Genomic DNA, 72,089 nt, shown 5'->3' on the forward strand with positions numbered 1-72,089 from the left:
GGAGAGTGCTGGAATGCAGCCACAGGTCAGAAAGCACTGCCCAGGAAAGAGGGTGATGAAAGTACTGACACTTTTATTTAAACAATTTGCCTTCCTTTTCCCCTCGAGGAATAGTTTATAAATCGTATACCTGTCAAAGCAGTGCCAACACACTACTCAGACAAATTTCTATTTTTGACATGAGCATGTGTTTGGCTGCGCTTCCAATAGCTGGTTGAGGCTGCCTTACTGTGCCATACATCCAGACAGAGCATCTCTGCAACCACTGGCTGTGACTGGGCAAGTCACCCATTCAGACTGAAAGTCTGAGGCCTGATTCTCAGTGCCTTGTTAATTAAGAAACAGCTGAGGCTAGTTTTTTTGGGTTTGGGGATTTTTTTTTTAATTATTTCTTCTTCTGACAGCTTCCAAGAACTCTTCCAGCAGTCTAGAGGGAAGGAATGGGCCTGAGCAATATAGTGAGGCTGAGGTTCCTGCAAGTAACCAGTGTGTTATGGCTCTGTGAGACTAGGCAGTCCAGTTCTACTAACTGATGGTGAGAGGTGGAGAAGTTCTGAGGTTACTCAGATATATTTGTTCCTGGAGGAGCTGCTTTTCTTTACATATTTTTAATATCATCCACCTAAGGTCCATCTTGTCTGGTTGCTCATATACTACCACCATCTTTCAAGAGTAGAAGGAAAGAAACAGAAGGATGTCATAAAACTATCAACACCCTAGTTTCAGGAAACAAAATCTACATAAAATATTTTCATAAGCTTTTCTGAATCACTTGCATCTCTTCAACCTATTATTCATTCTTCTAGGTTGAACTTTTCTGAAAGAGGTGCCTGGCGAAATATTTCATTGTGTTAGCTGGTATAGTGTCCAATAAATGAAGTGGTTTAGTAAGCAGAGCGCCTACCAGGCCATCAGTACTAAATCCACAAAAGGTTAATGAAGCCTGAAACTACAGTAATTTTTGTGTGATAGCCTCTCTGCAACCTCTTTGAAGGAGACATCTCTGTGCTGTGAGCTGCAGAGAAGCCACTACAGTGGAGAGACAGCTATGGCAGAGGAGCAGGGGCAAGCTGGGAAACGATGGTGGGAGCAAATGTAGGGTGGAGCTCCAGGATTTTATTTTTAATGTGAATTGGGGTTTTAGCCTCCTTTCTTCTACAAAATCCTGCCTTCCCATGGCAATCTAGCATGAAGACCTTTAGTATGCTTGCTTATTCTTGCTCTTAAGTTTGATTCACATGTTGATCTGTCTCTTGGAAAAGAGCTGGTCTTCTTTCAGGGTTTGTGGGTTGTTGGGGTATTTTTTATGTCTGGGAATTAAAGTGGAATAATTTTTCCATCAGTGGAGTAACTGGCAGCTCCAGAGGCGGTTACCTAGGATGCCTGTGCTTCAAAGTTACACCGGAGAAATAAGGTGTGTCACACAGTCATAGTGTAGGATAACATGAAGGTGCAATATGATGGATCTGAGTGACCTGGTCAGCTGTAAAAGTCAATGCAAATACAGGCCCAGTTTTTATACAGCTTTTTCATTGGCTATTTTCAACCACTCTCCTTTTGACACAATTAGTATGAGGGCAATATCCAGCATTGCTTTTCCTTTTGTTTCTTTTAGTAGCCTGTGTTGCTAAATGGTTGCAACAATTGCACTTTATTGCAGAGGGCAAAAGAAAGGTTTATAGTTAATGTAGTTAATTGTACAGGAGAAAGCATGGCCATGGATCTCTGTAAAAATTAAAGTGATCTGACATCATAGCAGTCACTTGAGTGTTCGAATGTTACAGACTGGCACAGAAAGCAGAAGGGCAAACACGTAACCAGGTAAACATGCATGGGAAAGGAGAGAAAGAAGATATGGCTTTGCAAATATGTGACAGGAACAAGCAACACAGAAAAATATGTTAAATTGTCAAAAACAGGAGGTGATAAGATTTTGTCAGCTGATATTTAAAGCTCTTTGGGAGAGAGGATTGTCTCACACAGCATTTTTATGTATTTCTAAAGCAGGTTCTGAAATCAGAAAAAGGTATTTTGAAGTCTCATCTATCTCCATCTTTATTTATCTAAGTACCCTTCAGAAAAGGATCCAAAGTCATGTGGATTTAAAATCACCTCAGACCTATAAATAAAGAATGATGATAGATGGCAGAAAAATGAGCTGTGGCAGGTAGATGTGCTGTGACCTGAGGGACTGGTCTGTTCTTCTTTTGCATCCACATTAATTATCCAGAAGTGGGAGTAAATAGCATCTTAATTGAGAAATATTACAAAGGGACTTGGAGAAGTTGTAGAGATTAATTAGATAATCTTCATAAGACATTTAAAATATGAGTACTTCCTTGCATACTTTCACTTAATTAAACTTTTATTTCATCTATAAACAACTGGTATTTTTATCAGTCAAATAAGCATGCAAAAATTTGATTTATACCTTTTTTTTTTTCTTCATTCTAAATGTACATAGAGGACATGCCTCTGTGGGTAGATGCCTGAGTGTATGTATGTGTGTATAGGGGAATAATAAAATATGTGTGGAAGTATATGCACACTATCCCTGTTTGGACAGAATTAAGAACCATATTCTTAGAAAACCCAAGAGTTTCCATTTTTTGTATTCACAGGTGCAGCAAGAGAGATGAAGAATGGATATATACAGGAGAAAACACTTTCCATTTTACAGCGCTCACTCCTCTTTATTAGAAACAGTATAGTAAAGAAGAAAATAAAAATCTATTGTTCATTTTCACTTTGATCATCATCCCTATCATTTTACACACCACATGCTTTGCTCTTCCAAGGGCATATATTGTATTTATTCTGCAACTGCAGTATATTGATTTTGGACTACGGAGTTCACTGCAGATGAGTGACAAACTAAGCTGCTGGGTGACTGATAAGTAACCATGTTTAATCTCTTGGCTCCAAAATGAAATCCCATAGCTCATTTCAACAATTTTAGTTTTGGCGCTCAGTCAAGAGCATATACTCTTAATAATACTTTTTTCTTATAAATGTAAAGATAAGAAGTAGAATAGAACTTTTCAGGGAAACTGCTGCAGTTCCGCATTCTACCTCTACCAAATTGTACACAGGATTGTTCCAGATTTACACTAATGCATCTGTATGAATCCAGCTGGTAGTTTTAATTAGATGTAAATATTTATCTGCATTTCTATTGCATTGTATTTATTGTTCATTTTAGCAGCTGTGGTGTTTCCTAAGCCTTCATCCACTGAATTAACAACAGATTGCACAATTGCCTAATTCATTACTCTGGGTTTTAAAATACAGACATACCTTTTTGAATATAATAACAATAGCAATAATAATAATAATAATAATAATAATAATAGTAATAAAGGAATAATAGGAATAATTATTGTTGTTTTGTTACTATTGTTACTTTATACATATATATTGTTTTATAAATATAATTATTCTACAATCATGTATAAATACAACTATTTTTAATTTTCTATTATTTTCTTAGGTCTTCTCAAAATAGGAAGAATCCCATTACTTATAAGTAGTGTTAAATTGTGTACATCTTGTAATATGTACAATGAAATTTAGAGGCAGTAAAAAGTGAGGTTTCTGAAGTGCTAGCTACAATATTTAACCCAAAAACTCATTGAGAGGAAAGCATTATAAGGCTGGAAAATTCTCCTCTTTCTTGGCACATCTGGACAACACACCAAGGAGATCTTACAAACTGTAACACAGCACAGTGGCACCAGGTGAATATTGTGACATGTACTCCAAGGTACCTGAGAACAAAAGATATCCATGAAGTCACAGCTCATGCAAGCTCATATGCTGCAAGCCTGGATGAAGCCAAGCTGAACCTGCAGGGGAGGTGTGACTGCAGTGTGGCGCACTCAAACTCAGTTTTTCCTATGAGAGCACCATTGAAGACCTCCAAGAACCTGACACCCCTGATAGAACAGATTTATTGCTGTCAAACCCTGAATTTACTGAAGTGCAGTTAGAGCTACCTATAGGTAGAGGTAGATTGTTGCCACATGGCCTTTTGTCACTGAAGAGGAGCAATGTAGTTCTCCTGCTTGTAGGTGTTTGTACAAAGAGCTATTTTTAATGGCTTTTTTAAAATATGATAACAATTTTAGAGTATTGATATCTTTCATACAGAAAGGCAATAAAGGTATAATATTGCCTAAGAAAATTAAAATTTCCACCTGCAGTTTATAATAGGAATATGTGCAATTCAATAATGTGAATGACACCTGACCAATGGGAAGGAGTGCTTCTAAATTACTTTTTCAACAAAACCCAGTAAAATAGCATTGATGAAACAATAGTTTAAGAGTAATTAGTCAGGGTTTGTTCCCACTTTATGTTTAGTGGATAAGCATCAACACATAAGGACTGCTTGAAAACTTCTCATTAGGCAAATATGCAGGGTTTTTAGTATTTTATGGTTAGGCAGAATTTGTTGTATAAGCTGAGGCAATGGCAAGCATCTTAAAAAAACATTGAGCGTTCCAATAACTTCTGGCTAAGCTTGAGTTTTTTCCTAGAGAAAGAGATTTATAATAGTACAGTTTGGACAATTAAAATACAGTAAGGTTCACAGCAGAGGTGACTGGCTGTTTGAAAATTGCTGTGCCACACAATTTATGACATCCTTTATTTTAACACTGCTCAGTATATCCTGTAAATGCTTTAATGTGCTTAAGCCAGTTTATTCCTTTGTTAATGGTCCATGATTGCAATCAGGCATATCCTATAGAGAGCTTCACACTTCCGTGTGAAGTATTATTTGATAAAAAACCTAATCAATAAATCTAATTTCTTCTCTTGCCAGATACAGTTACATAATGTATTTTCAATTTGGGCCTGGATCAGTTTCCCCAAATACCCAATAATCTGTGAGAATTCATAAGCTTTGTACCAAGCTAGCATTCAAAATCATTGCAACTAGACTCTAGACATTGCTTTGTAAAAACAAAAATAGGACTGTCCTTTAAACAATCACATCTTCGCACAAATTTTTAAGGATAATTGAAAAGTTTATAGAATTAAATGAGGACAGCAAATGTAATGAGGAGTGTAGCTTCCAGGGTTTCCTTTCTTACTATGTGTTTTGTATGTCATCATTTTTTATGGAGCTACAGAATCATAATCCAAATAAATGCTATGCTTTAGTCTGATACTGAGTGACTACTAGAAGGTGGATATGTTGATAGCACTTTATTTCAGAGTATGGATTATGACAAAAAACATTTGGTACAAAAATATGACTGTAAATGTTATAAATCTTCCATTTCTTTGGGGAATTGCTTAGATTGGTCCAGAAAATATACATTAAAGAAATGAGAGCTGCTAAAAAATGAAGATTCCTTTAAATAGGAGTTGTTTTTTATTTGAAGTTGCCATTATTTACTTATTTTTCATTATTTAATTGTTCTTTTCACAATATAGAAATGCCATTGAAATGTCTTTGGAAACTCAAATTCTTTTGATAAATATGTTAAACTGAAATCAGCCCGTTAGACTCATCTTCTACTGAATGTTTAATCCCTTACGAATCATGGGATCTTCTATAAATTGCGTTTCACTTTCCAGTTGAAAGGCAGGAGTCATGCTGGCAGAGGACAGTGACACCACATTTAAAGCCCAGCCATAAGGATTCCAAGTACTATCCAAGGGATGCATGGGATTCCTCATGTTCAGCACGTACATCTGGGTCTATTCTTGCATTTTTTCCAACGACTGCCTACTGTAAAAATACAGAAATAGTCTTTTGGCCTGACAGATCGGGCTGCACTGGGCTTTGAATCAGTACCTGGGGAATTTAGGTGCTTCATACTTTGTATCAGTTCTGATACAGGGATTAGTTTTCTTAAAAGTAGATATTTTATCAGCTTACATGAGAAAGAGTATGAAATAAATAAAATATCAGAAAAGGGTGATTTATCTTACACTTAAATAGGTACTTCAGAGAGGACTTCAGTGAATGTCCAGGAGAGCCTGTTCTATCTTAGCTGGCTGTCAGAGGACTTCAGCCTGGAATTAAAATGATTTTTAATCTTTCCAAGTAGGCAAGACCTCATTCATCTATCTTATTGTTCATTCAAATAATCACCACAAAGGGAAGTGTTTGAAAGAGGATTTTTTAAAATAGTAGTAGTAGTAGTAGTAGTAGTAGCAGCAATAGTAGTAGTAGTAGTAATAGTAATAGGAATTGTTGCTAGTTGTTATGGACACATTGTTACAGGATGTTACTGTCATAATTACATGCAGGGATTAATACCAAACTCCATAAAAGCATCACTCCTGTGCCTAGGGCTAAAGAAAGCACTGTTTGAAGAGTTCTGTGCTTTGCTTATCAACACGGCTTGAATGAGGGTTTAGTAAATTTATTACACAAACAATTGCAAGATAATGAGTCATCAAGACTAACATTCAGTTAGAACCATGTTTGACCAGAAATGTACAGCAGATCAATGTGTCTTCAGCACACAGCAGACACCCGTGTCCAGGGAATGTCGCTGAAGTGGAAAACCCTACACAAAGCTGTTTCCATTGTGATCTTACTAGCTGACTGGAAATTTGAGGTCTTGAGGGTTATTCTTTCTGGAGGAAGCTATTGATGCTACTCTGTCAACAAAAAATGTACACAGTTCTATTTTCTTCAAAAACAGAGTTTCAAGCAACAAGAGGCCATTTCCTTGCCAAAGGAATCAAACCCCTTTTCTCCGAACCCTTCAAAGCTTCTTTCAGGGTCCTTCCTGGGGCCAGTGTTGTTGTGAATAATCAGGATATGTTGGTAATTCCTCTGCAGGCTGTTTCTGAGCTGAGATTTGCAGCTTGGTTTTTCTCTCTTGCATGCACATATTTGCACACATACATTCATTCATCCTGATGGACAGCAAAAATCCGAGGGAAGTACAGCATTTTTTTTTCTGCCTGATGTAAGGATCACAGAATATGCTGAGTTGGAAGAGACCCAGAAGGATCATCAAATCCCACTCTTAAGTGTTAAACCCATCTGGGGATCAAACCCACAACGTTAGTGTTATTTGTACTATGCTCTACCCAACTCAGATATCTTAGACAAGTCTTTAGATTTGGGAAAAAATATTTCATTTATCTGCATCCATAGAAGAACCTAGTGGAATTTAAATGAAAAGTAGTAAAGACTCTTTCAATTAGATTTTAGCCATTCTACAACAATATTCAATATATTTCTTCATTGCATCTTCAGGGGCCATTCCAGTGGACTATACCTGCTCCTACATCACTCTCAGAAGAAAAACTGCACCTTTGGGTGATGAAAGCTTGCTTATTAGAGGGAAGCTAGTAGCTAGTTAGCTGCTTAAATATCACTTGGAGATGGGATTTTTCTACATGAAAGCCTGAGGTTTTTGACAGGTTATAGGTGTTTGTTCTTGGAAGGTTCAAATATATTGGTTAGAGTTTCTAACCAACATGATGGAGATCAGAAGTTATAGAGATCAAGGGTCACATCAGAAACTTTGTATTTCAAGATACAGAACACACTACAGTTAAATTCACTCACCAGGTATCAACACTAGTGTCAGAGCACTTAAGAGAAAAAGCACCCTTCTGCAGTCAAGTGAATTACAAGTATAATCCAACAAAACTCATTATTTTGCAACCAAACCAGACAATTTAAAAGATAAAAACGACCTCCTGGTGTTTATGCACATGTCATTTGTACAGTCCTTAGAGCACTGTACAAGTGACATAGAAAAATGCATTTCTACAAGAAGTTTAATTTTGTTGACTTTTTAAAATTAAATTGTGTTTGTAAATCAGATTTATTCTTTACTGATGACAGAATTTTTGCAAGCCCAAGTCACTTACAGCCTGGCCCTCCTGGAAAACTGTTTTCTGATTCTGTTCCATTCTATTTTATACTAATTCTTACATCACCCTCATTTCATAATACTATACAGCTACCACTGACAAATATATCTATAGAGTGCTAAAGGGTAGTAATCAAGAAACCCTCAGATGATAGCTCAGATATTCCATATAATTTTTAATTTAGTAAAAGTTTAGAGCAATGTATTTCTGTTCAAGAACATTGTCAATTTTCAGGTATCTATTGATTTCTTTGGGACCTTCCCACAGTAGAGGAATAAATTTTTAATATATAAAATGTGGAGGACAAACAATGGTTAGGTATTTAGTGAGAAATAATGGCGTAGAAAGACTCATTTTAGTTTAAATGATGACATTAGAGTTAGATCTTTCCAGAAAAATCAAACTTTTTTGTCATTGGTTATATAAACTCAGTGTATGTGCTAACAGTTCATCACTTTAATAAGAATTATGAGAAAACTATTTCTTTTCAGATATTTTTTGGGGAAGATAATTTGCATGACCAATATATAAGCAGGATGCATAGACATGCTTTGGCAGCAAATGACATTTCTGAGAGGAAAGACCCTTTAATCAATGTCATATACCATGATATCATAGAACATATTTTCAGGTGACTTTATTCTCCTGTGGAAATGCTGATGCACGTTATTAGCAAAAGTGTTTGCATGATGTGATTATAGTTGCAAGCACATTCATACAGTGCAATCTGTGTAATCATAGCTTTACGCACTTCACACTTTACTGCACTCTGGTGTGTCCTTCTGGCCAGTCTCAGTAGCCTCAGACACTGAGATAAGAGACTCGACCTCCAGTCAAGTTTTTGAACCATATTAGGATGATGCATGTTGCTAAAGAGAAGCTAATTTATGGGGAAGCGAGGGCAGATAAGAATCGTATCAGTCATGTGATCAACCTCAGACTTCTTTGCACATCAGTCTTATTTGCTCTGTACTTTCCCAGCTGCAAACATATCACAGAATAGCTTGAGTAGCAATGAGCTATTCCCAAATTGCTAGTGCCGCAGCTGAATTGTAGAACCTGGGCTCCAAACTATTCACTCAAGAATATATCTTGGATATAATACTATTTCACTGATCAGAGAGGAAAATAAGAGGAGCATTGATTAAAAACTCAAGCCTTGTGCTTATTAAGTCTTTCTTTCCATTAATAATTATATTTTCAGTTAAATCCTAGTAAAACAATTATGTATAGTGTGTATAACATTCTCTTTGTATAACACATAAACATATAAATACATAAATGTATTAAATTATAAATATGTATATATACATATCAGATTAAAAATTGAGTGGTTTATTAAACCCAAACCCCAAATGGTTTTTATTTCACTTTGTCTTGCCAATAATCTGATTGGTACCTAGTGTCAGTGCATCTGTTTTCTTGGAAAATTATTTGTAGAAATCAATTTTACTTGCAGTTCTTTGTTTTTCTGTGGGCCTTACAGAAAAGTCATTAGCACAGTTGACAAATATTTTTGCCTTTCCCGTTGTCCTCTGCTCAGTAAATTGAGAGCTTGCTTTTAAGTTACTTGATGCTTACAGTAACATGAGACAAGCAGCATCCATCTAGCAGCAGGACTTCAAAGAGAAATCACTATTTCCCCTGACAGTCCTGCCCCATGCACAGCAGCTCCTGGAAGCAGCTGCGTTGCTTTGAACTCAACTTTAACTTTACTTCAGAGCCAACTTAGGGCTCTGAAATGGGATGTAAATTGGGGTAGCAAGGTGGTGTAACCCACTGGTGAGTGGGTGTTAGGGGGCCCCCTTTGTGCAGACCCATAGCAATTGTGAGTTGCTTCAATCCCTGATCACAGCTTTCTGCTTCTTTAGTTTGTGCTGGGGGAACTTATGATTTTACTTCTGCCCATCGCCAGCTGAACCTCACTAAATCACTAAATCACTGCAAACTGCTGGGCCACCTGGGGTTCAGATTTGGGGGACCCTGACTGATCAAAATAAAGTTCTTTGAGGAGAGGAAATGCACAGGTTTAAATACCAGTGCCAAGTAATTTCCTTCCTTGCATTTTTCTCCATAGGTACTACTCCCCTGACCATCCATGCTCTATATCTATTGATTGCTGCTCCTCTTGAGCTATATTTAGGATTAAACCAGCTCATTCCTTCTGAGAGGAGACTGGCTGTGGTTATATAGATTATTGCCCTGGGAGCTGTAATGCAGTCTTCACCTTACTTCAAGCACTTTGAACTGAGGAAACAGATGGGTGCCAAATGGCAAACAGGAGCGGTCTGGGTCAAGTGATGTGCTGGAGATCCAGCCAGTTCAGTTTCAGTGGGGATAGCCATGGACAGAGCCAGTGCAGACCTCCCATTGTCAGGACACCAAAGGTCCTTCCTCAAAGGGATGAGCTTTAGCAGCAGATATATTCAGAATATACTGATAATTCATATGGAACCCATATCATTATGAGGAGGTGCCTCAGTTTCTCCAGTGAATGCCCTAGGTCCAACATGGCCTGTTCCCTTCAGGGCAAAAAAAAGTTTTTAGAACATTCATATAGAATATTGGGGGGGGGGGGAGGAACTTCAGACACAACTAGACTGGCAAATATCAGTTGGTAGGACATCATGAGCAGAGAAGAATAAAACATGTTCTATTTTCTTCAGAGGCCTATGATTAAATCATCTACAAGTGACATAAGGAAAATTTTCTGGCACATTCTTGCACAGTTTTTTAAACTGGATGCACTAGCCCAGAGCTCATGATATTATTGATTCCCACCTTGATCCTGGATCCATACCTTCTTTATTAAGTCTGAAAGTAGATAGCTATGATTTAGGTTATAATTTCCAGCAAAAAAAATCTGTTCACCTGACTAAGCAGAAAATACTTTTTTAACTGATTTCTTCACAAGCATAATATACAGGAAGAAAGGTCCCTTTCTAGCAAAAGATTATATGAATGTTTTATATGCTTTAAATACATAGTTCCTACTATCAGTTCCCAACAGCCCAAGATGGAATCGCCATGTGGATCCTTAACAAAAAAATATAGAATTGCTGTCTGATTCAAGCCCCTAAGGATTTATTAGTGTAGGAGCTTCAAATGCTACCTAACACCTTCCATAGGCCCCACTAAGATGAGGCAGGACTGTTGTGTAAATTAACTGAAAAAGAGATAGTCCTTTTCTTGACAAATAAAATAATGTATTAAACTTGAGAAGCCTTAGAAAAATGAGTTAAATCCTTTTTTGTATTTCATCTGAAATGAGTACTGGCTTCTATAGAGAATTCCGTGGTAGAAAATCAGCTTGCAGGAGGCACCAGAGGTGCAACTTCCCAGGGTCTGAGCTGCACCAGAGTGGCCCAAGGCACCTACCAGAAGAAAAGGAGGTGCTGGAGGGGCATCACCAAGTTTGCAAAGCCCCCCAACCACATCAGCTCAGAGTATGGAGCCAGAGAGATGACTAATAAGCAATAATCATCTTTCAGCAAATTAATATCAAGCAGCAAGACCCACAGGTTGCTGATAATCTAGAAATGGAGGTTAGCTGTTCAAGCAAAGATGAGTCTGCTCAGTGTCTTGACTGCCAGTTCAGGGCAATCTAAACTGGGGCATAAACAGAAATGTGTGTAAATAATGAAAATAAAGAAAAGGGGCAGAAATCCCAGAGCTGAGAGGATCTAAAAAACTAATGCAGGTCTACAATACACATGGGATATTTGATTTGTTAAACATCAATTCAGCTTTACTTATACAGGGAAAACATTACTATTCTCTCATTATGGACACAGTCATATCTAGGCAAAAATCCCATGTACAAAATGGAAACACATTTCATAAGCCCTTTAGTTTGTGTTGGTTTCATTATTTATATATCTTTCAAAAAGATATATTGGATTATCCCTAAACATTAATCTCTCAAATTTGTCCCATTTCTTGTAATGATGATCATAATTTCTATGTTTGCAGTGTATTCATGGGGTTTGAGATCCCTTAATGTGCCAGACAACAGCTTGTCATGGAAGGTCACAGAGCAGGGAAGATATTGTGGTGCTGCAGAACAGCCTTACAGGATGCACTTAGTGTGCCCCAAAGGTCCTGCTCCACCCTATGACCTGAAGAGGCAAGTTCAGTGCTGTCACATCAGGCAGCCCAGCATAATCTAATATGGGGAAGCAGGAAACATTAGAAAGATTTGGTTAAGATGGTGCAACTTCTGTGGGTTGACAGCACTTTGGTTGTTTGATGAAAAAAAATTAATTGCAGTCATGAAGAAGGAAATTTGTCCTCTAGATTTGGTTATTGCATAACTCAGTTGCAGGAGCAAAATTGCTACCATGGTGCAGCTCCATCATTTTACATGGACTGAGGATCTGTCCATTCAGTATAACTTAGAAATTTTCCAATCCCTTATTCAGCAGAATGCAGTCCGAGGTGACCTTTTGCACGAACCTCCAAAGGCCACAGAAAGTGAATACTTCCAAGCTGACCATCTGACTTATCCTTGTGAAAAGTTACTCTGTATTAAAAGGTCAAAAGAAAAAGAAAAGAAAAGGCTCCTCAGCAGGGAGCTGCCCTTTGGGATGTTAGGTAATTTAAATTAACTGGCATCATGCTGAGTAGCTTACATTTCTATATCTGTATGTGAGTGGGAACAGCTAAGGTTAAAGGGTCAGTCTCTTCTTCAGCAGGAAGACATCCCTTTGCTGCTCCTACTTCGGTGGACACAATGCTGAACACCAGCAGTTTCTTTTGGGGTCTGTTCCTGCATTCTGCATGTCATGGCAGGGTAACTGAAAATGTTAATGTGACAACAAAAGTAAAAATAGATCTCTCTTTTCCCTGACTCTTACTTTCCAGGGTTTGTTGTCAAAGTTGCTCAGCATCCTCATACTTCTCAGGATATAATGCCTAGGCCCTATAGGTAGGAGGATATTTTGTAGGACAGCTAGTATTAGCTTCTGCAGCTACTTCAGTGGGGAAGTTTGTAGTAAATGGAAAGAACAGAAGCTGTTAGGAACTTGTTTAAAAATATGAACTCCAGCTATTAAACTAGGAAAATAAATTGTGAAAGTGAAATGAGCTATCTGCTAACAGCACAGGCAGAATTTAAATGGTCTTGTAGCCTTTCCTCACAGATCTAGGAGTCAGGGTCCCTGGCTGTGTATCAGGTTATCTCTTTGACACTGAGTTTCTGCCCAGTATGAGTAAAATGGAAGAAACAATAATTTCAAGTGATTTTGCAAAATCCAACAGTTTATTTTTGAAAAGTACTTTGATGCTCATGTATAAAATCAGCATATTGCTTCAGAAGTGTAAGCAGCAGTTCCAGAGGCTTTGTTCTCATTCAGATGCAGTGACAGGATTTTTGCATATGCTTTAGCCTTACCTCTCCTCTTTCCCATGGCATAGGAGAGGACAGAATTTGTATGAGTTTTTGAGTTTTGGGGACTTGATTGTTTTTCATACATGAATGATGTGCCATACATTTCACTGAGGACAACAACAGAAAAAACCTTTCTCACTTGGAAAGAAGGACAGGATGATATTCTAAAGCAGAATCGGTGAAGTTTGTGATGAATAAATGAATTACCTATTCATTCACTGATTCATTGAAATTACCACTCAGAAACACAAAAATTGTTAACACATTTTGTACAGAATATGGCTGCTAGCACAATTAATGAGTTAGCCACAGAATAGCTCAGTAGCTGTCTTACATAGATTTAGTAATTTAAAAAATTTTCTTTAAAGATTTCTCAAATTATTATTTTTAATGCACTTCTTGAGACCACACAATGCAGTATTGCAAATTAACATACCGTTCAGGTTTTTGAAATTATTTGGTTCCACCTGGTGTTTCATACCACATCAGAGGTGTGCATTATCTCACTATAACACAGTCCTGCCATGTCTCCTTGCATAATTAACTTCCTGCATACCAACGAAATCAGTTAATGGATATATTACTGATAAGTTTATTAATAGAAGGCAGGGCAAACTGATTCAGAGGCATTAGCATATCTCTAAGCAGAAGATTGCATTAGAGACTAAGGGCAGGACTGTTTATTTGTGTAATTGCCCTATCACCAAAGTATTCACTAGTGCTGTTTTGTAATTCAAGGAATCTTTACATTATTCTTGCAAAACTGTAGATGAAGAAGTGTACCACAGTCTTCAAAACGCTATATATGTATATATATATATATACATATATAGCGTTTTGAAGACTGTGGTACACTTCTTCATCTACAGTTTTGCAAGAATAATGTAAAGATTCCTTGAATTACAAAACAGCACTAGTGAATACTTTGGTGATAGGGCAATTACACAAATAAACAGTCCTGCCCTTAGTCTCTAATGCAATCTTCTGCTTAGAGATATGCTAATGCCTCTGAATCAGTTTGCCCTGCCTTCTATTAATAAACTTATCAGTAATATATCCATTAACTGATTTCGTTGGTATGCAGGAAGTTAATTATGCAAGGAGACATGGCAGGACTGTGTTATAGTGAGATAATGCACACCTCTGATGTGGTATGAAACACCAGGTGGAACCAAATAATTTCAAAAACCTGAACGGTATGTTAATTTGCAATACTGCATTGTGTGGTCTCAAGAAGTGCATTAAAAATAATAATTTGAGAAATCTTTAAAGAAAATTTTTTAAATTACTAAATCTATGTAAGACAGCTACTGAGCTATTCTGTGGCTAACTCATTAATTGTGCTAGCAGCCATATTCTGTACAAAATGTGTTAACAATTTTTGTGTTTCTGAGTGGTAATTTCAATGAATCAGTGAATGAATAGGTAATTCATTTATTCATCACAAACTTCACCGATTCTGCTTTAGAATATCATCCTGTCCTTCTTTCCAAGTGAGAAAGGTTTTTTCTGTTGTTGTCCTCAGTGAAATGTATGGCACATCATTCATGTATGAAAAACAATCAAGTCCCCAAAACTCAAAAACTCATACAAATTCTGTCCTCTCCTATGCCATGGGAAAGAGGAGAGGTAAGGCTAAAGCATATGCAAAAATCCTGTCACGGCATCTGAATGAGAACAAAGCCTCTGGAACTGCTGCTTACACTTCTGAAGCAATATGCTGATTTTATACATGAGCATCAAAGTACTTTTCAAAAATAAACTGTTGGATTTTGCAAAATCACTTGAAATTATTGTTTCTTCCATTTTACTCATACTGGGCAGAAACTCAGTGTCAAAGAGATAACCTGATACACAGCCAGGGACCCTGACTCCTAGATCTGTGAGGAAAGGCTACAAGACCATTTAAATTCTGCCTGTGCTGTTAGCAGATAGCTCATTTCACTTTCACAATTTATTTTCCTAGTTTAATAGCTGGAGTTCATATTTTTAAACAAGTTCCTAACAGCTTCTGTTCTTTCCATTTACTACAAACTTCCCCACTGAAGTAGCTGCAGAAGCTAATACTAGCTGTCCTACAAAATATCCTCCTACCTATAGGGCCTAGGCATTATATCCTGAGAAGTAACACAGTCCTGCCATGTCTCCTTGCATAATTAACTTCCTGCATACCAACGAAATCAGTTAATGGATATATTACTGATAAGTTTATTAATAGAAGGCAGGGCAAACTGATTCAGAGGCATTAGCATATCTCTAAGCAGAAGATTGCATTAGAGACTAAGGGCAGGACTGTTTATTTGTGTAATTGCCCTATCACCAAAGTATTCACTAGTGCTGTTTTGTAATTCAAGGAATCTTTACATTATTCTTGCAAAACTGTAGATGAAGAAGTGGTCCACAGTCTTCAAAACGCTATATATGTATATATATATATATACATATATATATATATACGATTCCATCCAGTAACCAACTTCAAATGGTTTCTGGCATTCATTGTAAAGGTGAGGTGAATCACCCTCCAGGTTGCCTGTTTCTTTCTTTCAGTGATTAGATGAGTCTTGAGTGGCCAATTTACATGAGAAAAGAAGAAAAATTCTACCCTGTGTAGAGGGAATTTCCTGCTAAAGGTGCTTCTTCCCCCCAGTGAAAGGTTTACTCAGTTCTAGGGAGAGGCATTCCTAGGCTGACTTCCACCAGCCCTGGAGCCCCACTGGAGGAGCTGTGTCAGCGCAGCTGCTGCTCAGCTGGGACGCGCTGGACAAGCAGATGGCTTCACCAGCCTTATGCCTTTGTTAGGGCCTCTTGCTGGGTTTGCAAGATGCACCCCCACGCTTCAGTCCTGTCTTCCCCTTACAGAGTAGATGGAACCTAAACTTGTGGCTCACCAGATCTACAGGAGACAGGGAGTGTGGAAATCTATTTTATCTTCCATTGATCATTGTCGATTTTGGTCTCGTCAGACCATAACTTCTTTCCAAATCAAACTGTAGCTATGGAATTGAAAACAGTCTATTTAACAAATTGTGCATGGGGATATCATTCCCACCAGGCTCTCCAACCACTGGGAGACACATCTGTCATTTTCCTGTGTGACAACCGGCAACCTTGAGAGAGGTTCATGAATGTGTGTGGTGTCTTGGCCCAAAAAGATGACTCATTAATTTTTCTGTAATGCTAGTCCAGTTTACTTGAGGATTAAGATGAAGTCTGAGATAAGCAGCTTGGTTCAAGAGATGCCATCACAGACTAACCAGCCACGAGCAATTGCCAGATGATTACACTGAAGTTCCTATCTTGATTCATAGAAAAAAAGAGCTAAAATAAGCTCCTGAAGTGTTTATCTCAGGAATCTAGGAGAAAACGTGATAGCCAGACTGAGTTTAGACATTGTCCTAACAACCCATCCTAAACCATTAGCAGCTTACATTTACCTGATCATTACACGTGTTAAAATGCAATTAATAATTAATCAAAATTCTAACACCTTTTCTCTTTTTGTTTTGTTTTGTTTTTGTTTGGGATTTTTTTGGTTTTTGGGGGGTTTTGTGGGTTTGTTTTGTTTTGTTTTGTTTTGTTATGGGAGGACAACGCCTTTACTAGAAGTTTATCCAAAGCCTGGCATGATGGTACACCTAACTTTCATCCATCCAGCCACTCCTAAGTTTCATCCATCCAGGTCTGTGTATTTTCTGTAACTGCCATGAATGCCGGGGTAGAAATGCAGAGCCCTTGCATTCACAATGTAGCCCGAAGCAGTGCGCAAGGCAACCACGAACAAAGGGATTTACAGTTCACCTCAACTTGCTCTCTCAATCACCTCCCCCTTGGGTTTCACAGACAGATGGTTAATATGTATTAATTATTTTGTTATAAATCCCTCTTGCTTTTCTTGCAATTTTTCAACTTAGTCCAGAAAATGCTTTGAAGAGATGGTTGAAATCTCAGTGAATGTCCACACTGGAGAAAAATCTTCCATTTTTTCTCTACCATCAGCTCTTAAAAGTTATCTAATTTATCCTGTTGTAAATAAAGCAAAGTCAATGAAAATTGCCTTCTCCAAAGCAAAAATGGTAGAAGAGAGCCTTCCATTACACTCTTTGCCTGAGAAATTGAATAATCTGTTCACATAATCTGTGTCAATTGTGGAAAACTAACCAAGAAAAAGTACACATAATGATTAAAGATAATAGCTTCTTATCACTGATTCCAATTACAGACAATTTTTATGCATTAGTATGGGCGCATGCAACTTTTCCATTTACTGTGAATGAGTCCTGGAATACCAAAAGTAATATGTGCAAGTGGGGCACACATTACATAGCCACCTAAATTTACATATGTTTTTATACTCAACTAATTAAAAATTCCCAATTCCAGGACATAATAATTTCTTTAACCCTTTTCTGTACTTTGTGATATTAGCTGTGATATTTGTTACATAAAGTAGAATTACATGTACTTTAAACATATCACTGGTCATGCAGCATGATTGCGGAATCAAATACTATCTAGAACAGCAGACCAATTGTCACATATACTGAATTTGAAGTAATTAAATTTCCCAGTAGAGAATCAAGCCTTCGAATATATTTTTAACTGATTTTTCTCTTCAATTTTACTGCAATAATCTTGATCCTTTCTGAACTTGACTGCATACCTTAGTCTTAGGAAAATGGAATTGCGGAACATACTTTGCATCTTTTTATTGCTCTTCTATACATCTGGGCATACCAAAATAATCCTCAGTTCATTACAAGGTACAGCCATGAATAATATTCTCTGAGAGACAAAGATATAGGCTCTATGTGCTTGAATGTACGTAGGACTATATCTATAACAGGAGAGACATAGAGATGTACTGCAAAGGCTTTGTAGTTAACTGACCTGCAAGTGGATTTAAGATGAGGAAGCAAAGACAAATGTGTGTATGAGTTAGAGCTGATTTACACCCCACAAAAGATGGGGCACCACAATCTCATACAGAGAAGTGCTGGCAATGACAATCTAAAATTTGGCTTGTCTTTACAGAAGGTGAGTCAAATGGAAAAACTAAACAGTAATGGAGTTATCTGGGGAGTTGTATCCTCAGTCAGCAAGCTTCCTGCAAAGTTGCATCTGCTGGTGTTGGTCACCATGTTCGATGTGTGCTGCTGCAGTAACAACAATTAAAATTAAAAGTAGCTTGTTTTCCTGAAGCAGCAACCAAAATAGAATATAAGAGAAGACCTGATTTTTTTGAAAACAGTTGGGGCATTCTGTAATCCACCCACCTGCACGTTATAATGGTCTGATAAGTGTGGGGAAACACATCTGGATCTCACACCTCAGCAGTGCATTGCAAATTGAATTAGGTAAATGATAATTAGCTTAAGCAGATATTGTGGCTGGAGCCGAATGAGTGACTGACTGTATTCAGATGAAATGAAAAAAGCTCCACTCCCCTTTACATTTCTCCTAGTGGTACTTGTTTTGCTAATAAATGTGTAATGGAAATGTTGAGCCACAAGGAAAAAAGGAAAAAGGGACTAAACGGAGAAAGTGAGGAGGAAAAAAGGAAACATAAATTTGGAAACCCTGAAGATTCAGATTTATGATTCACTTCTTGAATGCCTCTTGTACCTGAGGATATAATACATTATTTCAGGAGTTAAATGAAGTTTAGAAATCCAGTGGGTAGCTGGGAAAATTTTGCTGCAGATTTCACAAATACAAAACTAAATTCATACCACATCTATACTCATGAAACCCAAAATAATGAGAATAGCTGCACAATTGTTAAGTGTAGCAGTATTTAAATTTAAATAATAATTACATTCCAGTTGTGTTACTGATTTTTCAAACAGGTTCTCCTGTTTAGGAAGAAACTCTTTAATACTGTCTGCTACTTTCTTAGTAAGCATAGAAAGTGAAGTTCTACATATGATAATAACTTGAGCATGTATAGCTCTGACACAAATATTTACAGTCATAAATTTAGTTTACCTGAGGCAAAGATCCAGACAGCTATGAAACATCTTCTTGCCTAACATCTGTGCTGAGCTATGTTGTGGAGTGTCAGGAATATGGATGGATCAATTTGGGAGCTTTATTGTATACCCTGTGTAAGAAAGTAGGGCTCTACTGACATACGGCCTATGGCCTTCCAAAGCCGTAGATTAGTCCTGAGTCTCAGGAGATTAATCCTGAGAAAGAAACTAGGATGTTTCTTTTTGGTTCCCATCAAGAGTGTTCCATTCTATAATCTTTATCTACCATGGTAAATCCTTGTCTGATACTATTTTATCTGAGTATCTCAAGTACATTGCAGAATTTAATTTCTGTGAAGCAGGTAAGCATCACCTCTATTCTGTAGAGGCACGGAGATAAAACTGGGAGCAATTCTGGTTTCATCATGTCCCAATTTAGTGGCTTATTCTACTTATTTCATATGAGCTACCAAGTGCAGTGAGGTAAGAAACATTCTTATACAAACCATAGTTTATTCCCAGACTATACAGGATGAAGCCAATAATTTTTACATTATTTTCTTACAAAGAAATGCCCGCATTCCAAAAAAGTAGTATTTTGGAGAATTCTATTCTTGAGCCAGAACCTCAGCCAGTGAAGGCTGGAGTTGATAAGTTTGGGGTTTGTTGAGCTGGTCTCTCCTGATCAAAGAGCATTTCAGTAGGAACCCCCAGCCAGGTCCACTTGGCTGGAACTACTCTCTGTCAGGCACACCATCTCTGGCCCAGCCAGCACACCCTGGGTCAAAGCTGATTCCTTCCGTCTTCCCACCTCAGCTAGGAATCGTATTTCAAATCCTGTCATTTCAGGTTTCTCTCCTGGTGATTATTTCACTGCCAAGGACCATTAATATGGTCCTTGATGGCACTAACATATTTAGAAGTCAGAGCAGATTTAGTTCAGATGGGTGTGAGATTATTAGGGTTATTATTAAAGCACTTTTAAAAAATCAAATTGCATACAATGTAATGTGATACATTGAAATAATCTAGGTGATTACTGGGCAAAAAATAAATAGGAAAGTACACAAATTTCCCAAAGGATTTCATATGTAAAAATTTAAGAGCATGAAAAGATACAAAGATCATTAGCGATGTCCACAGTTTTGTATAATTACTAAGTTAGTATCTTTCAAATTTCTCCAATCTTGCTTAAGCAAGGCAAAGAAACTGTGCTCTCCTAAAGCACTGACATGATTTCATGGGGCTTATTTAGAAGCAGAAGTAGTTATCAATACTCTGAAGAACTCCAATCACAATTTGTCATCAAAGCAGAATAAAAGTTGTGTACCTAATGCCTTGATTTACTCCTAGAAAAATTCTCATTTACTTCACTTGGCCAAGTAAGGGTAAAAAAAGCATGAAATGGATGAACTAATTTACTTTGGGAAAAGTTATCTGTTTAAATGGTCATCTTAGGCAAGACACAATTAGAATTACATTGGTCTTTTCTCTTTATTTCCGGTCTCCCAGGAGTGTATATATGAATCTCAAGAGGGATGCTTTTTGTCCTGTTAGCCTTAATTGCATTTTGTTTAACTCAATGTTTTAAACAAAAAAGCTCTTCCCAGCATGGCTGAATTTATGGATCTCAAGCTTCTGCGAGGATGCAAAGTTTTTGTTATAAACTGGCTCTTTATATGTGAACTTTTTTGGATCAGCTACATCTTAACCTGCAAATGGAAATCTGACATTGCAACTAAGGGAAAGATTTATCATTCCAAGAGAAGTAGGAAAGGTTTTAAAGATAGAGAAATAGAAGCCAGGCTTAAGTAACATTTTCTATCACTTTGATTTCATAATTCAGCCTAAGTATGATTGATAAATTAACATAATAAAAAGCAGGACAACATCTGTTCTGCACTATGGGAAGAGGAGGGAATTTAGACATTTGAGAAGTTACTACTCAGATATTACATTCTACATGGGAACATATGAAGAGTGTTTACAGTAAAAATAAACTTCTGGTGCCTACTTGTATTCCTTTTTAAATGTACACAGCTGCCTTTCGATTTTAGCACACAGACACCATAACTTTTATTCTAGATTTAGTTTTGAAATTAGACTAAAATAAATGGATGGAGTAATTAGAAATGACCCGTGTACGTTCTTTTATTTCTTGAATACTTTCATGTATCCTGAATTTCTTGAATACTTTCATGTATTTATTTCTTGAATATTTCATGTATCATGTTTAGTGAAACAGCTTTTGCATACTTTCACTGTACCTCCCTGATAAAAAATAAAGGCATCCTCATTGTAATTCAGATAATATATGTGAGAAATATGTCGCAGCCTGGCACCAGTTTTTAAAGCTTTCCAACCTTGTATTCATTGCAAGTTAGCCAACCACTTATTATTGCTGCTAATATAATTGCATGGTACATTGATCTATGTAGGGATTGCTTAATTCAAGATCAAAGCCAAACCTTTTTATTCATATCTTAAGAGATGAAGGATGTAATTGAGTTCATAGATGGGCTGTTAAGTAACTTGCATATTTACCTCATACCTAGAACCGCTTCCTGAGCTGGTGTGCTGGCCCTTTAATCCAGGCTATGAGGTTCAAACAGTAACACCACTGAAAGGGAGCTATAAAGAGAGATAGATTGGGAATCCCTGCATCCTGATTACCCAAGATAAGAAGGTATTTGGGAGTGGAAGAAAAGGTGGTGAGAGCTAAATTAGCTGTCTTTGAGATAAAAGTTAATTTCCTTAAGAGCTCAGTTAAGACACTGTCCTGTTTAAATCTAAATGCTCACAGTAAAGGCAGCAGGCAACTTTTAGGTTCACTGGAGATAATATTTATAGTTCTGGTGATTGCCTCTGCAGAGGGGATGGCAGGCAGTGGTATATACAAACACCTTAAGAGATAAACATCTGCAGAAGAATGCAGGCCCCCTGTAAAGCATTGGGTACTGAAACAGAGAAAGAAATTGAATTTATATATGCAAAAACCTGCTTTCACCGTGAAGCTAAAAATATGCAGGATTTTCTTATGGAGCTCCAGAAATCATTATAGATGATCAGAGCAGTATCTCAGAGAAATGCCAATTACTGACTTCCCAGATTGCTCAGCATAAGTGATCAAGTACATGTTGCAGCTGATAGATCTGCACAAAAACATTTTGCACACATGCTGCAGAATTCAGACCCTGAATATTGAAACCTACTTGTAAATAATTTGTTCTGATTTAAACAATGTGTTTGTCTTTGGAAGCAGCTGGTGTTTAACTGTTACACTGATTTTAATGTTGAGAAAGTAAACAATTTATGATTGATGTTAGCAGTAGTTCACCATGCAGCCTCATGCATGCTTAAAAAGCCTTTCATATTATGGTATATCTCCATACACAGTACAAGAAAAGAAAAGGCAAGGAGACTTGCAAGTATTTGTGTCAGATAGGATTTTTCTTTGGACATTACACTTTCTCCCTGGTCTGAAATGCCTTCTTACAGATGGGACTGGCAGGAAGGCCAAGGTAGGATCCCAAGAACATTTAAGCATGCTTGGTCTCATTTGGAAATGGCTTGAGCCCCAGGCAACCAAATAGTGGAAACTGATTTCAAGCACTGCTACATCCTGTCTCTTCCCTTGCTTCCTGCCATCTCCAGCTACCCCAGAGCCTCAAAATTCTTGCCCATTCTACTTTTCTCCAGTCCTTCCATCAAGACCTGACCAGATTCTGATTCTGGGAGCATCCTGGGGTGCAGCTGGCTGCCGCCTGCCCTGAGACTCTGGCTAGAGGTGCCTGGGGAGCTCTCACCATGGGCTGGGCCCTGGCTGAGGTGTTGGCTTCAATGCCTCTCTGTCCTTTGCTCAATGAATTAATTTGTGGGCTTTCTTACCTAGTTCAGAGGCAACGATATTGCTCAGACCTATATCTTAACAAGCTTACTTTCAAAGTCATGGAGACACTTGAAGAGCTTAATTTATAAGCAAAAGCATAAGAAAAGCCCTAAAATTTTCTTTATATTTGATTTTAAAAAATATCCTGCCTAATCCAGGTTGAAACTCAGCATTTTCACATTCAATTTTAGTCTTGCTTGGGATGCTGTTTGCCTTGCAAGCACCCTGGTGTAGATCCATGGGCTTCTGCCTGAATAGAGACTTCAGTCTGTGACCTGTCATGTTTTAGAACATAATTTTTTCAATCATCTAATTAAGCAAACGGGTTCATTATAAGGAGCGCTAAGGTGTTGATTCTATTCCTGCCTCTGATTTTTTTTTTCAAGGTTGTTTACCTGTGAAGCCATGTGTAACTAAAGAAAATCCCCACAGCAAGTGGTAGAAGATTGAGAGAGAAGAGGCCTCACTATTGCATTTCTTTAAGCTTTAGTCCAAAATCTCCAAGCCCCCAAGGTTTAATTATCGTGTGCAGTCTAGTGTTGAATAGGAAAAAGGGACTGTAGCACGAAGGAAAGATTTTCACACTGATACTCACAAAAGAACAGGAGCATTAAACGAAAAAAAATGTTCTAAGGTTCTCAGTGCATTTGAAGAGAATAAAAGGGAAATAACTGTCAGGGACCGAGCAAATTATGAGTGGAATTATAAATAGTGAATGTTTATACATCTCTGCAACAAGAAATGCATCTTTTGGCCTACTGCAGCAGAATAAATACACCAGAAGAGTACAAGTTAGAGCTTTTCATGTTTTCTTAGGCCTTTTCTTTATCTTATTTCAAATTAGGTTACTGGCTTAAAAGAACTCAAAAGGTGAAAAAGACCTCACAGTATTATTCACTTTAGCACATATGTGACCTGAAGAGGATTAAAGGTTTGTTCAATCTCTATTCATGGTATTCTTACAGAATTTTCAAAGGACCTTTTAAACAAAGGTTGCCAAACAAAGCACTTCTTTTGTTGCTACTTAGCTGAGGCCTATTGTCAATTAATAAGCAGGTTTTCACTTCAGTGTAATTGGGGCTTTCAATTCCAATTACACTGCATACATATAGAAAATGTGAATGCAATATTAATAGCAACATAAATTTGTGCATATGTGTGTGTGTATACATAGATACATATGTACACATCCTCCACAAACTTGTCTCCATGTAACACCACACAATACCCTGTTACAGCAGGTGCTATGTTCCACCACAGACTTGGCTGCATTTTAATTGTACTTTAATCTGTATCTCTACAAAATACTTTGATGTTTTCAAATTTGATATTACAAATAGCCTGTGTAGAAAATACTTATAGTTAAAGCAGGAGTAGGTGCTGCTATGGTTACATTTATTCCAGATACCAATATAATTTTGATATTTTTAATTAATTTTATTTTCTATACTGAAATTTTGTTGCAGTTTGAGCTTTTGGAAAAGTTTGAATAAAGGATTTTCCACTCCACTTTGGTGAATTTAAAACTAATATTTATTGTCTTTCCAACCTTTTCTTGAATGAGCACATCTTGAATTGCAGTAGCTCATAATAAATACCATTTACCATGATAAAACGGTCATCTTTTAAGGCAGGAAGGAAATTTCGTTTTGAGATAATCACATTATGAGTATTTGAAAAATTACATATTGTACTTATGCATTGCAATCACACCACACACCCGCAATTCAACAGAAATCTACTTATTTTATTCACTCACACATATGCATGTCTACATATACAAAGAATGCATACACATATATATACATATACATATCTGCATGTACATTATTGTATGTGGAGATTAATAGATGGTGAGATAGATGTGGGTATATAGATCAACACACTCACAAGGATTCTTGTGGGATTTTGGCCCCCTTAAATAGAAGGGGGTCAAAATTCAGTATTGGAGGACATGATTCAGTATTGGAGGAAACACACGTGACACGAAAGGATTATATCCTTATTTGCATAATTAATCTAAGCAAAGCATTTAGTGGAAGAGAATAAACTGACAACAGATGGAAGAAAAGTGCAAACGTGTGAGACTGACCCAAGCTCCAGCCTCAGCCAGAAAGGACAGAGAGGTCCTTATCTACCAGATGTGGTGAAAGATAGGGCTGCAACTCTGCAGCATTTACAAGCACCAAGCCAGTGACCTGAGATACTTGGAAGCATCAGAGTGTTAGGGAGGGTGAGCTGTGGAGAGCTCAGTGCAGACCTGGCCTCAGTCTGGGGGGAGAGGCTGCACATTTCCTTGGTTAGGAACACACCACACAGCACCTGACCAGTCTCTTCTGCAGGGAGAGGAAAGGTTCTCATCATGTGCCTTTTTCCCCTCTTCAGAAGATCTGCCTCTAGGAATTAATGCTGGAGGAAGTTTTTCCCTTTCTCATTCTAGACTCTATAGAATAAATCTCATCTTTCAGTTTTTATCCAATTATTTCTAATCTTATTTTTATCCCTAATTTCTCTTCCCAGGTTATTGTAACTAGAGGAACCCTTCCTTCCTTCCTTCCTTCCTTCCTTCCTTCCTTCCCTCCTTCTCTTTCTAAAAAGAGATGCATATTGTTAGAATTGCTGTATCTGGGTAAATATAGACATTTTTATGCACACATATGCCTTTACAGATAGATGTGTGTGTGTTATAATAATCCTCATTTTACATGCATAGATATCCAGTATGGGACTTTTTCAGAAGTCAAGTACTTGATGACATAAACCCAGAATATATGTGTCATTTACAGCCCCTACATGTTTAGATTTGAATGGTACATATGGACAAAAACCATGTGAATGGAATCCTGTGTTTATATCATTAGCCTAGAGGATTTCTTAACATTTAAATGAAATACCAGTATATAATTCTCTTTGACTTTTTTGTATGATGCAGACCTTGTAAAATGTAGCTCTCTAGATGTAATGCAACATTGCCCTGAAGATTTTGAATCCATTAGAAGAACGCTATTTTTGTATAATACTCTTGCTGAATATACTGAAGTTTACAAACTGAGTATAAATCTGACAAAAATCCTTAATGCATGTTTGTATGTAAGCTCGCCCAAGAGGTCACAACCTTCCATAAAAATTCACCTTTCTTTGGTTTTGATAATATTGAAGTTCAAGTATATTTTCTACTTTAAGGATGGACTGACTTCCCACTAAATCTGAGCAGGTCCTATTGTTAAGACTACCTCTGACAAATACAATAAGAAATATGAGGTCCTCCTATTAAAATGTGACAAGATATTCTGGACATAGCTCCCATATCAGACTCAGAACTTACATAGTTCCTACTCAGGAATTCATAATACAACAAGTAGTAGCAATAGTCTATAGATACTCTTTAGGATAATATAATGGCTTGAGTTAAAAATATATCAGCTTTTGGGCCACTGAGAGTGTGTATTTGTGTTTGTGCCGTATGGATTTAGAATAATCCCTTCTGACAAGATATAACAAATATAAGTGCTTAAAGTTATTTTCCCCCATGTGGTATCTACAGATCTTGCCCAAGAATGCCAGATGAAGCTTCTAAAAGTTACAAATGTGATATAGTGCATGACATTTAAGCTAAAAACCTAAAAAATTAGGTTAATTACATCTTCTGTGTGAGAAAGAAATGGTGCAAGATGAGCTGACTTTTTGTGGTATACATATCTGTAAAAGAGGCACTTCCTTTGCTTTGGGTCTTCTCTGGGAACCCCTTGTATGGGTTAATGCCACCAGGGAAGTAATATCATTACAGCAGACCTTTGGTTTTGAAAGTCAGAAAAATGTTCAAAGTGCTGTGTAATATTTTTCAATATGATCTAAAGCAAGTTATTTCAACAAGTCTGTCTGTAGCCATATAAACCAGCTCTGTCTAATAACCTGCAGAAAGAGAGGTTTCTATTTATACAACTTGTAAGGATGTGTGAGCTGTGAAGGATTGCAACATAGATCAGGGAAAGGTCCAGTTAGCCCAATACACTGCATACAGAAGTCCAAAGAAATAGCATTTTAAAAGAGGAGCTCTAGACTGAATCTTAATACATCAGACTTTGGGTCAGTATCTTCAGGAACTAGAAGCTTGAACTACAAGCTCTATCTAGAGCTTCATTTAAGAAGTTCATGCAAAAACTATCTTCTGTGACATTTTCTTGCCTTTTTGCCCTCTGTACTTTTGAACCCTGCAACATCATGCCACTGTGAGTTCCATAACAGCATATTTACTTTTCTTTCCTTTGTTTTCAGCCTGCCACCTGAGAATGCCTTAGTTTCTCTTACCGCTGCTCTCCAGTAAAGTTCTTCACACCTTCAGGATTTTATTTAGCAATAATGTGTTCCAGTCACCTCTTTTCTACATCTACTAGCTTTTTCCCATACCAAAATCACTGTATATTTTTTATCATATTGTTTACTTTTCCAATTGCTCCAATATCCTTGGAGAGAAGATGACTGGAAATACACACGGCGTGTGAGACATTGGCAAAACAGTGCATAATGATGATTTCTGTTTTCTCTTTCTTTACATGGTCAGGTTTGTGTTTGTCTTTTGGCTACAGCCAAACACTGAGTCAGTGCTTTCAAAAGTTTATGCATCCCTGACCTAGGTTAATTTATAGCACTCCTTGTACTTCTATAAGTGGGGTTATTCACTTCTTCTGCATACATGTGTGTATTCATCTGCTATTTTGTTATTTAACCAAGTGTAGTTTTATTGGATTTGTTTTGTTGTTTAACTGCAGCTATTTGCAATCAGGTCTATGTTTGACCCTTCCAAGTCAGTTTATAGAATTTACAGTTTTATTAGCTCCCTCTATGGTCTTTTCCACATCATTTACAAGTGCATTGAATGATGTGATTTCTGAACATGTAAAGCAAGTGTTCAAGGAGAATTTATCTCTTCTGTGATTTTTCTTCTCTGTTGTAGCTCAAAAATGGAAAAGTCAAAGCTTTAGCAAGTCCGTTGTTTTTTAATAATGTAATCCTACAGAATATGAAAACAGTGCTTTGAATTTCTAAATACCTAAAAAATGGAAAAATGTGGTTATGCAGTGTATCTTTTGCCTGTTTTCTGGGAAAAACAACAAACTTTGAGGCAACAGTCTCTGTTGATCAGGACACATTTATGGAATTAGTTACTGCAATATTTTTATGTGCATTACGTATAATAGATAAAGTTTACAGGCTTCATCTGCCGATCTGAGATATCTAAATTTTGAACTTAGGTGTCAGTTTTCCTGCTCATGTATAGTCGCTTCAAACTCAGGTGTATGTCCAAGTCCTGCACAGAGGTTCTGTCTCTATTTGGAGAAGACAAACACATCTAAAGGATGTTTCAGCCAATTCTAAAACAGATGTCCCAGAAAAGCAGGATGAGTCACCATCTGGAATAATGCTGCCTTATTTCATTGACTACAGAGTGCACCTAAACAACTAGCTGGGCTAGACACCTAACTTTTAAATTATGACAGACAACTGAGATGAATTTTGCCCCACATAATTAATTTAGTCCCCATCATAGCTACAGACTGAATTTTTGCAAGCACAAGGAGTTAGGTTGGTGGCTATTAGGTAAAAGACATCTGCAGAATTTATTTTATCAGATAGAGACATTTCCTCTGAAAAGTTTTCCAATAAGTTTTGGATCCTAAAGACTCGCATACATGGAAAAGTAAGCACACTTGACAACTTTTCCATGTAACTGGAAATGATGCCAGTTTAATTAGGCTGATGAATTCCATGTGGAAATTCTTACTTTAGAATTAGAAGGGATTTTTAGCTTCAACTATTTCCAGACAAACATTGCTGAAATTTAAAGAAACATAAAGGAAACACCCTTAAGCAAACATATCACCTTTTACAACTTAGGAATATGTTTGCTGATACAACTCGAACATTTGATTTATCATCTCTTTTAGATAGCCACTCTCACAAAAATAAGTGTAAAGGGACACAGAAGCGCAGCACTGTAAACAAGTACAAAAATTTAAGATTTTTTGTGAACTCGATAAAAAGTCTATGTTTTTCCTTTTGTTTTTTTTTCTCCTGTTAATCAGACTGCTTCACAATGAAACATCACTTGTGAATTTTTGACTTTTGAATGACTGATTTAACCCTTATAGCAACTAACTTACAATCTTATTTTACCTTGGCATGTTCCTTTTAACCCTCAGCAATATGGAGTCTAAACAGTACCTCTGATTTTACAAATTTGTCTGCCCACTAGGAGTGGGAAGTAGTGGCAACTAATGTAGCAAGAAATGAGCCTGCCAATTTACCTGCTACTCTATCATTAGGCTCTGGTACTCCAAATTATTTAGTAATATAAAAATCTTCCTTTTCATGAGATGTATTTCAATGGCCAGATGCTGGGGAAAAGAATTAAGAGAAACAGAGAAAAGAGATGGATATCACTACTGCTTCAAGCCTTCTGTTTATGCAAACAACCTTCCAGCAGCATATCAGCATGGAGTCAAAGTCAATTTTCCAATCTGCCCTTGCTATTTGTGTCAGAGATCAGTTCCAGCATACACATGCTTTTCAAACAGGCTCCTATAGGTTAAATAAGGTACCCCCAAGATGCTGCTGGTTGCTTTTCTTTCCTGCAGCTGCCTTTCATTTAATAATAATGCTTAAAAAAAGAAAACCACCTACAAACCAAATATTTCACATACTAAAAAGCCAGAAGATACCTGCAAAATGGTAAAAAAAACTGTTCCTGGCAGAGGAATAAGATTTTCCAGGGGAGAGAGAGGATGTTGTCCAAGCTGGCAGTGGGTTTGGTCATGTAGGTGAAGGCAAAGACAGCAGCAGCAATTCCCATTTCACCTTTCTGTGCTCTCAGGGGCTACTTGCAAGGGCTCAGATGCCCTTGTAGGCATCTGAGAAGTTCAGGGCAATAGGCTTGGTCCAAAGACCAGACAAATTGTTTATTACCTGCAGCTGCAGAAGAGATCTTCAGGATCCCATCAGAATAGTCAGCATCAAGGGCAAACTACATATCACCTCTAAAACATTTGCAGATGATTCTCTGAGAGCTCAGAAAGAGAAAAGCTTTATTTCCTGGGAAAACCCTCACTGCCTCTTCTTCTCCTGCTACAGCATCCAGCCAAACTGGTACTGCAGAAACAAGCCAGCTGGAGTGACTGCCATCATAAATTCTTATGGATGCTGTGTTTGGTAGTTTGAGAAAAATCAATCTACAAACACAATATTTCTCATGAAGTCAACTCATGGACAATAGGAGGGACTACCAGAATGATATAGATGTAGCCAACTGGCCAACTTCTCTGGAAAATATCAACTCTATAGCCTTGTATCTGCTTTATTGCTCTCAAAGAAAGGATTCATGTCTGTTAAAAGACAATCATATCAGCATGCAAGTGATCTGAGATGCCAATATAGCACCAGACATTCATGTAAGCAGTCTCCCCATGCACTTATGTACAAATTCCAGGTGGAAATGGACTCTAGAAAGCTAAATTCTGTCCTTGGTGCTTTGCAGGAATTATCTCCACTCAAGTATTCATTTGTTTAATACTTTCATTGAATAATGTGTCACTTCACTGAATCATTTTCCTTGTCTTCCATGTAACCTTCCCCCGTGTAAGCCAAATTCCTGACTCATCATTTGTTGTGGATGTGGAGCTCCATGTCTTAGCTGATAAAACAGTATAGTTTCTTATACTGAAGCATTAGCCTGCTTCCTGAGATTTACTGCTTGCCCAGTGGCTACCAAGCATAGGCACTTTTAGTGTTGCATATGTTAGTCTTTTATCATTATTTTATTTAGTTTGTCTACTTTCCTTCATAATGTCACCATCTTATTTGTGTCTTCCTTTAATTTACTGCTTTGAATCTGTCAGTAAAAATAATTTGCTTTTACTCTTCAAAGTCTCCTAAATATCCCATGGATGAAGAAAATCTACTATTTTTCACTAATTTCTGAGCCACAAAGGAAAGATGGTAAGAGTCCTGTGGCTTAAACTCCTTTCCACTCTATTTATTGTTCAGAAGTATCAATGACTGCAAAGACCTGCAAGACTCATTTGCCAATTATCAGCAGAGGCTGAAGAAGCCCTAATGGAAGACCAGGGATGGAATTTTTTAAAGGCAACAGAAGTGTATGGATGGAGAAAGTCTCTTGGGAGATTTTATGGCTTGAACATGATATTGATGGAATAGGAGAAAGAAAGCTGAGGATGACACTGAGGCACAGTGATGGGGTGGAATGGGCAAAAGTAAAGCCCTTCCTTCTTTTTTCTCTTTTCCTTCTACTCCCTGTGGTGCCTCTTACATCATCAAATAAGTAAAATATCAAAAATCTAAATTGAAGTAGTTGGAATGGGTGCAAAGGTATTTAGAAAACTGGATATTTTCCAGGGTTAAAAAATTTGGTTATGACAACAGCCAGTCAAAGCTTCAGGAACCAGTATCTTGAAAAGCAGAGGCATCTGGTTTAAAACAAAGAAAAGTAATCAAGATATTCTGATTTTAGAGCCTTGTATCTTTGTTTTACCTAGAAGTAATAGTATTTTCTCTCTAATATTTTTATTGATTCAATCATATAATTAAAAAATGTAATTTTTTTCCACACAAATTCAAGTTCTCCCTCAGTTTAAGGAAATAAGTCAATTTAAATACTGAAAGTTTATTCAAAATACAAAGTTCACCCTGAAAAGAGGAAAACTATGGAAAGCTTCTAGGTGCTCCATTATTTTTAACAAATTCGACATGGAAAACACTCAGATAACAGTGTTTTGTACAACTCTATAAAAATGAAAAAGGATAATAGAGGAGAACAGAGAGTAGGAGGCTTTTTACTTTCCCTCGTAAGGAAAGGGAAAACGGGCCTTCAGTTAAAACTTAAAGGTGACATATCCAAAATTGATGAAAGAATCATTTCTCTTCTTGACAAGACACTCTTAAGACTAAGGCCTTGGGATATTTTCCATATCAGTCTGAAAACTGATTGAGAAAAAAACACATAAAAGATCTGCCTGAAGAGTTTGATTCATTCTGAGCATGAACAGCAAGAAATTACCATTATTACCACTTATGATTGAAGTGGAATCTGATGAAGTGAATATCCTAAGTGGTTGCCCACGCTGTAGATCAGGAGGCATGGATAAGAGAATAACAAATACGAGATCTTTCCTGACATGCTCTTTTTTTAAAAATAGTAAAAGGAATGGAACTTTTTGTGGCTGACTCCCAAGTTAATTTGGAAAGCTTTGATTAATGGATATAAAAACATTATTTTCCTAAGTAGGAAGAACCTGTTGTTCAGCATGAAGAGAAAATCACATTTTCTGTGCTTCTTTATCACTATTATGTCAAAGCCCAAGCTTATTGGAAGTGTTTCACTCCAGCTGTTTATCATGAACGAGACAGAATATGTGTATCTTGCAAAACTGTCGGTGAATTGTCATGGGTTCATTTTCAAAGAATACATCAAACCATTAGATATGGAGTAAAAGTGCTGTAGACTGCTATCACAGTTGGAGAAATATATTGAAAGGCAGAATTTTTGAATGGCAGAAGTTGTGCAGTACATAGTGTGACGTAAAGAAAATCAATATTTGCATTCCCAGTAGCAGCCACGTGCACCTCTTTCCAGGGCTCCTAAGACTCAGCCCTTTCAACAGTTCCCAAACATCCTGATGCAATGAGTGCAGAAAAATCAGACACTGTTCATAGAAATTCACCTCAGGAAAAATGTCCCACAGGAGCCCTGTGGTGCATAGCCTCTTCTTACTTTCTTTCCCTCAAGGTTTATATTTTGTTTACACAGACTGGGGACCAAAGAGGATTTTTATGCTCCCCTACTTTTAACTGTGTGGAAATTAGACATCTAATTTCATGCTTTGCGGTCAAAGGAGACCAGCATCACTAGAGCATAGTTTATCCCATCTGTCTCTGACATATGTCTTTGGATGGGACAGATTCTCTTTTGTAAGTCCTGTGTCTGCTCATTAATTATCGAGGGAGCCTCCAGGAGTAATTTAGACTGGACGTATCACTTTTACAAGGTACAGCTAGGTGAGATGGATGGAACTCTGGCTTCAGTGATCACAACTCAGTTCCATGTGCAAGCTTCCTATTTGTACCAAGATTTCTAGGAATCCTTCTGTGCTGGCCAAGAGGGTGCACATTATGGATATTCAGATACTTTGGATACCCATAGGCAAGAAGAGAAAAGACAGCTGAAAAAAGTATTCTGAAAGATTATAAATAAATCACAGTCCATAGAGTCAGATAAAGCTGAGCAAAGATATTTTCACAGAGGTACTAAAATGTTATTTAGTTTTCTAAAACTGCCAGACTACAGTGAGACTTTAAGACTCTTGCTTTATATCTCTTTGTACCTTATGCAACTACAGATTCACTATATTAAAATTGTTCTGAATAAACTCATGAACATTTTTTCTATTAGGATATTTCCATATTTTTCCCCCTGGAAACAAATTTATGTATGGGCAAAGAGTTCATATTTTCTGATGAGGAGGGTGAAAATAAATCCCTGACAATATTTCATAAAATTTCATAAGGAAGCTTCATGATCTTTCTTTCTAATCTTGACTCATAATGACCTTTTTGTACTTCAGGAAATCTATTTGGCCTCTAAAGAAGAGTGTTTGGAATATTATTCCCCAACGTCTGACGATTTTTGTTACAAGTGCATTATTTGACAAGCCTAAGCTGAAACAACGTCCTAGGGTGACGTTATGATGCTTGTATCCCCATTCATATGTTCTGCTTCTGCAGGATATTATGTTCTGTGCCTTTAAGAGTGGCTTTGGAGAGTGGAAGTTTTGTTTGGGTTTTTCTTATCAGGGACACAGAGATGTATTTAGGGCTGTTTTGGCTTTCTTACTTTCACTTTCTGCTTTGCTTGCTCTCTCTCGCTTCTGCTTGCTTTTGCTTCTGCTCTTTAGCTAGTTTAGCTAAACAGTCCAAATTTCTTCCTGGACTGTGTATCCTCTTCTTTTTCCTGACCATCTCGAACCTGCTCCGGACTGGGACCTGGGAACACCGAGAGTCTGCACCCTGTGGCTGCAGCAGCTGCCCGGCACCGGAGGGACTGAGAACAGAGCGACCACCCCCCGAGAGAGACTTTCTGAATTTGTCATCTGTTTCAGAGTGGTGTCACCTGGTATTGTTCATTTTGTGTGCTGGGGGGTACTGTGCCTGTTAAATAAACAGGTTCTTACCACTTCTCTCCGAGGAATTCTTCCCGAACCGGTTGGGGGGAGGGGCTGTGTGGGTTTGCTTTCTGGACGGGCCCCCTTTGGAGATTTCTCTCCCAAATTTGCCCTAAACCGGGACAGTGTTCAATGAGAAATCTATGCTCTTTGACTCGTCATCCCTGCTCAGAATTCAGAAAGCGATTGTGAAAGTGTCAGATGACTTCCTGCAACAGGGAAGATCCAATTTTAGAACAGGGTGTCTTAGTATGTTACAGCATGCTTTAGAACCACTCTTTGTGATGAAGGCCTCATCACATTGCATGCTACAGTAGGAGAAGGCAGTCCCTACACAGATAAATTTTGTGTGAGAAAATCACTGGCTCCTCCCTGATTTAGAGATAGGATGCAGGGGAAAACCTGTCTGCTCCAGGTCACACCAGAAATGTGTGGCATACCTGGAGCAACACTCTGTTGCTTCAACCACAGGATCAGTTTTAGGGTCATGTTGAATAACAGTCGAATAAATAACAGTCGAATTTGTCAGTTTATGCTATTATTATGTTTTAAGTTGTTTGTTGTGCTTGTTTGAACAACCAGAAGTGGTTACTTTTAACAAGGTCCAGTTCCTTGGATCATAGTTAGGAGAAATTTCTGAACTCATGGTTAAATGCAAGATGCAAGATGAGGTAATTTCTAGATGCTTCCTACCACCTGATAAGTCTATAGAGATACATACTTTCAGAAAGCTCAGGTTCATTTCTGGTAGTTCCATGCTTACAAATAGTTTACTGCTGATAACTTAGATGCTGACTCAGAGTACAACAGGGTTTTTTACCACTTCTGGTAAAGACATATCCACATATATGCGTATATGTTTGCAAATGAATTATATAGTTAGGGTTATAGTTATATAGGGAGAGCTATATGCATACGTATATGTATTTAGCAAACATATTTTTCAAGTTCAATAATAGTCTAGGAAAGATCTCTGACTAGATTTTTTCCATTTAAAAAAAAGTGGTGCTTGGAAGTGCTGGGTGTGGGAAACCACATCTTACTCAAAATCCAAAATGCTGACCTGTCACCATTAGGGCACAGCTTTTACTTGGTTTCTGGCTGCTTTCAATGCAGATTTTAACTCTACCCCTCCTGACATCATGCTGGAACATAACCTGACTAGTTTACTCAAGGCCAGATTTCTCCTTCCTGAGTCACATTGTTACAGCTGCATAAAGCCCTTAACTTCAAACACATGCTGGAAACTCAAGATCATGTCTAAAGTTCACCACATGCTTATGCAGACCTTCAAAAAGGCCACTGAGAAGTGTCTTAGTCCGTGTTTTTTTACATTTTTAGATCGTTCTGGCTCTTAATAGACAGGATTGGGCAACTCACCAACAGTGAGGTAAGCTTTACCCGGGAGCAGAATATCCCACTCAGGTGAAATTTCAAAGGAATGCAGTACGTACATGACAAAGGTGTAAATTAATTGCATGTAAATGCACTGGAAGAAGATTTATCACAGCTGCTAATATTGTAGTAGCAGCAGGATTTTTCTATGGGGTTTTGAAGGTCCTTTGTGACCCTAAACATGCCTTAGAAACCCAGATTTTGGCTGCACTGCCGTCTGCAGCTGGACAAGTCAGTGAAAGTTTTCCCAGGTGTATTCACCCCATCTCAGCTGTACTTCTGGCTGCTCTGCAAGGCATTGCTGCAGAGAGCTTCCTGAACCACTGCTAAAGAGTTCAACATTCGCCTTCATCCTTGTGCCATATTCAAAGTGGTATTATGGCTCCCCTCACCTTTAGGAAGGTTAACACACTTGCAGGAAGCTTAGAGTTGAAAAAAAAAAACTGGATTCAAAAACTATTCCCTAATGTATTTTGTATTTTCAAACTACTGTCCAAATTAATCCATACAATTTTCCTCTCAAGTGCAAATATGCTGTTAGCAACCTCACATAATTTTAACATCTGAGCTGTTGCATAAATGCATTAGCACAAATATTTAAACTGCATTTTCCTCCTCTCTTACGTTTGCCTTCCCTCTAAATTTTTATTGAGCAAGATTTTCAGACTCCCATTAGAGAGGAGCCATGCAGCTAATCCTGTAATTACACTCAGAAGACAAAAAAAGGATGTGTGAGGGACAAAACTGTATTTTAAAAACAAAACTCAAAATTGTTTTGTTGTTTAAAATATCCATTTTTTTTTCAGTTTGAAAAAGAAGACATCAAATACCCAAAGACCAGTAACATTTATAGGACTAAGGCTCTCCTTAAAAAGCTGGTGTACTACAAAGTTCAGGGAGATTCTTCCATCGCAGATAACAAAAGAGTGAACAGGGAGACAGAGTGACACAGAGAGGGTCACACTAAATTTCTGTGTCAGGGCACAAAGTCCATTACAGCTACAAGAATAAGTCCAGTTTTAACCACAAGTCCATACATCTTCCCTTGTGAAAATTCCTCCCTTAATGCTATGTAATGCATCTCTTTCATTTAGAATATTTGAATTCGATATTCTCTTTCGATCCGAGCTTGCAGCTGTTCATGGAAATGTATTTGAATTCAAGATGAAAATTAACAATCTACTTCATGTTAGTAATGAACTCTGTTTCTGTTGCACTGTTTAATTTAATATTGAAGTAAAAGTATTTTCTGTAATCTTTCACACTCACACTCATTGCAGCTCTCAGCTGGCTCGTACAGATTGGTGGGGATCAAAAAAGGAGCTCCTCAGGCAGTGAGGGACTTTGCAAACTCTTAGACAAAGAAATCCATTAGGCTTGTGGGATAAGCTCAGGGCCTAAAGAATGCCTGAAGGGACTGTAGAGGATCTACTTTCAGGAAGCTCTTCCTGGGCTATCTGGAAGCCCAGACAGATCATTCTACCTAGGCAAGGGCAGATTACATATTTTCAAAATTGTTAAATCTGGAATCAAGAGTAAATGCTGTGACTGTACATGACATCAGCACTGGGTATGAGAAACACTAGCAATATTCATATTTTATGTTATCTGAAAGTTCTCTGTTTCTTTGTACTGCAGAACAAATGGTCATTGGGCACACAATGTTATATATACAGAACCACAGAAATCTGATTTAAGTAGTCTTATATAGTTTGTGTAGAATGTTGAACGTTGTGTAGATCTATCAATATTATTGGCTACAATGCCTAATGGAAGATTTTTAAAACAGGCATTTCTTATAAAACTTCAGCCCCCCAAAATTCCTTGTGTTTTGGCACTGCTAAACAACATCCCAGCTGCTGGCTTCCCTGAGCTGCCATGCAAACAAGGGGCCTGTTGTCTGCAGGAGTGGAGCTGGCAGATGTGGCTGTGCCATTCCAGCATCCCTTGACCCGGGTTAGGCTGTCTTGGGTGAACTCTGATTAATACTGCTTTATGACAGTGAAAGCAGCACAGTTGCACAGAGCTGTGATGTCTCTTTTTTCAAAGTTCCTTTTCATGTTTATAGGAATCAAGGCAACATTAGGAGTGACCCAGCCACTCGGCAGCGATCACATCTCATTCTGGTTTTGATTTTACAACACACCAAACGAATTTCTTCTGACAAAACTCGTGCAGGATCCTTTCTTGGAATAGCCTCTAATTCATCACAGATGGAAGTTGCTATGTTAGCTGCAGAGGAAGGCTACTCATTACTTGCTAAATATATTTTCTCCTATGTGATGCTCACAGAAAGCAGATGTGCTGCATGTCACTCCTCTACATGCACGTGTTTGCTCACAAATACAGCAGTGCATACAGGAGGGCTGCAATAAGCATGTATGCACTTGTCTTTTTAAATGAAGTTTTATCTTTGCTTGTGTCTATAAAATTGGTTACTTGGGAAAAGTACTTGGGATAAGGATGGCTGAAGGAACTGGCAGGTCCCAAAAATCCTTTATGTTCGTGAACTTTCAATAAAGCTGCTCAGACTCGAGATTTAGTTTTGTGAAATGTGCAGGAGATTTTTTTTTAAAGTATATCAAAGATAAAACACAGGGTTAATTAGAACAAAATATTGATTAGGTTGGCACATTGATATTCTCTGATGAGTGTTGCAATTATTTTCAGGTATTTTGAACAACAGTTACTCAAAAGATATTACATTAAGTTCCGTGTCCAAAAGGGCTTAGTAAAAATAGATTTTCTTTTCAAGATGCTATTGTTTTCCATACAGATAGGGACAGTTGACTGGACAACAACTGCAGGAGCGTATCTCATTCCTTGTTCACAGAAGCAAAAATTTTAGTTCTTACAGGGACATACACATTTGATTTAGCAAGTTACTCTTTTCTCTCATAAAAATCAAACAGATTTTGATGCACAGGAATTCAAACTTGTGACTATTCCCATGTTCTGAGGGATTAACCTATCATCAAATATCAAAATGGTGCAAAAATGGTCTTCCACCAAAAAAAAATCCTCTAAAAATTAAGATATCATGGCAGTTGCTTTGACTCCTATGAAAATAAAAGGAGATATTTTTTGTTAGGCTGATAGAAGCTGCCTATTAGACACTGACACATCCTAGGTGAGGTCAGGTGGGCTTCTGATCCTGTGTCCAGTCAACACCCACCACAGGCTGACACTTACAATGCTGACAAGACTTTCTGATGTCAAGATGCATTGCTTTTAATTGAACTGATTTCTCTGTAAAATTAGTTTATTTTCAGCAAGACATAACAACCATAAAAATAGCTCCAGACTGGCCTCTTGGCCACCTGTAGCTTTACTAGTAAACTGAGAAGCAGGGATTTAGTAAGTGGAAGGCCTGGGTAGAGGGGTGGGGCTTGCAGCTCTTTTAAAAGTAGCCAAGTACATACTTAATTGCATTTCTGCAGGGAATACATTCCAGAAATGTGGGCTTGCTACCAAGAAAATTCTGTCAGCAACAAAACTGGCTTGTGGTTAATGCACTGGACTGTGACTCAGGATATCTGGGTGCTAGTCACAGCTCAGCCACAGGTTTCCTCTTGACTTGGAGCCAATTATTTAGTCTTATTTTCCCACAGGTAAATCAAGCAATAACTCTCTATCAGGAAGGTTGTGAGGAGAAAAGTTCATTAGTGTGTGCAAGGCATTCAGTGTCTACTTCTTAGATAAGCATTTGGGAGAGGGATCATACATCCAGCAAAAGGAAGAACTCTACTGGGGTCTCGAAGAGTTTCCACAATATTAGATTATATGCAAATCATGGTAAGTGAACCAGAAAAGCCAATAAAAAAATAATGCTTCATTTAATCTCATAGCTAGTTGGAAGACAGGCTGCTCTAAATCATGTTGCTACTTTTTTGCCAGCAGCTGGATTACTGTGCTTTGGGGTTTTTTGCTTGTTTTTCAGAAGTGAATAATTCCTTTTTAACATAATTTTCATACATGAAAAGTGAAGCAAAGAAAACTTCTTGGTACACACCAGGAAATGATTGGCAGAAACCGTGGTACCCAACATTATAATGCCCATATCTCTTTATAAAGTTGTGGTAGAGAACAAAATTAACTTATTTGAGTGAATTTTTATCAGTTTACTTTATGTCCTGGATGCCAAAAACCAGCTAGTTGCCCATGCTAGTCTGCTGTGCTGGGCTCTGTCTAACCAAGCTCCAAAGCCTGCTCTGGGTAAATGCAGACAGAGCCAGAGCTTGTGGAAGATTAAGATCCCCCCAGCTCCGTCCTAGATTGTCGTGCACATTTCTTACACAGACAGATGTGCAGCACTTCTATGAGACAAATTCACTCTGATATGAGTAGCCAGTGCCAAACAGGAAGATAAATCACAACAGCACAGGCTCTGTTTTACCCCTTCTGAAGGTCTCCACCAGAGATTTGCTCAGGTTGTAACTCCATCAAAAGAGACATCCTGATGGACACTTCCTTAGTCAAGAAAGACTGTAACACACTGGCTGACAGCAGAGGAAGGGAGTTTGTGACTATCAATACTTATCTTTCACATCATGCATCATTTTGATAGGTGTATCCTCAGATGCTGTCTCGTTGCTGTGTCCTCCCTGGCAGAAGAGGCAGGGAGAAAGGGAGGGTTAGCAATAAGCCTGCAAGGAGAGTGTTGATTGAGGACACACACCTAAAGCGTCAGCTCCTGGGCAGGCAGCACGCGCCAATGGAAAAGTAAAAGATAATGAAGTCCAAGCACCCAGGTGAAGATGGGGGTTCAAACCATAAAACCATGAAGGTTGTTTTCCTACTCTAAGGCCAAAATCTGAAAAGTCAAACAAAACCAAAATGAATCTACTTTTATTCTTTCTGCTTTTCTGATTTCTTATGTCAGAAAATGAGTGTGGATTTCCTCCTGTAAAGACCATGCTTAGATCTGCTCTGCTTTACATTGATAAATCTGGAGAGCCAAATGCTGCAGAGCTGGACGGCTCAAGGAGAAAAATGATCTGGGCTCTGTGTATTCACAGGAAGGTGTGAAATTATTGGTGTATGTTTCATTCTTAGCAACAGGAAAAAAGCTTTCCTAAAGCTATATTACACTCTAATGACTTTAGGAGGTCTGAATCTGTTTCAGTTTTAGCACTCTTCATTCAAAGTCTATGTTTTTTTTTAATGCATGCCCCTTAAACCGAATCTGCCGTTCTTTTGAACCAGCAGTGAACATTTGTTCCACACCACACACCTTCCTGTACTGGTTACGTTGTTTTTCCAAATTCTGACCACCCTCCAAACTGCATGTCCTAATTCCTCAAAAGAAAGCTAAAAACATTGCTTTGATTTTATCGCAACTACTTGAATAGGAATATGTTACTCTATCAAAGTTTGCCAGGATCTTCGCCTAGGAGAAACCCAGCCAGCAAAAGTTTGATGGAATTGCCTGCCCCCTAATACCTCTTTTGCTCCTATGCAGAGAAGCAGGAGATATCAGCTAATGTTGTTTTTATTACCCTTATTTTTTTTTGTTACCTGTCTGTATGGCCACAGTGCATGGGACATGCAGCAGGATTCCGCTAGATGTTATTTTGTGTAAAAGCTTGGAATACAAAACAGTGACTCAAAGCACAAGATCATGCCTACACAGATATCTATGGAGTAATTCTGTGTCTAAGAAATACTGTGAGAAGGACTTCTGGGTTTTTGACTGGGCTTCTGAAATAAGCGAGGAATATCAGGAGATCCAGGACAGAATACCAAGGAAGCTGGCACAACAGTGATGAAAGATAAAGAGGTGCTAGGAAGCATAGAATCTTGAAAATTAAGATTGTTGCTGAAGTGAAAAGAAGCAGAAAATCAGGAAATAGTGGAGAAAGGAAAGACAGGGAAGACAAAGGTAACATATGACTGATAAGACTAACAGCCTGAAGAGATATAGTTCAGCCAGAATATGTACAGAGCAGGACAGGAAGCAGAGAGAAACTTCTCTCCTTTATGTGATCTTTAGTTTGAATGAGAGCATTAAACTACCTACTGTGGCATGTTAATTAATTTTTACTTTGTTTCATTCTACCTTACTGTGCTACTATTCAGGCCTGTATATAAAATCTGTGAAGAAGTATGACTGATTGTCTGTTTGAGCTTTCAAACACTGTGTTTGTTTGGTTTTGATTGTTCCTTGCCAGATGGTTTAGCATATGTTTAGCAGTTTTACAGGGAGAGGAAAAAAAACCAACAAAAACCCAACACATGTAGCGTACAGTTAAGAGTTTAAAAGGTACTGGCAACATTTATTAGCTTCTAATGCAGAGCTAATGTTAAAAATAGTTATAGTGACAGGATACATTTTAAGGCTGAACAGACCTGTGCTTAGTTTCCTGTACCTCTAGAGATACGGGATCCAAGGACTTGGAAAAAATTGATTCACTCAACTTCAACAATCTAAAATTTAGCTGAGTAGCCTGAAGTAGTTGCATGAGACACCTTTCTTTCTCCAGTGATGACAGAGTTATCTCTGGGGAATTTATTTGCCTGCTCTCTCTGAAACACCTACCTTCAAATGGGAAATATCACCCTGGGGAGGTGTCTGCTTCTCCTCTTTGATTACTGACAGAGACTAAGCCCCCAAATTGGATTGAACACCTACCTTTTAGAGACTAAATTTATGTGTAACCTAAGCAATCCCATCTCATTTTATGACACTGCCCAAGATGATTGCCAGATATTGCACAATTGCAGCAGAGAACAGAAGGATTCCCCTGTCAGGAGAGTAGTTCCTGTTTCTTGTGTTCCTTTACTTGAGGTGTATTTCTTCTGCCTTTTCAGTGTTTTACATTAATTTCCAACTAGAAACCATGGCCTAGATGAATCCAACCTCCTTACAGATAGTTCAGTGTGTTATCGAAATGAGGAGCCTGGTTGGCCTTGCATCCTGTGTAGGTGATCAGGAGAAAGAGGCCATGGCAGAGGCAGAGGCTGCTGAGGGCAGGGCAGCTGCAAGGTGCCAGCCCGACTTTGCAGCCTGTGCAGGGATCCCAAACTGCGGAGACCCCAGCTTGAGGGCTGCATGCAGCTGGTGGATGCTAAATAGGAAAATACTGTGTTGTGATAGCTGCTCATAACAACCTGAATTCATCATCCTTTAAAGGTCTGCTCTAATGGAAGGAAGCAATGAAGGAAGGCTTTTAATCCTTGAAAGAACGAGTCTTTCCCTCTAAACTGTCAAAAATTGTGAATTAATTATTTCCCAGAGAGAGAGATAGTATTTCATGCTTGACTATGATAACTCAAGGTAATCTTCCTGATTTTGCCCTACAGTGTCTAATAGGGACATTTGAGAGGGTAAACTGATGAAAGAAGAAAAAATCAATAATAGCACAGAACACAACTTTATGCAGATGCTTGTATTCAAAATGTACAAGGCATGGCAGCTAGGTTGCTATTGGCTTTTTCATTCCTAAGAGAGTTCAAAAAGGGTTGAGGATCCTCAAGGGTGAGGAGATTTGTTTGATGGATGTGTGTGAGCTTGATCTTTCAGTGGAATCATTGGGAATTAAAGCTCACTTTAAAGCAGGCTGTTGCAGAGGAAATAGGTGTCTGGTCTTTGCTAACCCAAATGAAACCTTTCCCTTTTGGTGCAGAGATAAAAGTCAGAGTTTCATTCCAACACTCAGCTATCAGGAATGTGCCTTTCAGGACTGATAAGTGATGGTTTCTACACACAACATACTGCAAGATAGTTCAGTTCACACTCTTACAACTCCTGGGGCTTTGAATCAATAATGAAGCGCTCGCAAATTGTTCTACAAAACTGCACCAGCATGAGAATTATGGAAAAACCTGGACAGTGTTCAGAAAACTGGCTTTGCAAAGCAGCAGATACAAAATATATAGAGTACTTTAAGAGAGAAAGAAAGGTGTGGGGGAGAAAAGAGGAAGAAAAAGGCTTTCAAAACATATCAAATGAAGCTTGTTTGACAATAATCACTGCAGGTGGGGAAGCTGATTTTAAGTGTGAAAATATTTAACATTTTACTGCACACAAATGCTTTCATAGAGCAGTCGTTTGTGCGTGCGTGAGTGCGCACGCGCGTGCACATGCAGCAAACAGAAATCTATTGAGTTCCACCAGACCAGACGTCTGCATTCTGGAGGGCTCATTGCAGCCAATAAATTTGACTAAAACTTTTTTTTTTATTTTATGAATTCTGCTATAAAAGCTAATCCTCCTTTCTAGACTTAGCATAATTACAAGACACTATTCTGAGTGCCAAAAATGTCAACTGAAAGTTGCAAACATGGGCACATTTAAGCAGAACCATATGTTTGAACGCAAGGCAAGACCTGAAGTAAGTTAATCAGTTTACCTTTTTCTGAAGAGTCAATTTATAATGCAACTTGAGGTCTAAGAAAGAATACAGTCAGTGATAAATTACATTGCTCAATCATTTATTAATAAGCTTCACTGGAAAGAAAGATTTTATCGATGCTCAAAATACACTAAGTTACAAAATCACAGATGTTCAGGGTTCTGGAGCCAGAAACCTACTATTAATGATTAATACCTAATCAACGTGCGATTTTTTGATCCTGTGAGAGAATTGACGGCCAATGAAAATAAACGCAAGATATCTTCCTCTCTAGGAAAAAAAAATTATAAACCCAGGAATGCACACAGTAACCATGATGCAGTAACTAAGGTTAAGCAGCTGGAGGCTAAATGTTAAATTTTTTTTGGTACAGCATGGATTTATTCTGTCACCTAGGTAATTTCAGAGTCTTACTCTGGAGGATTTATATAAGCATTCAGACTTAGCAGATGTATTCACATGCAATACATTAACCATGCAAAACTGCTTTCCAGGCTCTTCTGGATTAGGGTTTTACAAACAGACCTCTCTGGAAATTAAATCCTTAAAAAAAAAAAGCCCTGTTCCTCTCCCTCTCTGTTATTCTACTGCACTTAAAGTTTGGAATCTACTTAAACACATATGGAATTTGAAATTAAATCATATGCATTTCTCTGTAAGAATGTGCTGGGTTTTTAACTCCTCAGTAATGACAAAAATGGAAGTGGAAGTGGATTTTAGACTTGAACTAGAAACACAAAATTTCTTGGAGTACATCAAGGCAATGATCCTTCTGGTCTACTGTTCTTTCTCAAAGGTGGCCAGCATCAGGTTCTTGAGGGAAAATCATACCAATAGTTAGAATCAACAATTACAAAAAACTCTCAATGAACAAATGTATTTTTAAATCAAGTAAACTTATGCCCTTAACCTATTGTGAAATTCTAAACCATATATTGTAAACATGCAGAATTTTATCAAGTTTATAATTATGTAGTATGATTTTAACCCCCCTTGGTTTTTTTTCATAAACCCTAGGACATTTAGACAAAGGCCTTATAGAAACAGATCCACAGGATGCTTGCATGCAGTACAAGGAAAACAAAATCCTGAATTCTCTTCCATGTGAGCTAGACAACAGATTCCCTAAGCATCCTCATGTTTGGGGTAAATAGAAGTATTGACACTACTGCATATTATATTATAATACATCATTAATGCAACGACTGGGTTTCTTTCTTTTCCTTCCTTCCTTCCTTCCTTCCTTCCTTCCTTCCTTCCATTTTTTCTTTCTCATGCAGAGTTTTCACCAATGTGACCACAGCAACAGCTGACTGTGCCCCAAACACTTCCAAGAAGCAGGGGATTGTGAACAGCAGGATTTCTTGTTCTGTGATATCTCAGGGAAATTAGTTCAACATTAGCTCTGCCTGAGCTTCCACACAGAGAGCTGAACTGAAATGATAATGTATTCTGGGTACAGGGTTATAAAAGGGGGAGATTAATATTTTCTTTCATTCTGATAAAGGGAGGTGGCAAAGGCTACCTCTGAAACTGAATTAGAAGATGATGTTGTGACTACTAGTCTATGAAAATTAAAATAAATTTCATTAATTTTATGATAATCTATATCAATATCAGGTGTTCAGGGATAGGGTCAGGGCATTTTATCAAGATGATGACCTTGGCATACCTTATTCAATTGAAAACTCATTTTCCAGGTGCCTCTAATAACTGAAGGGAAAACTTGTTTTGAATGACTGCACTTATGGAAGTTTGTGACCTGTAAGAGTTTGAGAAACAGAGAGCAAGGGATGAATCTTACAATTTTTACTAACTTGCACATAATTCAGATCTTTATGAAGATGGTCTAGAATCAAATGATTGAATTAAATTATTGGAAAAAAGAGGTGACATATTGTATAAAGCTCTGTATATGTGTACAACCATACCATTCCTAAAATGTGACTTAATCTCTGAAATAAAAGCCAAATGCAGTAAATTATATGCCACTGGAGAAGAGGAGAAATCAACTCCTTTTACTTTATTCTGGATTTGTGCTGTCAGTGCATTGCCCACCATTACAGGGGGACTGGCTGTCACTGCACAGGTGCAGTGCCAGAAATCTCTCTGAGTTCTGTATATACATACCTGAAAAGAAATCAGAGCAATCCCATTTAACAGGGAGGGGAAATCTGAGGGAAAGATGGCAGTTCTTTGCCATAGCTTAGAGAAGTCTCAGCTGGGTGAAGCAGAGATTACAGCTACAGTTCCTCACAGTGTTTCCCCCATATGAATGAGGGGAATTTGCCCTGCTGGCCTTCTATGTGACCTCAGGATGGAAATGCACCTTCCATTAATGGACATAATGAAAGGAGTAATAAGAAACTCATCATGTCTTTACAAGTAAAGCACATTAGACTAGCATGTATTTATTATAGAAAATAAGCAGGTGTGTCAACAGCAAAGGCCCTGGAAACAACATGCAAGATAACATCATGTGGCACCTCAAACTGTTCCTTTTTGCATCAAATGGACTAAGTGAACAGGATGATTATTCAGCTAAACTGTTGCCTCTTGCAGCTGAACCTCTGTTATCAGGCGAGACCCTGGTGTGTTTGTCAGTATAACTGGTAGAGCTTCAAATCTATTTTTGCAGTACCCTCTGGACCACCTCCAAAGAACATGAACCATTCTGAACTATTTTACAACAGTGCAGCAGCTTGTCAGTGCTTTTGTTTCTGAACAGTGTGAGAGAAGTCCCAATTTATGCTATTATAAAGTATAAGAGTGCTTCAGCATGTTGGGGAACACAAAGTGGCTGTTGATGTGACATTGATTAATGACTGTGAAGTGTTAAAATGTGATATTGAACAGTCAGTCTTGGATTTTGCACCAATCCAAGCAAAAAATTGTGCCTTTAAGGGTAGTCCCAAATTCCAACCAAAAAAATGGCATCATTTTAGTTGGTTGTCTGGTACTTTGTTAACTAGTTCTGACCTGGTTATTACTAAAGAAAAAGAAATTAACTAAATAGAGAAAAGAAAGACAAAAGAGCCTATTGGTATGAAGATGAAAACAGAAGACGCTACTCATGCGACACACTTGAGATTTTGTGTTTAAGTAAGCTGGATATTTTTTTCTATCTGTGGTGTGATTTTCCAAATTAGAGCTCTAAAATTTTATTCACCCTCTATACAAACAAAATGCAATGACACAATATCTAATGTTCGTATGGCTCTGGGAACATGCCACATATGGTTATATTTATCAAAACATAAACTAGAGATAAATGAACCTAATGGCACTTTTAAAACTCAAGATGGAAATAGACAAGGAATGGAAAACCAGAATATTTTATCTGACACATGTAAGATTTTTATATATATATACAAAATAGCAACATGTACTTCCAAAGCAGTCTGAAATTTACACACTTTAAAGATATTGAAAAACAAGTTCCTTTTCATTCCAGATACCCTAAAAAGAACAACATAAATTGCAGCTCTTGAAAATGCTAATTCAGTGTAGAAACAGTTCATTTCATTAAGATATTTTTCTTATACTGTTTCTTAATTTTGTTTTGAATATTCAAATATCATGCATTTTACAGTATATAAGTATCATCCTGAAACATTTACAACAAGTATCATACTTTAAAACTATCAACAAACTAATCAAAATTTTCAAATATCTACACATTTTTTTTTTTTTTTGCATTTTGGTATCATTGTAATGAAATGAGAATGTAAAATAATTTTTTGCTTTGTTCCATTGAATGTTATATTAACATAGAAGCCTCCTCATCATATGATCATTATGCAATTTCCATGCACAGTAACAATCACCAACAAAAAAGGCTGCTACTACAATTGTTAGTGGTAGCCAGACCAATGTTCCATTGTGCTAGGTACTGGACTTGCAGGCACACCTCAATCCAAAAGTGTGGTAAACTAGGAAAGTAGTAAAATATTGAGAAAGCAAACACCACTGTCCCCTTTCCTTATGTGTAAACTAAAATTAATGTATTATTAAAATGTTTCACTTAGAACCCTTAGAAGTTATTTCTCAGCTGCAAACCTGTTAAGATTTTTTCTTCTATTGAGGAAATATACAAGTATAAGATCTATTAAAGTATGGTGTGGTTGTAGGTTTGTGTGCAGAATGCACAAGGCTTACACAGAATCATCTGTCTGCACAGAAATGGAAGTTGTTTAGTAGATGCCCAGTTCAAACTACAGCCATTAATTTATGCTCTTAAAAAAGTTAATATAATTAATCTGGCTGACAGATCAGTAGTCTGACAGATCTGTGAAATCTGGAACTCAATAATTATCATTATCATCAAGAGTTTGACATATTAGTAGTTACCAACCTTCATTTCTGACTCAGATTATGCTTTGATCCTTCTAACTTAAAAGATAAAATACACAGGTCTGAGAATTTTAGGGGAGATTTTTAATAGGCAAATAAGCACATCTCAGATCAAGAAGAATGACTGTTAGCAAATGTGTTTGTGGCAGCAATAAATAAGTGTATAAGGCAAACAACTTCTTCTAATGATTAGCGAAATATAAACTCATACTTACTGTGCAAGTTAAGCATATTCATTTTCTTCCTCAGCTTGCTTAGTTATTGAACATGCTATTCAGAATAGTAAAAAGTTTTAGAAAAAAATGTTTATAACATTAAAAGCTTCATAACCCCCAGAGTCTGTAACTAGATTCAATAAAACTGTGAAGTCAATTTGGATGATGTGAATAAAAAGATAACTAATTTGAAAATCTCTGCTGAGATGAGAAACCATATAAATTATTTTCCATGAGTTAATTTAGGAAAAAATACTCCCCACAAACATTTGGATAGTAAAATATTAACTGAACCGCCACATTTCTGAAAGACATTTTTAGAATACAGAGAAAAAGTAGTAATGCTATCACAGATTAACTAAGACAACTCTTTTGCAAAATAGCTTCTCAGCTATGAGCTGAGAAGAAACTGGATCATATATGTACCACAAAACTAGTTGTTATGTTGGACCTCAGCACTACAGTTTATATTAAAGGTGTAAAAGAATGTTAGAAATTACGTGTTTTGTATTTCCCTAAAAAAGGAAACAAATAATTTCTTTCTTGCCTTCTGAAAGTAAAACTCTGGCAAGGATGATGTAGTCAGCTGATGGTGAGGAGCTCTCACAATAGAACCATAGAATCACTAAATATTCTGGGAAGGAACCCTTAGGATCATTAAAGTCCAACTCCTGGCCCTGCACAGGACCCAGGAATCACACCATGGACAAATAAGGCCAAAGCATTCTGGTAATCACCAAGGTTATTCCTGTTGGTCCTCAGTTTTGGCCTGAGCTACTCAAGCTACCCAAGGGTTGGTGATGATCCCCAATATCTTGTCTGGACAGTGATCCCTGACCCTTCTCAATTACTTTTGCAGGGAAAGCCTGAGAGACACAGAGGAGAGATGGTGAAACCTACAGTTTCAAATGTTAGAGACAGACAAAAATGGCTAATGTAGGAGAAGCAACAGACAAGTGAAGGTGAAAAAATGAGGCCCAGAAATAAACCTGGGGGAGATTTCAGAGAAGAAATATTGGAACATGAAGGAAAACAGATGAAGATTTTGGACGATTAAAATGATACATTTCCCTCTCCTTGGTTTCTCTAAGTTCCACCATATATGAGGTGGGATGATGTGACTCAAAGGATTTATGTTGTACAGTCTACTGCTTTCAATGAGTACTGCTTTGTTAAGAAAATATGTTGACCCTGGAACAACACAGAGAAATGGCAATAAGTCATTTTAAAAATCTCTCTGCTGAGAACCAGTTGAACTGAATTGATTACCTTGGACTTGAGTTTAAAAGCATTCATAAAAAAATCCCACAGCTATCAATAAAAAAATAGCTTGAATTTTACTTTCTCCAGGCAAAATGCTAGAGAGCTATACTGCAAATGAAAGAAGATGATGTTCACACATGTGCTGTGTCTGCACACTGTGTTTTCATAGCAGCACCTGAAGCAAATTAGAGTTTAGATCCAGTGTAGAGAGTCTCTGATGTAGACAGCTACAGAAACATTGGCAGCAGGGGCCACAGGGGATATTTAGCTCTGCTGTCAAAGCCTTCACTCTCATTAGTAATGAACTGACGGCCTCAAAATCTATTTGGCTTCATTGAGTTTGAAAGACCACAAAATGTTACAAAGTCCTAAAAAACACCCCCATAAATTTGAATTTGTCTGAAACATAATTTACGTTTTCTGCCAATTCACTACTGAAGTCACAAACTGAAATTTGATGGATTGACAGATTTATTCCCACAATTCATTTCTAATCCATGGCTTCAGAAGAATTAGTATTCCTTAGCCAATCAAACAACCTGTAATAATTGTTTCTGTTTCAAATCTGGTTTAGTTTTTGCTTGTCTTGAATAGCTGCATTTGCAGTAATTTCCACTCAGAACCTTTGTTTCTCTGTTATTATTTTCTTTATTTAAAATCCTATTTTGAAATCCAAATTTTGAATTCCTTTTTAACCAGAAATTTCTGCTTTGAATTTAGAGTTAGTCTTGGCTCATAGATGCTCCTCTTCATGCTATACATTGCAAATACATGGAATAAACTTTAAATTATTTCCATTAAAAAAGCAGATACCTTTTAAAAGGCAAAATGGCATAGAAGTACCATCTTGTTGCATAATCTGAAAGGGATTTGAATTGCCTCCTGCATCCACACTCTCATAGTACAGATCACTTGTGTAAAAGCACCCCCTTTTTGTCAGTGGTCATCACCTTTGTGGGGCAACCTCTGCCCCTCATCTGAGAGAACCCTGCTCAATGTGTGCTACTGCCCTTGGTGGCTGCCATGCCAGCCTCACATCCGTGCACTGATTGATCTTTGAATCATTGAATCATTTACATTTTAAAAGAGCTTTAATATCATTGAGTCCAACCATCTACCCAACACTGCAAAGCCCACCAAGGCCACACCATGTCCCCAAATGCCACATCTACACATCTTTTAAATACTTCCAGGCATGGTGACTCAGCCACTTGCCTGGTGAAGTGCCAGTTTGCCCAGGTCCTTCCACAGAGGGAGATTTCTAACTGGTTTTGTATTACCTGTCAAAACAACCTAGGAATAAAAGATCAGAAATAATTATCAAAATAGAAGGGAAATATGGTGTTGTGCATCTGCTCCTATGCTGGGTAAGACCTGTGTTTTCTCTAAGAGAAAAAACAAATGCTTTCTCTCTATATATGTTGTCCAAATCTTGAAAACTTCCATTTGATGTGTGCAAGTTTCACAACAATCCTCAAAGTGAAACTGATGAATGAAACTGGAATTTAGAATAGCTTCAACTTCCTCCTCACAGATTCTCCAGTTTTCTCTGTGATGGTGTTTCTGTCAACATCTTACCATGCCAGAAAAGGTTTTTGAATTTTCTTGATGCATAGAAAAGCTTCCTTTCCCTAGTTTATATAGTCATAATCTTTTTCTTCCATAAGTTTTGTTTTTGTGAATTGCACACACAAAAAACCCTACTAAATGTGGAGAAACAGTAAACATTTCTTATGTTTATCTATGTTTAAAAACATTTATGCATGTTTTATGATTCAAAAATGTTAGAGGCATTGGAGAAACCCTCATAACTTCAGCAGGCCTTGGCTCAGTGCCATGGCTTGCTTGTGTAAGCACAAGTTCATGCTACTTGTCCCCATTTTGACCTCGGATAGGAGAGAGACTATTTGTGGGGTGCCATAGACACTATGGGCAATGCAGCTGCAGTGTGAGGTGTCTGAGCCATGTCCATAAACAGATGATTCTTAGAGGAGAAGTACCTGAGAAGAAAGGACTATCACAGCTAGAGCTAGAATAAATGTATTTTTAATGAGAAAAAGGGGGAAGGGAGGTACCAAGGGCAGTAGCAGCAGTCAGGGAGATGAAAAAGATGCAAATTTCTTGTTGGAGTGGAGGAGGTTTCTTTTTGGTGCAGTGGTTCAACACTCAGGCTGAATGAGATCAACAGGGAGAGAGGAGCCCTGCTCAGCTGGCTGGTAGTGAAAAGGACTCTTACAAATCCCTTCCTGCAGTGGAGGTAGGACTGTAGTGGAGATAGGACTGACGTCTCAACAAATAGAAAGTCCTGCTTGGTTTTGCCCAGAAAAAACTCTCCAAAACCAGAACTTTTGATTCTATATTAGCAGTTTAGGAATATCAGAAAAACGGGAAAAGATACATAAGGACTGTGTTATTTCAGGTGTGTTCTGTGGAGTTTATAATAGATTATTATGATTTTTCAACATCCAAATACATACTGATAGTTTCCTGCACAAATAAAGAAAATACAATTCTGAAAGCAGCCTCTCTCTTGTGCATCCTTGGCTACTCAGGGATTAAATATTAACTCTCTCAAATAATGCTTCCCCCAGCCATTATATTACAATTTAGTTACACCCCAAGTATGATTTCACATTTCCCTTGTTATGTGAAATTCTCACTCTGCAGATTGTATATGCTATATTTGGCAATATAATTACTGTTGCCTTAAGCACTTTTTTCCCCACAGAATATTCCCTCCTCATTTATATTATTACATTCCACGAGAGTTTTCAGGAGCCATAGTGAGTTTGCTTGTATTGCCTCCAAAAAAAGTCTAATTTAGGCTATAGCTTCTGGACAATAATAGTGACAAGCCACAGATGTTTCAGAGTTGTACTCAGGCAGTATATAAGCATAATTATTGTTGTTGTTGTTGTTGTTGTTGTTGTTCCTATTGAGCCTCTTGGCCGCAGTCACAGACAAGGGTCTATTGTGTTAGACATTGTTATCCCATGTAATAAAAAACCGATTTTACAATCGCAGACTAATTAATTTAGGGACTAGCCCTAGCAGGTGCTGAGCAGTCACACTAGCTGGATGGAGCATTAAGAACTACCTTACACAGCAATAGCAAAGACATGACACCTACAGCAGTTTGGAGCTGCCCAGTGCTCTCCTGTGCTCATGGTATCTAGTGTGTGTTTACACTCTAACAAGTAGGTTAACAAAGACGAAACTCGGTTATTTTTTGAGGCTGCTCTTTGCAAAGTGTTTTATTTGCTGTAGATGCCCATATCCTTGGGTGTCTGTCCAGGGCAAATATTCTGGGAGCATGCAGAGCCCTTGAACAGGACATGACATCAGGCTTGGATGGGGGTTGCAAGCCCCAGGTGGTGTATTTACATTCTATGCTTTCATGTCTCTCTGGGAAGATATGTGTGTCCCGTTGGCCATGTTCCTAAATTTGCATTTAACTTATTATATGAACAGTTGATACACTTTTTCTTTGGCACTGGAGTATCAAAACGATAAATCGTTTACAGTCAACTCTTTCATGTGTAAAACAGGCCCACATGGCTAACCAGTGTTTCCTGCTCAGGGGAAAATTAAAGAATGCTTTTCCTTGGTGTCATGTCTATGCTTTCCAACAAAGAAGGTCTCAGATTCACTTTTTGGCCCTAGATCAGCAATGTACTTGAAAATGTGCTTAACTTTAAGCACTTCCTCAAGTTCCATTGAAGTGTACTGTCAGCACTCAACAAATAATAAATCATAACAACAATTGAAGCTAATCCACTTTCCTTTCAGAAAGCTACATGATAATGCCATAGAGCAAATATTATATGCAAAAAATATTTCTTTGTGAAGTCACTCAATGGTACTTCAGCAAGGGCTTAAATGATTTGCTGAAACAGGCTTTCAAATGAGTTTATATAATACAACAAGATCAAATTGCAATGTGTGTTTTTCAAAATGTTGTCCTGATCCTGAAAATTACTAGGTGAGTAATTTAATCAGTGTTTTCAGAGTGTAAGTGTAGGCTGCAGTTGAAGCCAGAAGGCAAAGGTGTCAAATCCCATTAGCAAGTACAATCAGTAGTATAGGTGATTACGGTAGCTTGCTGAGCACCTCCTGGGAGATGCTGACCTCCAGGGACTGAACGGTCTGTACTTCCCAGAAGATACTTGCTGTAGCAGAGTGAGAATAATGCAAAGAAGTATCCTAGTCTGTATTTCAAGTAGAAGTTTATTGTTTGTGTGGCTTGTAAGGAAAAACTGCAGTTGCAGCTTTTTGCCTCAGTGGGAGCCAAAGTTCCCAGTATGTTACAGTGCTGGAAGTTTGTCTGAATGGCCAAGTCTATTTTTTAAAAAAATTATTTGACATGGTCAGATGACATTTTTAAGGAATGCCTATACTAAATAACACCAGCATTGAGCACTGGGCTAAATCAGCTCATCTTTTGCTCCTGCTGGTGCAGCCATTTAGCAAAAGATGGCTCCTAAGCTCACCATTTGAAAATCAGACAATGGGAAAACACTGACAAACCTTGCACTGTGGTGTAGGGTTGTCTTCATTCTGCAGTCTGAAGGATGCTGGAGCTGTGAAGCTCACTATGGGGTGTGGATCCAAGAAGCAGGGCTGGCTGCTGCCTGGGAAGGGCAGTGGCTGCTGGAGATGCCTGGCTGAGTGATAGGGATCCCTTGGTGTCTGCATGGGTGCTGCTCTGGGCACTTGCGAAATAGAAACCTGCAAAGCACAGTAACAAGAATCTTTGTGACCTTGTGGGGTTATGTTTGCTGGGGAAAGCTTTTTTAGCTGAGTTTCAAGCAGCACTTTTGTTGCACAAGACAAATCAGAACTCATATGGGGACTGGGGAAGCAGTGGTACTGGTGGTTGAGCAGGAGAAGAAAGGAAGTACGGCAGGGGAGTGCGATAAAAATCAAACGCCGCTTGTGGTTTTCTCACATGGTAATTACTTACTTTTAAACAACAATATGAAAAGCAAGCACAGCTGGAGGTTTGGCACTTCCAATAGCATTCAGGGGCCACTTTGGGCTCCCTCTGCTTCCTGAGAATATGTAGAAAAAAAAAGAGGCAGGAAGCCTGTGGGTAAAATGTCTCCTCCTTGATCTCCCATCTCTCTCCCTGCGCTTAGCAGCAGGCTAAGCACAGGCCCCGTACACACTGTGGGTAGGGCTACCAAAAGCAAGCACAGCCCACTGTGCTTTGGGCAGGCAGGTGAGGCCTGCTGGCCCCACATGCCCATCACCTGCATCAAACGATGTAACACAGTCACACCCACCTCCTGAAATTAAGGAAGGCTGGCTGGTTTCTTTTAAATTTCTAATAAGGCATTAGAGAGCCAAGTAATGTTAAACTACCTCATTAGAATACTGTGTTGGGGGGTGGCAGCCAATCCTAGCTCCAGAGTACAATCTGGGAATGCAACTACACCCTTCCTCCAAGTGTTAGGACATGCTCTGTCAGCTGTGTTCTAGCTCTTGTCCCTTTATTTAGCATTTGGGCATTGTCTGATTGTTCCCAGGCACGGTTATGGATGCCCAAGAAAGGCTTTGGAGAAGGCAGGGTACCCTGGCAATCCACGGAGGTGGCTGAGCTCACGGCTAGGGCTGTGTCAGACCCACTGAGCAGGGCACTGCAGGGTTAGGAAATAAAAGGAGCACAGATGATAAAGGAGCAGAGCTCATCTTCTTTGCAGGAGCTGAATATGGAGATCCAGGGTATATTAGGAAGTATGAGTTATTCATAATTCATTGTTACTGAGGATAAGCCCTCAGGATACTTAGCTGATAAAAAATATATTATTTCAAAGATGTAATTTGCCACATTTTGTTGGGCTTCTATAAAGAAGAAAAAGCTAAACTGTACTGAAAATGGCACATTTTGGTTTACTCAGTTCTTTTGTCCAAAGCTAGGAAGCCTGAGCATTATCTGAAGACTTGTGTTCAGGATTTTTACTATCAGCTAAACCATTTTTTCCTTTGTATTTCCTCTCAGAGAAGTTAAGATCTTGAGGCTGAAAAACAGTAATTTTAAAATTTAAAAGATCAGTTTGAAGAAAATGACCAGTATTTAAAGACTCAATTAATTTTTATTCTAGTTCAGTTCAGTTATCAACAACACACTGAAATCTCAGATGACCAAACAATAAATTCTTTGACATAGTAATGTTGTTAATATTTTAAAACATAGGCTGAGTTAAGTGAAATGGTTTTCTGGAAAATGTGTAGTTGAAACCCTGCTGAAGAACTTTCTACTGGGGGTTCCTTCTGCTGTCCCCTTTCCCATTCCTTCTCACAAATTATCAAAATTAACATGACTCTCTGGAAGGGCCCATTGTCACTAAATATTTTTATGAAATCCAGTAAAAAATCCCTGCCCCTCATTCAGTAAATAGAGGATATTTTTTAGCACCTCTCAGAGGAGGCAACTTGAGCTTTCAGGAATTTCCCTCCAGCCTGGGCGCAATCCAGGGATCGAGGGACAACTGCCTGGCAATGTTGGCCCTGTGTAACTCTGCCCACTAGTTATTCATGCATGTCAAGTTTTAACAAGTACTAAATTGGGAGATTCTAAAATGTGACCCTCAGACTATTTCAAAAGCCAGATGAGCAGGGCGGGGCCAAAGGCTCTTATTGTTGCAGCAAAGCTTCCAGTGTCTTTTCCTCATTTGTTATGGAAAAATCAGCACAGATTTAGATTTCCCAACCCAGCATTACAGGGGGGAGGGATTTTGTATGAACACAGATTCACTCTCAACACAGTGAAATAGAATGATGCTTTAAGACAGAACTATCTTTTTATTCTGCATCTGTGTAGTCCCTTGCACAGTGGGAATCCCAGGCTGACTCCAAGCCCTACTGTTTTGTGAATAATATCAACAACAATAACCATTCCAGCTATTTCTAGTAGGAATGGGAGTGTAATTGCCAGTTGCCCATTTGATAACAACAAACTGTTTTGAAAAAGCAAAAGAAAAAACCCAATACTCGCAAAGCAAGAAGAATAAAGTTGATTAAAATTAGCTTTACACCCTCCTGTATAGGTTCTTATCCTTTGCTGGCTGCCTGTTCCTCTGCATGATTCCTCCATCTGTCTGACAATTCTGCGTTTACTTTCAGTCTTTATTAAGATTCTTTCTAGTAAAATGCTTTAGCACTTTTGTCAAGAAGATGAAGTCTTAGAAGTAGTCATCTTTAACAGATTTTTATGCTAGTAGATCTCTGTATCATGCTGAGATATGATGAAGAGGCCAGCATTTAATTTACACAGGTGTATAGCTTAGCCAAGTGTGAACAAATGCATTTTTATTTTATACTGATGAGCTTGCATTAGCTTTGAATACATCTTTTATAAGATAATACCTAGATCTCTGGTGATTTCTGTACTGTCTCATAAAATGAAGTGAAATATTTTATTTTGTTAGCTTGTGCTGGAAATCTTATTTGCTACCCTTCACTCAACATCTTCAACTGCAAAAGAGCAGCAGTTGTGGAATTACCTTCCTGGGCCATTTTGTGAAGTTTTGGTCACCTGTGTGAGATATTCTGAGCCCCCTCCACAGACTCAGACTGCAGAGTGTAAAAATTCACTGCAGACTAAAACTAAATATTCACCTAATTCCTTTGATTCAAGCAAATTACATTACTTACCTGAGTAATTAATATGAATCTTTAATTAATAATTTTGCCTTCACATGAGTTATTTTTATTATACTTTTTTTTTTTCCTACAGGAAATTAAAAACTTAAGTAAAATTTTCAGACAGACCAAAATGAGGTTACTTTAAACCTATGCTTTCTCAAAGGGTCTGCTGTTTTAAGGGTCTCTCACTGACCTCTCATTGACTTTCTCCAATGTTATACTGTTATGTCTAATAGAAGATAAAGCCAGATTAATAATAACCAATGACTGGGGTACTGAGTCAGGACTGAAAATAGCAAGTGCCCTACACAGGTCACGTCATACACAGTGTATGCAAACTGCAAGGAGACAAAGAAGATTAGAGAGCTTAGATAATAAATAAAGAGGAAATGGATCCAGTCCTCTACTTTTAAAGCTGGATTCATTTGAGAACTCAAATGTACCAAAAATCTGAAGGAAATCAGATATGGATAGTTGAAATAATCCCCAGTTAGTTCAGGACGGGGTTCAGGGTTAGTTCACAGGGAGTTCAGAGGGGTCTCCAAGTGCAAATTCCCTTTCCCTTTATTCAGAGGCTCCCAGTGTGGAGCTCCTGAGCAGGAAGGTCACCAGTCCAAGCCAGAGACCAGATGAATCTGGTGAAAAAACAGTTTGCCTTGTCCATGAAGGTAATTGCACTTTCTTTTAAAGAAGATGAACATGGTGCCCACATCACTGCCCTGAAATGTGCCTGGAGAAAACACAACATTATCCTTGCAAATATTTCTAATATGAGATTCACATTAAAACATGTGGAAATGCTTCCTAGCAATTGCCAGCAGCCAAGGGGCTCTTGTGAAAACCCTACAGAGCCGCTATGAATTTGTGTGAGGGGGTGGCATTGACTCCCTGTCAGGAGGCAGGTTCAGGGCTGGTTAGCAAGTCCCTGAGGGGAGCTGCCACCAGCACCCCATAACTGATTCTGTGCAGAGCACAACACCCTCATTTCCCCATTCATGGACACAGCATATGCAGAGTGTCAGCTGTATTTCAGAGTTTGCCAGCTGGAGTTTCTCTGCTAAGAGGGCTCTAAGCAGAGTGCAGTGGTGTCTGCAGATATGCCTGCAGTGACAGACCCATAGGCTGCTGCAGATTGAATACTAAAATGTGATTTATTTCCCTTGATAATTCTGGCATATCTTGGTATCTGGAATACCTACACCATTATTATTAGTGCTCAATCCTGTGTTTTAATGATTTGTAGGAAACAAGGAAAAGAGGGTGTGTGAAATAACTGTAATTGTATGAAGACAAAGGTACAAATTGCAAAGCATTTTGTTAATAGAGTCTATTAACAGAAGGTCTAATTATAATGAAGCATTAGTTCAACACTGGTGTGTCAGACCTCTAGGAAAAGGCAGGGGTTGGACTTCCCAAGAAAGAGTTTTGGTCAGTAGTTTCTGATTCTTATGCTTACTTGGGTTGATGCAGGAAGTGCATGAACAAATTCCATCCCATAAATAAAGGGATTTGTGTGCCTGCCTGTTTCCCTCCCCCCTCCCCTGCAGATACCCCTTTTTTAAAGTGTATTCTTTTAAATTTAGCAAACATGAAAAGAAATTGTTAAATTCTGGTAATAACTGAAGGATAAAAGTGATGTATTGTTTCAAACAGGATTTCATTCAGCATTAATAATAACAACCTGTGTCGTTATTAATGGATATGAGAATCTACTGGGGAAAAAAAAAAAGGTGGATTTGGGTTTTTTTTTCCCCTTAGTTATTGCAATTTTTTCTCACTTTCTAAAATGAAAAAAAATAATAGAGGAAAATATGTCCACCGTTGTGAAAGAATTCTCACCAATCCACACTTTTGGAGGTTACAGCAAGGTGGGTGTTGGTCTCATCTCTGGGGCAACCACTGTAAGGACAAGAGAAAATGCCCTCAAGCTGTGCCACAGGAGGTTCAGGGTGGACACCAGGAAGAGTTTCTGCATGGCAAGGCTGGTCAAACACGGGAAAGCACTGCCCATGGAATTGGTGGAGTCGCTATCCCTGGAACTGTACAAGAAATGACTGGATGTGGAGCTCACTGCTATGGTTTAGTTTGCAGGGTGGTGTTCAGTGAAAGATTGCACTAGATGATCTTGGAGTCTTTTCCGACCTTAACGACTCTATGATTCCTTCTATCCAAAATAAGGGAAGTCAATTTATTTTTTACAAAATTGTCAAACTAACTTAAATTCCTTTTAGGGACCCTAAAGCAGGCCATCAATGACTAAAACACCTACAGGTTGACCACAAAATCCAAAGCTAAATTAAGCCAAGTATTATGTTTTACTATGTAAGTCAGTTACAATGTTACTCAAAATTATGCTGAAGCACTGCAGAATCCTTGTATGTAACAAGAGTTAGGGTCTGCTGAGAGCTAAGGGTTTCAATGATACATAGAATATTCTGGGCTCTTACTTTCTTCAGTGATGAAGTAACATCTTAACAACTGAAATTGTTTTAAAATAACAAATACAAGTAGTTGAGTTCAACTCTGTGGGTGAGGGCAGCAGGATCTGGTGTATAACTTATAGGGCTCTGATCCAGGAAAAAGCATAAGCAAGTGCTTAAATCCATTCCTTCTCAGGAAAGAATTTCAGCACATGCTAGATTTTAAGCATATGCCTAAAGTTAAAGTCAAGCATATGGTTAAATGTTTTCCTGAATGGAGGCTTTCCCGATTGAAGGCTTTATAGGGCAACGTATGGCATTTTTTGAGGAAACCTAAAACATTCTCACTCTTCACAGAAAGGCAGAGAAACAGTACAAATCTTTTTTTGAAATAGCTGCTTTATCAAATTCTATTGAGGAAGGATATATTTGGATTTATTGAATTCTGTCAAGGTTTTGTGTTAAACCTGTGAAGGGCAGAACAACAAAACCAAAATATTAATGTTGTAGCCTCATTCAGTAAGCAGACACAGATCTCTAGAATTTTCAAAGAACATAAATTAGTCCCTAATGCACTAATCAAAGGGAACAGAAATGTTACCTAGTATGTTTTGTATTAGCCTTTCACTTTATCTCCTTTACTAGAGTTTTTTCTTCTTACCTTTTTTTTATGTTTGGTGAGAAATTAGGTCGTGACTGCAGTCAGGGTACTCACAAGACATGTAAGTCATAAATCTCCCTACTGCAAGCTGTTTTCCATTCTGTTCTCAATTTATTTCTATTTTGTTAATAATAACCCCGCAGCCTAATTCAGCAAAATAATGTGGTGCTCAGCTGTGACCAGCCTTGAACAGATGCATGTGATGAGCTTCTGAGGAAGTGGAAGGAGCCTTTGCTTCCAGCTCCTTCCAGCTGTGGTTGGCCAGCACAGGCTTAGGAGCAGACTCACACGTGCACATGGATGCTCCTGTGTGCAGGTCAGGCCGTAGCTCGTGGCCCTACTGACCAAACATTGCAACCAAACCACACATCCTCCAGAAATCCCCCTGACTGAGGGGAATAGGGAGGAAAGGACAGAGGATTCTTCCTTTTTTCTCTCTCACAAATGTTTTGGGCATGGCTGTCATATGTTCCAGCCCAGAAGGTTTGGTTATTGTTAGTGTGTTTACATACTGTTAGGCTCCCTTTCAAGTTGAATTCTATTCAGATAATAATAACAACTTGTTTCTAAGCCTTTGTTGAAGAAAACAGACATCTTTTCAAGCATCGGTCCCACTGGATTATTCAGGAGAGCAGAGGTTTATTTTGTGTATTTTGTTCATGACCACTCCAACTAACATAAGGAGGATACCATAAGTTACATCAGACACCTCACTTCCAATTTGGGCCTTTAATTCATCCCAACTCAAGACAAAAAGTACCAATGAGGATAGCAGGGAGCTTCTCTAATTATTATCATTATAGCACAAATCTAACAAAATATTTAATATTATTACTAAAAAGACTTATTTTTTACTTGGTCCTTACATATTTCAGCTGTGTTTTTCCTTAACATTATTTAGGCTGCCTTTCATGTTGTGTATTCGGTGTCCCTTTTCTTTGTCCCCCTCAGGAGATCTGTGGAGCCCAAGGGTCTCAGAACTAAAGATGTCTGAGGGTGCTGTGGGTGGAGGAGGAAGAGAGGACAGATTTGCATCAGGTTTCTGAACTATGCCTTTCAGGACATATCTGTATAATAATGAAGCTTTCTTTATCCCCTGAAACTTATCAAAATAAAAAGTAAATCTTAAATCCTGATTGATGTAAAATCAAGGCCCACTATGGAAATGAGTACTGTCACCTCAATAAAGACAAGTTACATCTTTTGTGACAGAAACATCCATCTGAGTTATTTAATATATGGATTTAAATCAATGTCTCAATAGAAAAAAAGGGAGTTGAAACAATTTCCTCTAAAGTTTCTCACTGAAATAATTATTATATTGGAGCAGGATGTCCATTCTGAGGGTTTTGGACAGAACTCCCCATCTAGACTGGAAAATCATTCCCAACAGAAATGTGTTAGAAATTGATAAATTCCTATGAAAACCCCTGGGTTTTCTCTCCCCATTAGCATTTTCTGATGAAAACAGGAAAACATTTAATCAGAAAAACATCCTGTCAGTTTCAGCTGATAATTAGCGTCAACAAATTAATGTTCATCCCTCTCTATCATCCCTCTACCAGCTCAGTGTCTGCTGAACAAAGCACTGCTTGCAGATGAAGTGTAAGAACACAAAATACACACAGCAGTATGTCCTCTCCCACTTCCATTAGTGTGTCCAGGAAGAAATTTGCCATGATTTCTGATCATCTCACCTTCTCTAAGTCTGTTGTCTGAGCTCCCTCAGGCAGTGATAAGGATGTTGTAACACCAGAGGTACCTTTTCTTTGTGGAAGAAAGAACTATAGCAGGAAGCGCAGACACGAGGCCAGAGAATAAAGAGATCATTGTCACTGTTGTCCTTCCTGTGCAAGCACCGACTCACAGGAAAAGGCACTGCTCTTCATTTCTTTTCTCTCTCTGAACCATGATCCTGTTGATGTAAATAACAGATTTTGTCTTTGCTGTTTGGCTTTTTTTTTTCCTAGTGTTTGACTTCTGTCCAACTCTACCTGCTTTACTCCAGCTAGTGGTAGTTGATTATACTAAAATGAGGCAGAACAAGTTGCTTAAAGATGAGGAATAGGGGAAAACTATTGGTGGACAGGAAAGTAAAGGGAAAAGCACCACTAAGATAAATACAAAACCAAAAAATACCAGAGCCAGGGTGACTTCTCGGTCATCCTGGGGTCAGAAGGACAGAGATGTTATCAGAGTGAGGAACAATCTGAGGAAAATGGAGGCGAGCAGAAAGAGGCAGAGAGAAGTGCACTGAGAGGGCTGTGACAGGGAGGAGGAGTAGGCAGAAATGTGAATCAGGCAAGGAAGGAGATATGCAACTGAGGAAGGCTGCTGGGGGGGCAGGCACACCTTGGTGGTCCTGGGATGGTCTATCCAAAACTTGGGGAGGCAAAGTGAGGGATGCACATGAAGAGAAACTGGTAGAATAAGGTAATATTTAGTGCTTTTCTGTTCCTCTCCAGCCTATAAACAACTCTCTCTACTGCTGCCCAGCCCTTCAGTACTTTTTATTACTGGTATAAATAATTTTAAAACCAAAATGGGGAGGAGATGACTTTGAAACTAAATACGGCATATTTCTCAAAAGAGGGATGCTTCCTGGGAGGTGAAGAGAAGGAAGGTGGGACTAGGAGGACCTTGTAAAAGAAAAATAGTTACAACAAAGAGTAAATATTAAGAGGGAACAGATAAAGGAAGAAGATGAAAAAGATAAAAGTGATGGATGAGAGGAAGAAAGGAAATAGAAGGAGCTAAAATAATGAGAACAAAGGAAAAGAATAAAGAAAAGGAAGCAGAGATGATAAAAACAGATCCAAATGAATACCTGCAGTTTTTAATAATTAATATATTTTCTTTTACTGAGAATAAATTTATGCTGCACTTAAATAGTAGATTGTGTCACCATTTATACCTTTTCAAAACAAGATGTCAAATTCGAGCTTTTTAGGGTTAAAATGTTCAAACTGACTAAGATCCATTTTCAATGGGGGATGCCATGTCCCAGCTGCAAAATGAATATTTGCCTCCACTTCCATGGACATAAGAAGACATTAAAGTGAGTGAAAGGAAGCAAGTCTGCTCTCAGTTATACATCTATAAAATAACTAACACAATGATAATATTTTACAGGTATAACTAGATTTGAGTATTTGAGGGAATCTAACCAGATTTATATTTGACTCCCAATAGGTAGGAGGTTAAAGAAAAAAAAAAAGGATTTTATTATGTGGTATCTTCAGCTATCTGTATTGCCCATGGCATGGCTATCCGTCATGCACAATGCATTCAGACTTTATAACCTGAATATTCTGCAAACAAATAGCACCTTAAAACATCAAACCAAACAATAGAACAAGGATTATTGTGTCCCTTCCTTTTCAGCAGTATACACAGCAAAGGAGACATAGGAGGAAATCAACTGTAAATGGCATCTTCAGTAATGAAGGGAAAAGCTGGATATCCACAAGTCTGTTTCCTAGGCAACTGAATGGAGGGACAATCAGAATCTCTCAATTGCACCCCATTATAGATATTTTCTACACAGACCAGTAAAAGGAAGAAAAAGGTGATTGGAAAATCTTCAGCAAAAATCATCCTGGAGCACTTTGAAAGCATGGGGGAAGTGAACAGATAATACATAAAATGGTTGCCTATGTGTAGCTCCTGATTGCAATCATCTTCAGAGCTGTAAGAAGAGGGATGACAGGAAAATCATGCATTTAAAAAAGGTCCCAGATTTCATCCCTGACTCTCAGGATGGGGCTGCACTGACAATTATATTTTATAGGAATATCTCACAAATGGACCTTGACGCTGTGTATAGAGGGATTATTCTGAAATACGCATTGTGAATTCACTCTCTGCATTGTGCTTTGGCACCCCACCAATGTAATGGTCCAAGATTGTTAATATGACCCGATGAACCAGAGCTGTTGTTGATCCACTAATATCTTTTCTCTGAATAATTTATAGAATGCACAAACTTAGACCAATGAAATAAGCATATGCCAAGGGAGTTCACTTTTTTCTGCACTGGCTAATCTCTTAGTACCAAAAGTAACAGCACATGCTTTATTCAGGAACATACTGGGGGGAAAATAGACATGTGAGTACTTAGAGGATAAAAATATTACAAGGTATCAAAGCTAGACAGATAAATGAATGAATCTAGATGAGACATATGGACTTATTGCATCCCTATATGTTACAGCATTGCAGCTATCCTGGCCGCCCAAGGAAATGTTCTGGGTAAAGCCCAGCTAAGGAAAGCTTAAATTACTTATTATCATGTATGCCTTCACTCTTCTGCCCTGTCCCAGCAGATTTTCTTTTTTCATTTCTTTGGGGTTTTTTTGTCTGATTTTTTTGGTTGTTGTTGTTTTGTTGGGTTTTTTTTCTCTCTGTTGTTTTGTTGGTTTTTTGGTTTTTTTTTACTATGAGCCAAAGGTCTAATAAACATCACACCAGTTTCTAAGGGTGACCACACCAGCACAAAGTCATCATAGAATCACAGAATTATAGAATGCTTTGGATTGGGAAGGACCTTCAAGATCATCTCATTCCAAACATCTTCCACTAGACCAGGTTGCTCAGAGCCACATCCAACATGGCCTTGAACAACTTCAGAGAGGGACATCCACAATTTTACTAGGTAACATTTTCCAGTGTCTCACCACCCTCACAATAAGGATTTTTTTTCCTAATATCTAACCGAAATCTACTCTCTTTCAGTTTGAAGCCATTTCCCCATGCCCTAGTAAATAGCTTTTTCTCCATTTTTCTTGTAGGGTCTCTCTGGGTACTGGAAGGCTACATTAGGTCACCCTGAAGCCTTCTTTTTTTCACCTGAACAATCCAAATTCTCTCAGCCTTTCTTCACAGCAGAGCTGCTCCATCCCTCTGATCATCTTGGTGGCCCTCCTCTGGACTCACTCCATAGGTCCATGTCCTTCCTGTGCTGGGGGCCCCAGAGCTGGATGCAGCCCTGCAGGTGGGGTCTCAGCAGAGCAGAGCAGAGCAGAGCAGAGCAGAGCAGAGCAGAGCAGAGCAGAGCAGAGCAGAGCAGAGCAGAGCAGAGCAGAGCAGAGCAGAGCAGAGCAGAGCAGAGCAGAGCAGAGCAGAGCAGAGCAGAGCAGAGCAGAGCAGAGCAGAGCAGAGCAGAGCAGAGCAGAGCAGAGCAGAGCAGAGCAGAGCAGAGCAGAGCAGAGCAGAGCAGAGCAGAGCAGAGCAGAGGGGCAGAATCCCCTCCCCATGCTGCCTCTGAGGCAGCCCAGGGCAGGTTTGGCTCTCCAGGCTGTGAGGGCACATGGCTGGGTCATGTCCAGCCTCTCACCCCCCTCACACCCCCAAATCCTTCTCAGCAGGGCTGCTCAGGATCTGCTCATCCCCAGCCTGCGTTGATGCTGGGGCTTGCCCCGACCCAAGTGCAGCTTCTTGCACTTGGTCTCATTAAAATGCATTAAATTCCATGGGCCACTTCTCCAGCTTGTCCAGGTCCCTCTGGATGGCATCCTGTCCTTCAGGAGTGTCACTGCACCACAGCTTGGTGTCATCTGCAAATTTGCTGAGGGTGCACTCAATCCCTCTGCATATGTTGTCTTCATTTTAACACAGATAGAGGTGCATCAAGCCAAGATGGACCCTATCACCTCACCTGTCAAACCTTCCCTGCTTAAGGTTTTTTAAGAAAAATAAAAAGTAACTTAGAAACATTATATTTCCTGATTTGGACTGTAAGAAAAAAGATCTCTTTCACATCACAGCAAGCACCAGCAAAGTACAGAAAAACTGTTGTCAATCCTGACTGAGTTCCTTTACTGGGGATTGCAGCTAGTCCAGCACAAAGGGCAGAGAAGCACTATCAGAGAGGGCTTCTGGATAGTGGTAGGAATCAAATTTATTTTTCTGGAATTTCAGGGCTTTATATATTTGTGCTCATTTCTTGTCTGATCTTATTTCTCACAGAGGAATGGTCTATTTGATAAGGGACCAAATTAAACCTCTTTACACTCTGCTTGCCTTAGGCTCTTCAGTTTCAGAGGAGGTATATTTTGGTTCATTTCCAGGGTTGGTTTTTTTGTTACTCTGTAATTGCTTGGTCTGCTTTACTGGGTGGAGTTCAAAATACTGATATGCATTGTAAACTTTATGATAAGATGGCATAGCAAGGGTACAACACAAAGTTGTGTAGCAAAACTTATTAAAATATGTGCAGGAAAAACATGGAAGGAAATGAAATATGTTCCAAAATATAATATTTGGGAAATATTTGATGTGGGAAATGGAAAAACTTGTTTTAAAGTATCCTTTTTTATCCACAGCTAGAACCAAACATTCTTTTTAATGAATAGTTCAACAGTATTATTTTCTCTGGGATGGAAAGACCAAGATTAGCTAGATGATAGATAGATAGATAGATAGATAGATAGATAGATAGATAGATAGATAGATAGACAGACAGATGAATTCTGGGAAAAAAGCTGTCTTCTGAAATGAGTAAAAGAAACAGAAAAATCCTTTTCGTATTAAAATTTTCTTTTGAAAAAATATTCCAAAAACAGAACTGCTCAACAGTAGTGTTGCAGCCCAGCTTATATGCAAAACTGCCACTAATTTCTACATTTACTACTAAAAAAACCCAAACACCCCTCCTATTTAATCTGAAGCTGGTGGTAGAAAAACTAGCATTTGGGCAGCACTTCTATCATCAGAAGCATCTCATCATACACTAAAAACAGACAAAACCAACTGATTGAACCAAACTTGAAGCTCTCCACCCACAGGTAGACAGTTCTATCAAGTTCTCTGGAACTTGACAGAACCTCTGTATTTGTATTTAGTAATCCACTGCTATCTTAGGGGTTTTTTCATCTTGTCTAACAAGATGAAAAGATGTGTTTCTATTTAGCAGTTTGATATAGTTTTATGGCATCACTATGCCAATGTTGGTACAACTTAACACTAAGCTGTGTTAGTGGTATCCCCATGAAAACTGTCCCCTTCACCATCCTGGAGAGCAAATTCATGCTTAGGGAAACATTTCAGCTTTTATTATTTCTTTTTCTTTCTTGTTAAGGTACAAACTGGATGAAATCTTGAAAGTGAAGGGAACAAAATTTTATTCAGCGAAGAAAAAAATGTAATTAAGCATTCTTTTGTAAGTAAAATGGATGAAATACAGGAGCCCATACCCTAATTGGCCACGGAACATGGAGGAGACATGGCCAAACCACCCATTGCTCTGTCACTAGATTAACTTTTTGAAGGTTACCTCCAGAAGACAAGGCAGAACAATGGTGGTGGAGGTAGGACAGCATCCAGAGATCATCTAGGTGGAATAATCCAAAAAGCCAGATAGAATATACTTGGGACATATTCCTGAGAAAAAATCAAGGGAGGAAGCTTTTGGGTAGTAAAGTAGCTGGAAAGAAGTCTCAGAACAAAAGCCAGCTTTCAAATACTGCTCCTATTATAAGGGTGAAAAGGACATTATGTACATTATACATAAATAAATAGCTTTGCAGTGTGCACATCACTTATTCACTGAAATCATCAATAGACTTCCCTTAAAAACCCCTTCCAAGCTCTCAAAGCTGGCTAGGGCTCTGTGCAGGAAGGATAGTGCTATTAGTACAGCAGGGAATTGATTTGTTTCCAGTGTACCTGGCAAGCGTCTGTACAGACACACCATGACATCAGTCACAGCCAGGACCACACAAGTATATTCACATGTAGCTGTAAGTCTATTGGACAGCCAATACATATGGTTTATACCCTTCTTCCTCTAAGTCAGGAAAGACTTCAGCTATTTTTAGGGCTGGATATGCATATGGCCAATATAAGGATATTCCTTGTGCAGAGGAAGACAACGGAATACTGAAATTTTTCAACATGCCCTCTTTAGCAGTTTTCTTTTTCCATTGTGCTTACTCATTCTTTCCCTGAAACAGTGAAGGGCCATCCAGGAGCTTTTGTAATCTCTAAAGTTTGAATCAACACCCACAAAATCACAGAGTTTATTTGCTAGTGTACGTTGTGAAGTGACCAGCTGGGACAGTGTGCTCACACATATGCAGTGCTGCACACTCAGGTTGGCAACAGCTGCCTGGGTAGAGCAGTCAGGGGACAAAGCCTACAACAAGGAACATTTGCACCAAGGTTTATTATTGCACCCAGGTTTAATAATATTCCTACAAGAAGGAATACTAAACCACCTTCAGACTATTGCTCACTCACCTCAAGAGTTAAGCAGCAGTGGAGAATGAGCAAATTTGTAATTCTCACAGCTGTCTAGAAGTTAACTTCTAAAAGAGAAAAAGTGGTTAAATCTTTTGCATAAATTATTTCCAATTGTCCATCTAACTTTTGTTACAATAGGGACCATGACAAAGACCTTGGAAACCATGATTCATGAATTTTCCAGGAGCAGCCAAGTGCATCATCCTCTGAAAAGAATATAACGGAGGAAAGTTTACATTTGTGAAAAATGCCAGCCATTGGCATGCTCTTTTCTCACTTCTTTAAAGAAAAGTAGCAGTAAAGCAGAAAGTATCTGCATAGAGGAGACAGTGACTGTCAGTCATTAAATGACTGCCTCAGGTTGTGTCAGCCTCAATGCTGTACATGACTGTACCAAAAGAAACCAAAGTGACACTTTCAACATAACCTGTCCTTTAATAAGGCATAACTGTACAATATGAAAATACATGCTTTGGCTGCTCTTTTCTCTCACTCTTTATTTTTAGATGAAGCTGAAAATTGAAAAGAGGGTGGAGATAATTTAGCTCCACACAGGATGCCTTTGCTGATACTTTCTCAATGCCTGAGAAATACTTAGAAAGAAGAGTACTAGATGAGTATGTTTCCATTTCCCATTTTCAAGCAAAACCACAGTGGTTCTAGGACACTTCCTTTAAATTAGTGTCACTTGTTGCATCACATCAGAAGTTATTTTTTAGTGAAGTGCTTTGATATGGTGATAGGGAGTTGTGGCTTAGTATTTGTCATAAGGCATCTTCATTTGTATCTCTACAGTTCTTGAAAGGTTTTGAAAAGATGACCTTATGACACAAAAAATGAAATTACTTGTTGATAAAAACTACTCATATTCAGTCACCAATCAAATGGCACAAGCTAGACTAAAAAAAAAAATACATAGTGATCAGCTTACTGAATCCATGACTCTTTGATCCATGTACTTAAGATTTGTCAGAGGCAAGGTCTTTCACACTGGGCCCTGTACAGATGCTTTTGAAGTTTTTAAGAAAGCTCAGAAAGCTCACAGTCACAGTGGCTCTGGTGAGACCACCCCTCAGAGATACTTCATCATTGTTCAAACTGTATTGTGTTTGTGTTTCCTCCAGCAATTGAATTCTGGGTAACTTCTCCTGTTTTAATTTCTAACTTCTGATGTTCCAGAAAATGAAAAGCTTTGTAACAGCTTTATAAAGCTTTATAACAGCTGCTATTGTTTCATTTTATTACAGCATAGTTATGACTTTTAAATGGCACTATTATTTTATAGGGACATGTGTTTACATATCATATCTATCTATAAAAGCGTGTTGATTTCATCATTCTGTTCATTTCACCAGCCCCCACTGTTTTGCAGCTAACTTTAACTTCCCACTAACACATTCTATTCTATAAACCATATAAATTATTGAATATTAGAAACTTTTCAGAGCTGACCCTGATTTTTCTTTCTTTTAAGAATTCTTAAGCTAGCCTTGTATTTTATTTGTCTGTATTTTGAGGTTACTGTAATGCACATTACACAAGAACACGACAGGTGTACACTCCTCCAAACAAAATGATGTGGTAGCTGCTGTCTCTACATTCTGGAGCTTAGTCTTTCTATGAACATTTCAGACTGCTGCCTTAGCAGCTTTGAGGATGAGCAGCCTCCAGAGATGATGGATGGGCAGCAGTGTTGCCTGGGTTCCTGTGCCTGGGTGTCACAGATCAGCTGCCGGCACGACGGCTCCGACAGTGCCCGTGTTGGACATCAGAGCTCGCTGCTCTCCCTGGGCAGGAGAATGGAGCTCTCATGCATTGCTGAACCTTTTGCCAGATGGATGTGCAACAGCTCTGACAGATCCCAGGGCAGAGCTATTACCCAAATCCTGGCAGAATCAATGGCTTCTCCAGCAAGTGGCAAGAGTAATAAAACCATCTGGCTTTTCAGAGGCCAGCAGGACAGTGACTTATGTGTTTATACACACCAGTTGCCTGTTTTGCCAGACAACTCTTCCTGTTACAGAAAGCCATCCTGATACTTTCTATGAAATTAAGATACAGGCTATTCATATATCTCACTGTGATCCTTTACAGAGCAAATTTTTCTGAAAGTTGATCCAAATCTGGGATAGTAACTATATGATGGCAAATCATTTCACTACATACATTATTAGTGATTATACCTCTGAGCCACAGACAAATACAGCCAGAACAGAAACTAAGCCATTGACTAGCTGGAGCCCAGAGTGTCAGAATTGTATAAAAGTTCATGAAATACTGCCAGAGTAGACTTCTGAAAGATAAACAAAAATTGCATAGAGTAATGAATAAAAAGAGTGGAAAAAATTAACCATTAAAAACAGAACTGAAAATCAGATACATAAGACATTACTATCTGAGAAGCAAAGTCCTCCAACAAGACTGGAATTTAATCATGTCAGTCTTTGGATTACAAGGGTGTGAACAAAAGCTACAAAAACAAATCCTGCCTTAGAAGTTTGAAATATTTCTCCTGAAGATATGGATCCTGTAGCTGTATCTAGGTCTAATCTGAATCTGCCTTAATAATCTTAAAAGGACTCTATAACATAATTATTATTATGCCAAATGAGAATAGAACTTTGTTTAGGCTAAAGCCATATATGCAACTATGGACAATTCCATACATTCTAAAACCAAAAAAAAAAATCACTGACTGTCTGCAAAGCCATGATAGGTGAACTATAGCTGTTTCCCACAGTGATTTGGAAGACAATGTCTTTTACACAGACAACTATATTTAGTACAATGATGATGAAGGTAGACAACATTACCAGAGAACAGAAAATCAGGGAATCACCATCTGGAGTGTAAAACTGACAGACTGAAAAAAAAAAAAATTAAAAAAATCACCTTTTTTAAAATATAAAGTTTTAACTGTAATTTTAGTCCTGAAATTAGGCTGGCTTAGAGAAGAAAGCTGGTTGATGTGACCTCCAGAAGTCCCTTCCAAATGAAATATTTCTGGGGTTTGATCCTTTCAGTGATCCTGTGAATGCAAGAACTTTACCACATAGTCTGTCAAACACTGTGGAGCAATGAGACCATGATTAAAAGCCAGATGTGTTAGATGCCAAAATAACCGCTGCACAGCTTTGGAAAATGAAACCTGGAATAGGAATCTTGCAGCTGTTTCCAAGGTATGTCTACCATTAAAAAGTAAAAC

This window comes from Geospiza fortis, unplaced genomic scaffold, assembly GCF_000277835.1.
Source record: "Geospiza fortis unplaced genomic scaffold, GeoFor_1.0 scaffold139, whole genome shotgun sequence".
Classification (NCBI taxonomy): domain Eukaryota; kingdom Metazoa; phylum Chordata; class Aves; order Passeriformes; family Thraupidae; genus Geospiza; species Geospiza fortis.